This window comes from Danio rerio, chromosome 2 (genome assembly GCF_052040795.2).
Source record: "Danio rerio strain M-AB ecotype USA chromosome 2, GRCz13ab, whole genome shotgun sequence".
Classification (NCBI taxonomy): Eukaryota; Metazoa; Chordata; class Actinopteri; order Cypriniformes; family Danionidae; genus Danio; species Danio rerio.
Genome location: NC_141022.1, coordinates 39,452,492 through 39,522,161, shown reverse-complemented (window position 1 = coordinate 39,522,161; position 69,670 = coordinate 39,452,492). Strand labels below are relative to the sequence as shown.

The following is a 69,670-nucleotide window of genomic DNA, read 5'->3' as shown; positions in this document are numbered from 1 at the left end:
CTAACCACTGAGCCACTGTGTCGCCCATTAAGTAACACACTTTAAAATAAATAACATTTACTTCTGTGTCATTATTTCAATGTGAATGTACAGAATTTGAGTCTTACATTCAGTTTATTTGAACAAAACTTTAAACTAAAAAAAAAAAAAAAAAAAGAATAGCACCAATAGGAACAATACGCGTTATTTTAAATCAAAAGCAGTACATATATACAAATATATAAACAGATATAGATTATGTATGTTTCAATGCTATGTTATATTATGTTAAATTTCTTCTGTATTAAATGACCTAGAAAAATAGAAAAAAGAAAAGAACTAAGCATTCACTACAGACACTTTTTCTCTGTAGGGCCCATTTATATTTTAATGGTTATGCATTGTTGATCAAATTGACACATACACTAAAATGTGCCTCAAATGTGTGAATAACATTTGATATACAGTTGTAGTTAGAATTATTAGCCCCCCTTTGAACTTTTTTTCTCTTTTTAAATATTTCCCAAATGATGTCGAACACAGCAAGAAAATGTTCACAGTATGTCTGATAATATTTTTTCTTCTGGAAAAAGTCTCATTTGATTTATTTCGGCTAGAATAACAGCAGCATTTAATTTTTTAAAAGCTATTTTAATGGACAAAGTCATTAGTCCCTTTAGGCTATTTTTTTTCCGATGGTCTACAGAACAAACCATCGTTATACAACAACTTGCCTTATTACCCTAACCTGCCTAGTTAACCTAAATAACCTAGTTAAGTCTTTAAATGTCACTTTAAGCTGTATAGAAGCATCTTGAAAAATATCTAGTAAAATATTATTTCCTGTCATCATGGCAAAGATAAAATAAATCAGTTATTAGAAATTAGTAAACCGTCATGTTTAGAAATGTGTTGAAAAAAATCTTCTCTCCGTTAAACAGAAATTGGGGAAAAAATAAACAGGGTGGCTAATAATTCAGGGGGGCAAATAATTATCAACTGTATGTATACTTTTGGGTTAAATAAGGCCCAACAGTATAACTTTCGAAAAATTACCATTGCTATTGACAGCTTTTTTACTTTTTTTTTTTTTTAGAGAATTTCATATACTGTAGACTAATGGATAAACGAGAAAAAAAGGCCTGTAGTCGAAATACAAACCTGCTCACTGCACAGCTTAAACCATCCCTCAGCTTGAAGGGGATTTATAGTGATGAAAAGACAAAACAAACCAACATATTATCCCACACTCTCAGAATTAATGGTGCAAAAGTGGTCAATGGTGTGGGATTTCTTCAAAAGGTACACTTTGGTACTTTTGAGGTACTAATATGAACACTTTATTGTACTTTAAAGGGCCCATCCCAAAATGTGAGTCTTCGAAAGGCTACAGTCCCAGTGACAACCTTCATTTCTGAGACTGCATGCTCTAATTTATTATTTTTGGTACAGCTAACAGATGCAGGACATTTTAAATGACGTATTTCTTAAAGCATGAATGAATGCAGCTGCATTTCCCATGTGCTGTAGCACATCTGCACTGCCGGAAGTAAACTTCCTGCAGTCAACAATCTGTAATATAAAAAAAAATGTTGACCTGCAAAACTTATAACTTTTGGAAATGCATAATTTAATAGACAGTGGAGCAGATTCTTTTATATTTTTTTAAATCAGTGTTAGGTATTTGTGGTCAAAGATAAAACAAGACAAATACTGTACAAACATAGTGTCATAAACAGAAAGTATTTCAAATGTATTCTTTGCAATCATGCTGAATGTGTTACATTTTAAATGAATAAAACCTTTTTTCTATAACATGAGTAAACATAATGATTTGAAGGAAAGTGACAAACTAAACATCAAACAACAGTTAAATAGTATTTTAGAGCTGCATTGTGTATCAAATGACACTTGCTTTAAGTACTGTATGCTTGTATGAGTGTCTTCTATAAATTATGGTAAAACATATGATTTTCAATAGTTTTAGTTCATGGGAAAAACAATTAAATTAAATAGGACACATCCTAATAAACAGATTATTGAAAAGTTGTTGTTACTTTTATTCTTTTGATAAAAATGGATATCTTTGAACCACTGAAATACTACTCTTACTTCTATTACTATTATATGCATATTTACTATGTACATTTGTATATGTTTTGTATGTTGCAAGTGAAGCTGTAAATAAAAATCATAACAATGTTCTGTATATGGTGAAGCAGGTAAAGCTCCAACACTAATTCTGCATTTGAAGAGGCTTTACACCAAGCATAAGGCCATGTTTACAGATCACAATGTGGCTCAAAAGTACTAATTAATAGTCATAAATGCTTGTGTGTTGCTGCAGTACTTCAAATCACAAGGATTTACTCATTTCAAGAAAAAAAATCCTTTTATTGTCATTCAAAACATCACAAAAAGGTGGATTGCAGAAGAAAACAACAATGCACCAGTAGTAAAAACTATACAAAATAGATATGAATCAGAAAGTTTAGGATGAAACATTACTAATATGTTAATGTTTTATGTTGCATAAGGGACACCAAAATAGGACAAATCTTGTCTTTGAGTCATGTATTAATTAGTTAGTTTAAACCAGGGCTTCCTGTTGTTGTTGATTCTGTAGGATCAGTGTCCTGTAGTTTAACTCTAACTCTAATTAAACACACCTGAAGAAGCTAATCAAGGTCTTATACTTGAAACTGCCAGGCAGGTGTGTTGAGTCAAGTTGGAGCTAAACTCTGCAGGGACACCGACTCTCCATCCTGGCCACCTGACAGCTTCACTTTCTTTCTACAGTAACTGACTTTTTCCATGACATGGACACTTTTCACCTGTTCAGGACGTGATGTTTTCAGGATTGAGATACTCAACATGGTATCTTTGACATGATATTTGAAAATTTTAAAACTTTTTATTTAAATATTGAATAAAGTTGCACCTGACATAAATATCTAAATATGCAGGTACACCGGCCCTTTAGGACACACACACACACACACACACACACACACACACACGCACGCACACACACACACACGCACGCACACACACACACAAACACTCACACACACACACTTTTATTTTATGCTATAACAAAAGGATTATCAGGAATTACCCTACCCTTCCCCTAATACCCAGTTAGGTATGATTTTTAATAATTTGGATTTGCGAGGGCACAGGATAGTCACAGTGCTTGTAGACCACCTAAAGTAACACCCACATCATGTTATTATTCAATGTTGTGTCATAAACCACATAAGCAAAAAAAAAAAAAAAAAAAAAAACTTACAAAACCAAAAAACAGACACACACAAACAAATGAAATATACTTTTATAAAGATTCAAGACTCGAAATAGAAAAGGCCATTCAAATATGCTTACAGATTTATTTTTTAATGTGTCATTGGTGTTTTTAATTGAATTCATTTATTGTCTAGACATACACTCTCAGTAATAAAGGTACAAAACCTGTCACTGGGGTGGTACCTTTCCAAAGGGTACAATTTTATGAATTGTACCTTTAATGTGCACATTGGTAACTTAAAAGTTCAATTTTGCACCGTTAGCCTACACCTTTGTTTTTGGATAGTACTATGAGGTACACATTTCTACTTTTTTAAATTAGTAAATAAGTTGTACCTTTAAAGTACATAAAGTTGAAGTCAGAATTATTAGCCCCCCTTTGAATTTTCTATCCTTTTTTTTAATATTTCCCAAATGATGTTTAACAGAGCAAGGAAATTTTCACAGTATGTCTGATAATATTTTTTTCTTCTAGAGAAAGTCTTATTTGGTATATTTCAGCTAGAATAAAAGCATTTATTAATTTTTACACACCATTTTAAGGTCAAAATTATTAGCCACTTTAAGCTATATTTTATTTCGATAGTCTACAGAACAAACCATCGTTATACAATAACTTGGTTACCCTACCGTGCCTAGTTAACCTAATTAACCAAGATAAGCCTTTAAATGTCACTTTAAGCTGTATAGAAGTGTCTTGAAAAATATCTAGTCAAATATTATTTACTGTCATCATGGCAAAAATAAAATAAATCAGTTATTAGAAATAAGTTATTAAAACTATTTTGTTTATAAATGTGTTGAAAAAAATCTTCTCTCCGTTAAACAGAAATTGGGGAAAAAATAAACTGGGTTTCTATTAATTTGCACTTCAACTGTATGTGCCCCTGTAAGGTACATAAGTGTACCTTTTGAAAAGCTACAGTACCACCCCAGTGACTGCACCTTTATTTCTGAGAGTGTATAATTTAGTCTGATCAAATATATGTTTTGTGATGCTATTGGTATCTTGGAAAATGAACCTTTTAGGAACATTTGTCACAGATGTGATTTTCACTGCCGACTGATCCAGTTTCTTTAGAATCCATATTTAGGTATTTATGCCTACAGTGCATCTAGAGCAACTTATTCAAGAATTGAATAAAAGTTTAACATGTTTCAAATATCATGTCAAAAGGTACCACGTTGAATATATAAATCCTGAACACATAACAGGTGAAAAGTGGCCATGTCAAGTGAAAAAGTCAGTTACTGTAAAAAGAAAGTGAAGCTGTCAGGTGGCCAGGATGGAGGATTGGTTTTCACTCCTCCACAAATACGCATGTAGGTCACAGAGGTCAAATCTGTGTTGATTCATTGAGAGGTTCAAACAACTAGGGCTTAACCAAGCAATAAATAAAACAATATGAATATAAATGAAATAATAAAATATAATGGATAAAAGTTAGAATATTATATTAAACAAGATCATTCTTTCAAAGAGTATTTAGGTTTCTACTTTCCTGATCCTTTTAATTGATCTTTTCAGTTTATGGTAATTGCTCAAGGACAACTCTTTTATAAAAATACCTTCACATTTTATATTTATGGCTGTACATGAGAATGTGTCCTGTATAATTTAATAATATTTTCTATGCTAAAACTACACTGAAATGTTTTGTTGGATCAACTTACAAATTGTACATCCTTTGGTAACACCTACAATAACTGTTTGTTTAACTGACAGATGTAAGATGTTAAGATTAATGAATATATATGCTCAGTTTAACCAAATGAAAATTTACTAAGGTTTAACTAAGGCATAACTGTCAGAAAATGTAACTTGGTTTGTCTTGTTATTTTACATCACTTTGCAAGTTTGAAATGATCTGTTTTATCTTTTTATCTAAGGAAATTAGCTGGACTATTTATCTAAACTTATGTAAATTTTTGCATTCTGTAACCTCAAATCACACATTTAAATTAATAAAAGATACTGTTTCATTTTAATATGTTACATCAAGTGTGTGTAACTTCAAATCATGGCTCACTTGTTAATAAAGCTGCCAACACCCAAAGCACAAGTGCTATTCTTCTGGATAGTGGTAACCTTAAATCTCAAGAAAGGAAGATTAAACTCAAACAAGACTTTCTCTTAACTTAAAACACCTGCTATCGTGAACATTTTCTTCTTTTGATGCAATTCCAATGTCATGGATGCTGCGAACTACACATCAATTACGTAGAAACTTAAGCCACGGTCACACTGCACTTTTCGCCCTGTAGACTTCCATTCATATTGCGAATGCAAGAGACTGGAAAATTTTGCAAGTTGCTGTTCAGAAGTTCAAGCTTGGTGAACTCTGACCTGAGAATCGCATCACATGATTGCATGAGACCAGTAGAAGGCCAACACATGAGCTTCATGTACAAAAATGGAAAATTTGGAGCAATTGCTCACTTTATCAATGTCTAAGCCGTACGGCAGATATTCGCTAGCTCAAAACCCAAATATAAAAACGGTTTTACACCTACACAATTCCTTCATGTTGATTTGAACACAAAACAATTAAGTTAACTTAATTGTCTTTTTTTATTTGTTTTTATTTTACAAGTTTACAACTCTATACTGCCCTCTTTGTGTGGGGCTGACAGTGAGCATGTTTTGAATAAGTCTTTCCCAAGTACTACTCACAATTGTAAGTTGGTTCAATGTAACTCAATGTAACTAATTGTAAGTTACATGATGAATAAAGTACAGTAGGTTATACCAACAAAATAAAATTTTCTACTTTTTCCATGTTCATTTTTACAGTGTATTTATTATCATATATTTCTACCGCAATGTACAGAAGACACACAAAAGTCAATCAGGATAAAAATCATTTATGTACAAAACAATTTTGTCAGACATACAGTACTAAAATAAAGACTCATTTGATGAAAATACAGCTCCAAAATACTATTTAATTGTCTTTTTATATGTTTTTGTTTTGTCACCTCAAAATCATTATGCTAAAAACAAATCAAATTAAATCAAATTTTAAATGATTTAAACCATGATAAAATGTAGCACGATCACAAAGATTAAATCAGGCACTTTGCTTGCATTGAATATGCCTTCTCTCTCTCTCTCTGTGTGTGTGTGTGTGTGTGTGTGTGTCATTATGTTTGTCAATGCCTTCTCTTGTCTTTGACACTATAAGACCTAAAAACTGATAGAAGACTAAATTAAAACTCTGCTCTTCTGTGCATTTTTTCAAAAGTTAAAAGTTTAGTAGAAGTCGGACACCATTATTTGGAAGACTGTTGACTGCAGAGAGCTTACTTCCTTTCAGTATGTGGTTTTGTCACCATCTGAAATTAGATCAACAACCTGTGCAATCTCATCTGCAAACTCAGATGCACAGTCAGTTATGTTTATTTAGAGCAGTTGTGAGAGAGACAAGGAACATGAATCTGCATTTTGGACATTGAACTCTATTTGAATACTTTTCAGCAAATAATTTGTCATAAAATAATGTCAGTGCTTTGTAATTATAATTGAATGAGCTATTTAGCATCCTGAAGTGTGTGTCAGTGTCGCAGATGTGATGCAAATTAGCACTCAGCAATCACTTAGTGCTAGATTAGATCCGTAAAGTAAAATGAATAATATTATTTGACACCTAATCCAGTTCAGTTTAGATCATTGGAATACAGTCATTTAAACAGGGGTTCTCAAGCTCACTTTGAGGCCTACCTCCTTCTCCAAAAATGTTTTGAAGGAAAATGCTCATTTTAAAGCTTTTTTTTGGATCAATTTATAAAAAAAAAAAAATAATAAATAAATAAATAAATAAATAAATAAATAAATATATATATATATATATATATATATATATATATATATATATATATATATATATATATATATATATATATATATATATATATATATATATTTAAATATAATCTAAAATATAATAATATGTATTTAATATTAAAAAACAAAAACGCACAGACAGGTTCAAAGTTCCTGAATTCTTGACTTCAGTTATTCTTTAGAACTGCAGAGTATTTGGACCTTTTCTTTAACAAATTAACCTGACAGGACAACAGGAAATGGCAAATAACAGTTTCTGCTTTGACTGACTGACTACTATTCATCTATTGATCTACTAATCATATTTTTTAAAAAATAAACAAAGTATTATAAAACACTTTAAAACCTGTGCGATACAATACAGGTTGCGTACGTGAGGCACGATCGAGCTGGTTTTTTAAACTTTAATCATTGTTACCTTTACATTTGCTTGACGGTTTGATTTATACAAATGAGAACTTAGTCCTAGTTGATGCACAGCGGTTGGAAGTTTAGGCCACATGTCTGTATTTACCAGTGAGGCTGTTTTTGCACCGGGTCCGAATTAGCCTGTTCGATCACAGAAAATGGGAAATACCATTACTTCAATCATTTTAATATGACATATTTAATAATGGATTCAAATAATTATAGTATAATATTTAAATTAATTTTAAGCTATCTCGCGGCCCACCTGCAGGATCACTGAGGCCCACTAGTGTGCACAAAATGCATACAGTTAACACCACTTTAAAATGTTTAAACTTCTTTTACACACAAGTTCAAGCAAGACCAAAACAATGTAATGTTACAGTCAAATTTACAAATGCTGTCACACTGTTTGTCAGAACAGATAACATGTTCTAACATGTGAACAGCTGTTCATATTGTGAATGGAAACACAAATAAATTCCCTCTATTTTATTCCATTTCCAATGAGAAACAGCTTATTGGATAAGGCATGCCAAAAAATTCATCCCACGATGCCTTGCCAGAGAAGATAACAGGTGTGAAGGGATGAGAACATGTGGCCAAATGCAGAAGACCGGGCACAATAGAAGATTATTTCTAGAAGTTTTTGTATTATAATTGCAGTGCTTTTTCTGTTTGTATATCTTGCAGTAATGTCATTTTGCAAATAAAGTCTGTACTGTACAATTCTGTCTGTATTTTATTTACATAAACTGCACATTTTAGAAAGCTACTCTGAAATGGTCATTCATTTTTTTGTATTGAATTCCTGCAAAAAAAGAAACAAAATGCATGCATTTGCTAAACCCTACAAAACAAGAGAGGTTTCAAGGGCAGGGCTGACACATAAAATAATGCAGTTTCTGTAATGTCAGCTGATGATAGTGTTTTTATTGTCAGTGTGTTATGATTGACTAAATGTTTCTGTTGGAAGAGAACATGTGTTAGTGTTTTAAATCATTATTTGATTTTGAAACATGTTTGCAGTGTTTTGTAGTTTATTATTCTATTTTGAAAAGTAGTTTTAAGGTGTAGTTTACAATGTGTGATTTTGAGCATGAAATTAACTATTTTGCCAATTGTGTGTTTTAGGTGTGTTGGTGCGTTAAGAGTTTAGAAAACTTGTTAAATGTATTTTAAAAAACTGTCATAGCGATTGTCAAAAAAACTGTAAGTAAGTAAGTAATGTGTATTTATATAGCGCATTTATTTATTGTGTATGGCCATACAGCCAAAGCACTTCACAAAATAATGAGGGGGGTCTCTCCACACCACCAAACTAACAAGAACAGTAAAGGAACAGTTTAACCCAAAATGAGAATTCTGTCATTATTCAACAGATTTTTGAGTTTCTTTATTTTGTTGAACACAAAAGAAGATATTTTAAGGAAAGCTCTTTAGTATTCACTAGAATAAAGGAACTCATAAACATTTGGAATCAATTGATGGCGAGTAAATAGTGAGTTAGATTTCATTTTGGGTGAACTATCCCTTTAAGTCGGGACTGAAAACATAACGTAGGCCTGAGTTAATGTGAATAGTTATTGTGCAGGAAACAAGCTAGTTTAATGTATAGCCCCATAACCAGGGGGGTTCGGGGGATTCGAAAGACCCATACACCCCTCTGACAAAGTCCAGAATTTGGCTCCTAAATGAGCCCATTTGTCCTATTTTTGACAGTATGCAATCATAAATTGCATAATAATTTAAGACAAATTTAGTTTTTTAATTATTCAAATGGACAAATTCTGACTGTGGAAATGTGCTAGCCAGTTTGTTATTTGCCTACAGGCTACAGCTGTTATTGTTTTTTAAACAAGTTAGAGCAGATTTCTACTGTAATAATGTTTTTTTTTTAATGATGGATAATAATAAGCTTATATTTTAAAAAATGTTTCATATTTCTTTATTCAAAATGCTTAATTTGAAATTTTAATCTCATAACAATTTTTAAAAAACTAATAGCTTACAGTTTAAAGGCACATTTGTAAATAAACACTAAGTGGTAAAATAGTACGGTAAGCAATTTGGCAGTGAATAACTGCAAAAAGAGCCACTTTTTGAGAAAAAAGAACCACTCGTTTCAATAGGATTGCTACAGGCCTGATGTATGATGTATAGGCTGCCTACCATGTTTAATAGTTAAATACTGTTGAGCTTTTGTTGTGTGCTGTTGCTTAAAAGTCTTTGATACTAAATGGGTATTACATTTGTTCCGCTAAACTGAAACAAGCTATTTATGTTTTATTGAACCAAAGTTTCTCTCTTATTTCAGAAAATAGCACACAGAAATTGTTTTTTTTTCTTGTTTAATCGACCTACTCAAAATTTGTAAAACAACACAGTTTGTTACAATTTCAGTCCACTTTCAGTGAAAAATTGTGTTGGCCTTGCATCATTTTTGCTTCCCAGCATGCATAGAATTCTATGAGGTGCATGAAACAATTCTGTATGTTTCATGCTTTTGAGTAAAGAGAAGTTTTTAGTGTTTCATTTTATTTTATTACTTATTTATTTTTATACAATTAACATTTGTTAGATGTAAAAATGTATTGCAGCTCATTTTATGTGGTTACCATTATGCTAACATATTTTCTAATAACATGCAGAATGTCAGTTATAACATAGTTGCAATTAAAATTAACAAATTAAAAATGTTAACTTTATTTGTAGATACAGAGTTTAAAATACACCCACATCTGTAATGGTTTATGTAATTAAATGTTACTTTTTTGAGCCATATGATTTTGTTTTATTTGTTTCTTTGATTGATTTTTTTAACAGAGTTGTCATAATTATCCAAACTCAGTTATTGATTTGCATGGTAGGCCACAAACCACCAAAATCTATAGCCATATGAAACGGCTTTTAATATGTCTGAAATGTGTTCTAACAGAAAGCCATTGAGGATGTAAAAAAATCATCAAATATAAAATGTTTAATGTAAACAACAAATAAAACTTTATATTTTCCCGCCAAAGACTAGAGAAAGAAACTTTTCAATAACAGAAAAATTAATAAAACAATTTCAATACAGAATACACAGTGTTACGTGTGGCATTCACTCCTGCCTATGATTATTACTTTCAATTGATCTTGTTCGTGTTTTTCCTTTTTCATTTTTCTATTGGTTGATTTTGTGAAGTCAGGCTTTTACAACGGATAGAAGCGGACTGCTCGCTGCCTCATATCTCCATGCTACCACAGTTTCTGACTGCATTTTTGTTGTGCTCTCCATGACTTACTTTCATTTATTTGGAATAGGGAGTCCCAACTTGCTTTAGGTTTGTTTGGTTGTTATTGATTAAGTTGTTGGGCTCCCCATCTCTTGTCGTTTTGCTGATTAAGTTATGTTAACAAATAAATTAGTTGGAGCACTTTGGCCGTTGTTTATTTATGTCATGTTGTCTTAGGATCCCGAATTTTGTTTAAGTAGGGACCATAACATACAGTGAGAACAACATATGTGCATGAATTTTATATTGGATCTACTGAGCAACATCTTGACTATGAAGAACATTAATCATCGTTTACTCATCCTGCTCTTGTTCCAAACCCATCAGAGTTTCTTTCTTCTGTTCAACACAAAGGAAGACTCCATTTACTTCCATAGTATTTGTTGTTGTTGTTCTTTGTCAATGGCTGCCTTTACCCAAAATCCTGCAGAATGGGATGTGTGGTGTTCAACATAAGGAGAAATTCATAAAAGTCTAAAACTACTTAAGTGTGAGTAAATGCTGAGTAAAATTTGATTTTAGATGAACTATTTCTTTAAAAGACAGACTTGATTAGGCTAAAATTTATTTGGAAATTCAAGGGAAGTTCTGGATGAATGTTTCATTGGTGGATTTGAGCTTTTTGGACACATGAGAGTAGAAATACAGTATATCTTGTTATAAATATGCTTTGCTGCGGCATGAAGTTGAAATCTTTACCTATTAAGAACTTCATGGATTATTTGAAGTAACAAGCCACTTTCACAAAGATTGTGATATGGTGCTGAAGCTTGATTGTCTGTAGACTTTGCATCAACCCACTGTAATGAATACATCCAAGCTTGGTTTAGAGATCATAATGTTTCTGAGTGTCCTGTTCGATGTCCAGCAGTAAATGTCATTTCAAATATAAAGTAATCATATGAAAACCAAAGTTTATCAGTCCACATGATGCTTTTCAAGAGAGATGATGCTGAAGTAAGCGCTTAGAGATACCATTTACAGTAGGACGCTAAAAAGAATAAGTGATTTTATCCAAAGACTATATTTGCACATAAACATTTAAAGACAATCTCACAATTTTTTACAGTTACTTTGTTTTTAGAAATTGTTGAAATGAACTGCATTCAAAGTATAGCTGAATTTTATGCAGATCAAGGGTGATTATTACTTCAAATGCAACTGTATATACACTAAGTGACAAAAGATTTGTCACCTATATCTAAGTTTTAGGGACAACAAATAATAACTTGACTTCTAGTTGATCATTTGGTATTAAAACAAAAGTGGTTTAAATGAAAAAAAGAAAAAAAGCCTCTAGATTATGCTTATTTTACCAAAATAAAATTTGATCATGCCTTTATTTTTTATTTATTTAATTAGGACAGAAAGGGCTGACTTTGCTTAGACAAAAGTGTAGTCACTTAACAGAAATAATGTACAGTATAGGAAATAAAGTCAAGGTTATAACTTATTAATAAAGTCATCTGGAATGGCAAAGAAAGTATTTCTCGCCGGACTCCCAGAGTTCAAGATTCTTTGGATTCATCTTCAATGCCTCTTTTACATCTTAACCCAGACCTGCTCAATAATGTTCATGTCTGCTGAAGAATTTGCCCTCTTCTGTGGTTTGCAATGTAACGGGCACCACAAATGTCTTGATATCTACAGTAAGGCTGTTGAGGTTGCTATCCACTCTGCAGATCTCTCGCACACCCCCATACTGAATGTAACCCCAAACCATGATTTTTCCATCACCAAACTTGACTGATTTCTATAAGAATCTTGGGTTTATGCAGGTTCTATCTTAGTTCTTCTGCAGTACTTGTGATGTTTGGGATGCAATTCAACAGATGATTCATCAGAAAAATCTACCTTCTCCCAATGTTCCAAATGATTAACTAAGCCAAGTTATTACTTTTGCTCTTACAACTGGGATAGATGACAAGACCTTTTGTCAGGTAGTGTAAGTTTTATATAAACTGTATTTTGCATGCTGATGTGTAGTAGCAGCTAGCATACTCCAAATGCTGCTCTTGGTTTCACATTACAACATTAGTGTTCATAATGAACTGTAAAACTACCATGTAGACCATATATATATATACTGACTAAACATTGTGTGAGAAATCAGAGAGAGAAAAAAAAATGAATACATCTATTAAAGGGCTAGTTCACACAAAAGCAAAAAATCCGCCAACATTTACTCTTCCTGGAATATTTACTTGCTCCAAAACTTGTTTCATTTTTCTGTTGAACACAAAGGAAGATTTGCCTTTGATTCCATATTATTTTTTGCCTGCATGGATGTCAAGGGCTGCTTTTTTCCCAACATTCTTCAGAATATCTTGTTTTGTGTTCAACTGAAGAAAGAAATTCATTAGTTTATAACAACTTGAGTGTGAGGAAATTTTTTGGGGGAACTGACCCTTTAATTCAACTAATCTCTATCAGGTCAGCAATTCAGGCCATTGCCTTTAATATGCAATTAAGATTTTAAAAAGTTTCAACGAGTTCTCATTCTTTAATAGTAATGTATTTACCTATAAACTCATTCAATTTAATAGTTAAGATCTAAATGGGTAATCAGCCTTCCTTTAATAGTTAGACTTTAACAGATTAGGTCTACTCATCATGCATAGCGATTGGGAAGGCAATAATCAAAAATAGTCCTAACAGAGACTATAAAGTTTATTGAAAAATAGTTAGCATGTGGACATTTTGTTAGTAATAAATTTGGATTTGGTTTGATTCATTTATTTCATACATAAAACAATTCTTTAAACAAAATACATTTTAACATAATTGAAATGGAGCGGGATGAAGCACAAGCCTATTATTTTCCCCAATGCTGTTCATCTCTAAGTAATTACCTTTAATTATACCAACACAACTGCATTTGTATTTTAAAAATAAATGACAACTAATTAATTGTAACAAGTTTGATTACCATTCAGTGCAACTGATCCTTAATGGTTAGTCAATGATCTATTAATCATACCTACACACTTTCATGCATTATGAATTTATGATACACATTTATAATGCATTTATAATACACACAACTGCACGAATTGTCATTTACACATTTTATTTGCATATTCTTTGTACAGTACACAACATCTGCCAATGTAAAAGAAGCACAAATCTACTTAATAAGATGAATATGTTGTAAATTAATTGTAAATAATAAGTTGTAGCTATATAGTCAGAAATATTCAGATGTAATACAGCGTCGAAGCAATTTAAAATGTTTACAAAAAATATATATGTAGAAAACCTTAAAATAGAAATTACACAGGAGAAATAATCTAAATTTGAAAGAAATATACTTCTACTGTACGCTAAGCTTAATGAAATATTTTTAAAAATCCTATATAAACATATGACATTCAAATGTGTATGTAATTCTCAAATCAATAATGATTTTGCATCACTGAGGGCGGTTACATAATCCCTCCATTGCTATTTAACAACATCTGTGCACATCTGATGATCTGGAATGGGATGCAGCTTTTTCTGTTGTCGTCAGTAAAAGTTCAGTCTCATGAATCTAACTGATGACACGTGGTGTTTTTCTGAGACCTGTAAGGTAAATAATAGACAAATTGTAATTCTTCCAACAAAACAGGTAATCTGTACAGTTAGCCAATTCAACAATGGGTCTCATTCACTAAAGACTGCATACAAGTAGCGTACTTACTGGATATTCTCGCAGAAACACAAGATCTTCCAGCATAGCCATGTGAGCCATTCACAACCAGTCGAAAATGATTCAAAATGTTTTTGAGGTACCAGAACAAATCCTCTTTTAACCATAATAGGCTACTATTGAGATTTATTAACCGGACATAGTGAAATATTAGCAACAAAAATCTTTTTTGTGACTGACTTTATGAGGAAAAGTTTATATTATTTATACGAATGACTTTTCCAACTCAACATTTAAAGCAGGAGAGTATTTAGATTAATCACACGATGAGATTAACAAATGTTGGCATTTGACAGTTTACTGGTGTTTACGCCATTATTGAATGGCATTTGTATTGTTAGTGCTTAATATACCCTGACTTTCATCACCTTCACTTATATACGATACATCCCAAATGGGATATTTTGCATTACAATAGGCACTTCAGAATGTAAACAATCATGGCTGCCATTTCGAAGTGCTCAAAATTAGCCATTTTCAAGGGTTTATATAGTAATAAGACACTTTGGGGTTTAATGAGCAGGGAAGTTTGGTGTCACACGCTTCATTTCAATTGGAAGGTCTCATCCCTACGCCCTAATCCCCTTAGAAGCAATCACTTTTGGAGGGCAAACCCATAGAAGGGATTAGGGCATATAGGGAATGAGCACTTACAAATAAAATGAAGCGTGTGACACCAAACTTCTCTTCAAAATGGAAGGCAGTGACAGATTATGTTGGTTATTACAGTGTTTTCTGCATGCCAGGCTATTGTTTGTTTTGGTTGTCAAGTACACACACACACACTGACTGTTCAGCCTACAGACTGAACAGAAAATATGCATGTGCTTGACATCTTTATTTTCAGAAAATTACATTTTTTTGCAGTTTACACAGAGACCATAACAGCATCATTTTCTAAAACCTGCACTTTCTTTCAAAACAACAAAATCATTTTTACGTTATTTTTTAAAACCTAAATATGGACAAACCCAACTATTGGGTTAACTTTTAAATTATTTTTTTATATTTTTTTTACCCACGAATATGGGTTTGTTCATATTGACCATTGGACTAACAAGCCCCAAAAATGCCACTGTCATGTAAATGAATGGCCAAAATGTTTCATCGAAAATGTGGCTCAGAAACATACAAACCAAATCATTTTTTACAATGTGTAATTACAATAAATTACATTTTTTAAATGGTTGGGTATGGTTTTTAGAGTGTCTGTCCCAAAACACTGTTATTATGCAATGAAACAACCAAAATGATTTCAACATTTCCACTTTCTAGTTGAAGTTGGTTTAATCTAAACACCCCTGTAAATCTGACCCCTAGACTGACTTGTGATTGACTATGTTTTTAAAAACTGACATCTCGTCCACCATTTTTACGAACGAACTGCTAAATGACTCTAAGAACAATAATAAATATAGAGAGCATTTCATCTGCAGTGAGTTTTATTACACCTGTGGTTTCATGTGTTTCTATATATGCCTATAAAGTGTGTTCACACCAATAAACATGCAGTTAGTGAATGAGACCCAGTGTTACAAGATAACAAGTTGACTCACGTTAGCTCATCCACGCTTTGAAAGTCACCAGCACATTGAAAACGACTGTCTTCAGAAAGAGAATCCTCAGCCAGAAGATGCCCAGTGACAAGAAGTTGACTTTTTCATCTGGAGAATTAAGAAAAACAAATATTAGTACATCTCAACAGTTTACAGAGTTTTCTGAACAATCCAGCCCTTTCTAATTTGTTTACAGGTGCACCCATTGGGCTATTTTAAAGATTGCTAATTGCTTCCTTTTAACGGTTTACATCTATCTAATGTAAAAAACAAAACAAAAAAACGTTATGATTTTGAAACGTTTCACTGCTCTGATTGGTCAGACATCCAGTGTTTTGATTGGTAAATCCCTTGAAATGTGTCAGAAACCGAACACTCATTATCATATATGCAATTATTAACAAATTATTTCACAAGTGCTTCTTTTGGGAAATATTAACTCAATTTATTGTGAATTTTGAAACTTTGAGATTTTTTCCCATCCATAAACTGCATTATATGAAAGCTAATATCCAAATAAGCATAATCAATGCACTTTTATTATTTCCGAATTGCTACAGTATGAGGCGTTACAAATTGAAATCTATGGGAGCGTAAATAACTGTTTAACAGGAAATATTTTCTCCAGAAGGAAAAATATTATAGGAAATACTGTGAAAATTTTCTTGATCCATAAATATCACTTGAGAAATATTGAATTAAAAAGAATAACTATTGCTTATTATTAAAAGAATAAATATTGCTTATATTTCCCTTTTAACTGTATATAAAAGTGAAAAAAATCTCACCTCTTTCTAAATCTGTACCTCCGCTGGATGATGAACAAATGCCTGAAAGTAGAGAAAAGCTGATTAATCTAATGTGACCATTAATTGATTGATGAAGATGGAAAAGCTTTGTGATCATTCTTACCTGTCTCCTCGCAGTCATATGAGCTGAATTTGAAGCTGCTGTAGTAACTTTGGCCTGAATATCGGACAGCCGACGTTTTATGAAAAGGTGAACCGGAAATGTTGAACTCGTTGTGCTTTGTGAAGTCAGTTGCCAGGCATGAGTTTCCCACTTTGTAAATATTCGGCTTCACTTCAGTTTCTGTAAAACACAAGAAGAAAATCCCAAATACGTCAGTCTCTTAAACAATAAATGTAGGTTTAATAAAGACAAACAAATTGCCGGATATTGAAAAGTGCTGGAAAATGCCAGCTTAGTTGGATTTGAAAGTATGCTGGATGGCAAATGTTGTCCAAATGATGTTTAACAGAGGCTTTTGAAACTTTACAATAAAAAAATATATATTTTATTAAATATTAAAACTTGTTAGTCTTAATAATGGGCTCACATGACAACAAACTCAATGGATATTTAAAATATTAATAAAACGACAAATTCTTACCCTATACAGTCAAAGTATCAACTGATTTTTCAAGACCCACAGGCTCATACTTCATCTCAAAAACTCATTTACACTTTCACTATATTTGCATGTTTATTCTGACCAGAAATAATCATCAATTTATAATATTATAATAGTTACATAACTATTTTCTCTCTCTTGTTTTACCTATAGAGACTAAATGTGCATTTGCTTTGTGTTAGTTAAATTTATAGCATAATGTTTGGAAGTCTAACATTAATCAACTTTAACATGGAAATGTTTAGTTTGTTGTTTTTAATAGTTCGTTATGTCAAGAATTTGTTATAATTTGCGTAATAACAGAGTAGTTTGGTCTTTGAATCAAATTAACTTGATTATATGCATCGTATACATATTAGCTGCATGTTAAGTGTAAACTTCCGTGTTTTCAACAACTAAAACATTGGTGAAATAATGTTTTAATCATTATTCACAGTAACAGATATATTAATAGAACAATTAAACACCCTATTCTTAACAGTACTTACACAAATATAGAAAATATTAGACGATCATACTACAGTGTATGAATTTTAAATGATTAAACATTTTTTTGCCGTAAAAATGAGTTCAACCACCTTTTGTCATGCGCAACGCAAAATGCTAACATTGATCAATTTTACCTCGAATTATGTAGCATTTCTAAATTGTTTCTGTAATGGATGAGTTTGGCTTTTATATAATTGCAATCTTCTGCCATATCTGGATTGAGTCAGAACAGCTACATGTCAAGTTGCTTTATAAATCAAAAATAATAATAGGTACTGTATACTATGGCTTTTATCCATTTAATACTACTTACTTGAGTGCACAAATAGTTGTGTCCCTTTTCCAAATATGATTTTGTCAGCAGTGTTCGTCACACAATGATAAATGCACATATAATAATCCTCTACGTGGCCAAAATTTTACAAGCTCAATGTTACGAACTACTTATAAAACTCTATAATAGCTACTTATAAAACTCAAATGATACCAAAATGTTGACATTCAGCCTCGTTTGTACCTAGCAAATGAATCAACTCCAAATTTGTCGTTATATTGATTTTACATTGCCAAACAGAAATGCATAGAATATAATCTTTTATATAATTTCTATCTCCGGAAATAAAAAATGAGCCATTATTGAAATAAGAGATACAAAAATAAAAGCAATTACTATGATGTTGTTAATCCATGCTGAACATTTGCATAGTTTTTTTAATTTAGCTATTTTTTCTTTATGTAAATGAATGCATTGATGAACAACCTTACGTTCATCAGATTATTTTTAAATGCTGGCTTTATACATTTTTAATTTTACAAACTTTTTTGTGTACCATTTTAATCTATATTGACCCCAATCAAGACAGTTCGACAACAATAAAATAGTTATTCTCTTACTTGATTGCACTGTTAATTTTGTTCCTCTTCCAAAAACAATTTTAACGCTAGTAGTCACACAGATTGATATACGAGTACAAAAACCGTTTGGATGGTACCTACAGTATACATGCTAAAAAGATCAGACGTAGCAGTAATTATATATAAATATGTAATATAATATCACTTTGAGTGAAGTGTGATGAAAGTGGACACTGCTGTAGTCTTTATTAAATAACTTTAATGCCACAATTCATACAGTATAAAATGTCCCTATTTATGACTCTAATATTCAAATATAAAATGATAAGCTAATCTTATTTAAATGGTTCTACTCACTTGGTTGTACATACACTTGTGTCCCAGTCGCAAATATAATTTTGCCGATATTGTCATTCACACAGTGGTTAGTCGAGGGATAATAACTTCAACATTTTCCGTGTCACAACAATGATTATTTACTGCTATCAAATGTATTTATGGTGAATTAAAACAAAGTGATATAGACACACATTTCTAAAATTTACTTGTATGCAACCCATTTGACAGCAAGAAATATTTAACAACCTAAAAATGGTCAAATTTAGTGTGATCACTTAATATTTTATATATTTTATAAGTACTTGCCAGAATAATGTTTCATTTTTACAAAAATATGTCTTTTACAGTGAATGATAATGAAACTTTAATTCACAAATGTTTTAGTTGTTAAGAACACAAAAGTAGACATTTGTATTTCATATTTATTTGGTGAGTTATAAAATGTGAATTTGTGATTATGAAAGTGTGAAATTTACTTGATTTACTAAATATAGTTTTTTTTTAATTACTCCATGTTTCTTAGACACATTTTGACCTTTATATTTTTCACTTGACTTTTTTATTTTGTTTGTTTATAAGTGCAAAATCACTGAGCTGAATCGTTTATTTAATTCGATGCTGCAATTTTGATAAATCGATTGTTTTTTAAACCGAATTTGTTTATTAACAAATTATTATTATTATTATTGACACAGACACATGAAATACGTTCAAAATTCTTTCAAAAACGAATAAACTTACTAATTTGTACCACAACTTTTGTCCCCGTGCCAAAGAAAAGCTTAAATCCATCATTCACACAGTCTTCAGCCTAATACGAAAAACTAGCAAAACCTGACAACCTCATGAACAATTCTGTCATGATTCTCTAAAATAAAAATAATTTTGTAACATGTGGCCTTACAAATATTGATAAATAATGTATGTCTCAGTGAAGCCTTTATGTAACTATTTTTAACTATTTACTAAAATTCAAAAGTTCTGTTCTAATCTAAAGTTACAGCATTATCTTTGATTAAAATGAACGAATCTCTTACTTGATTGTACTGTTAATTTTGTTCCTCTTCCAAAGACAATTTTGATATTATTATTCCCACAGGCTGATCTATCAGCACAAAAACCAGTCGCATGGTATCTACTGTATATACACTTGACAGATTACATAAAGCATGTAATTATGATCTTTCAATATGATTTCGACAGTTATCTTCGTAATAAAAATTTTCACTCGCTGTTCCTGTAAAGCACTTTGAATTACCATTGTGTATGGAATGTGCTATATAAATAAACTTGCTTTGTCTTTCCTCAGAAATGACTTTTCAACAGCAATTATTGCATTTCTTTGGTCAAATAAATGTCTTGTGTCGTTTAGCTATAAACATCTAATGTTTAAACCTTTTAATAATGAAATACTTTTTATTTAGGCAGCACTGTCTATGGTGGACATTCCTGCAGTATATTTTTAAATCTGATGTTTGCATGAATTATTTCCAAACATAAATGAGATTTTACTTACTCGTTTGTACAAACAACCGAGTTCCCTTCGCAAATATCATTTTGCCGTAGTTGTCATTCACACAGTGACTGTCTGTGTTATAAATACTACACTAATCGACAAGTCAAATCATCAGTGTTCATTTTGATGCAAGACATTCAGCATAACAGTTACAATTGTAATAACAGGTAGAACAAATGTATGGATTTAAAATCAGATAAACGTGTGAAAAAAATAGCATTACCGCTATAGTGAAATATCAGCTTAAATACACAAAATCATAACTTACTGGATAACACAACAAGCTGCGACCCCTGTCCAAATATTAGTTTGTTTGTGTTTTGATTCACACAGTTATACACTTCAGCACAGAAACACATTCAAGACACTATTTTCTATGACGAGTTTTGACGTTACAGCAAATTTGATTGACAATTAGATTAAATCACACTTGTATTGTATATGTATATATCATCATTTAAATGGTTGTACTCACTTGTTTGTACATATAGTCGGGTGCCATTCGTAAATATTATTTTACCAGTATTGCCATTCACACAGTGGTTAGTGGTGGAATAAAAACTTTAACATCCTCCATCATGTTAGACTCAATAGCTATAATGATTTTCTTCACCAAATTAAATCTATCTTCAATTAAAAATAATAATAACTGTTTTAGCGACAAGTAGGAAGTGCAACTTTTTGTAAATGTACATTCTTATAATGTATTTCTGATAAATTTTTGTCTTTATAATGTCTGCAAATTTTTAAAATGGCCATCTTTCAAAATGCTTGACCAATGCGTACATATTGAATATTCTCAACTATTACTGATGTATACAGAAGAACTTACTGGAATGTAGTTTTTTCAACTTTCATGCAGTGGTTTTGTCTGACATTTTTATTCCTGTGCATTTAAGACCTTTATACTTGACATTTTCTTATTTGTCTGTTTTGTTTTATGAAAAATACAACATTTGAAATGTTTAATAGTTTAAATGATGACCAGTTGTGTAATTGTTTTCACTGTAACAAAAGTAATTCTTTACTTGCATTGAAATCATAGTTGAAATGGTGAACAAAATGTGTGCACCACAAAATACGTTCAATTAAAACATTAAGCAAAAACTTACTGATTTGTACTAGAAGTTTTGTCCCAGCACCAAAGAAAAGTCTACGTCCGTCATTCACACAGTCTTCAGCCGCATACCAAAAACTAGCAACTATTAATGCTGCCACGATCCTCTAATATAAGACTGTAGTGTGTTTAGTTTATTTTAAATATCTGCTTTTTAATGTTTTTAAAACAAAACAATAGATGTTGTTCCTAAAGTTAACAAGCAATGAGTGTCAAGTATTTATCTAAAAATAAAACTTTATATTACTAGAAAAATATGAGGGATTTTTTCCTAGTTCAACACGTGAGTATAATGAAGCTTTTACTTACTTGTTTGTACAAACAACTGAGTTCCGTTCGCAAATATCACTTTGTAATTGTTGTCATTCACACAGTGACTGTCTGTGTTATAAATACTTCAACAAACGACATGCCAAAACTGCGGTGATCATTTTGGTGCGAGACACTACAGTTAAAATACGGTAATACTGTAAAAATATTTGTTTCAATTCTTCATATTGTAATGATCTACATACTAGAAAACTTCTATAGAAAAAAGACAATTACATTATTAAACTATCATATGATTACCTGCCCAGTTAGTAGATTAATTGAAACATTTTGCAGAATATCACTTTAACGTATAATAAACAAAATCATAACTTACTGGATAACACAATGAGCTGCGTCCCCTCTCCAAATATCAGTTTGAATGCATTTTGAGTCACACAACTATAAACCTCATTACAGAAAAACACTCAGAGTTTTGGCTGAAGTTTTCAAATTTGACATGACACTGAATCCTGTTGATATTTGGATTATTAATACGCTAATATTTGTAGATTAATTGTTTTTATCTTTGAAAAGGTCTGTTTGCTAGCACATTAAATGTAAATATTCATGACTCTAAAAACAGATATCATGTCCCATGAAAAAATATATGTGTTATTATATTTATTATATAAATAGGTGTACTCACTTGGTTGAACATACAGTCGTGTCCCACTCGCAAATATTAATTTACCAAAATTGTTATTCACACAGTGGTTTGTAGAGGGATAATAACTTCCTTCATCATGCATAACAACCCTAATGTTTTACTGCTTTAAATGAAATTTATAATCAAGTTAATCAAATAAAGCGCAAATTTGATATAAATATAGATCTAAAAACCAAGTGATGAAAAGATAAAAAACAATGTACTGCAATTATTAATTATTCAGTTTTTTCCCCAAATATGATTTTGTTATTCATTAGATAATTCATACTGTGGTTTCCTGTCTACTCAATGTCTTTATATTGGTCTTATTTTTAGGTAGTTTATATAATAAATTAATTGCATTATATATATTTTCCTTGTCAATCACAGTCATGGCTGTCTGATGAACTAAAGGTTTTAAATAGCAAAAAGAACAAAAAAAAGTCTTTAAAAGATTAAAATTAAACTTACTGATTTGTACCACAAGTTTTGTCCCTGTTCCAAAGAAAAGTTGAAGTCCAGCATTCACACAGTCTTTAACTATATGCCAAAAACTAACATCCAGATGACCAAATAAACTGCTAATTATTGTGTAATAATCCTCCTTAAATTATATCTGACGTGAAAACTGTGAAGTATACTCCAAAAAATTACCGTAAAATTTATGGTAAAGAAACAGCAGCTGTGGTTGCCAGAATTTTACTATTAAAAATTTGAGAGGAACGTAAGAAGAAATGTAAACATTTTACGGTAAATTACTGTATTGCATTCATTTATAGTCATGCAGCAATGTTTGAAGTACTAACATTTACACAATGTATTATTGCAATAAGCATTATCTTGCAATGTTAGATGCAACAATATTGTACATAACTGATAACAAAATAACGAAAAAGAACCACACTAATGCTAACCAAAAATTGAAAAATTTAAGTGTTCTGCAGGGAATTTTGAGAAAGGAAATTTACGGTTATTTACTGTACTTTATATACCGAGAAAACATACTGTTAAGCAGGTTACGGATTTTTACTGTGAGCATTTTTGCAGTTGTTTCCATTGAAATTATGCACATTTTTAAAGTGTCAATTAACTTTATTACATGTTCAGGAGTTGAAATGGAACTTTGAAGTTTTTAATGGTAGGGTTTCTAAAACAAAATAAATCATTTAGTTATCATTCCTAAATAAATAAATGAAAGTCACTTACTGGAAAGCACGGTTAGTTTAGTGCCTTTTCCAAATATAAATTTGAATCCACTTTGAGTCACACTGCTGTTGATCGCATACTCATAACTGATGTGAAATGTGTATTAATGCAGTGTTCAATTCATTAGTCTGGCTAAAGAGTTTTAGAATCACTTAATAATTAATTAACATATTATACATTATTAGAAAATTATCAGCTCTTTGTAAATGGTTAATGGTTTTCTGAACAATAAATATCTATGGTTCGTTGTTGATAGCCATTATCATTTAAGATGTTTGCAAGAGTTAAAAACGACAAAAGTTATTACTATTTAATTCGTTCTGTTTTTTTTTTTTTTACTTTTTACACAGTCTAAACTGATCAAATTTGAAAATGAAAGAGTTTTTGAACTCCAAAGACATGCTCAGCGGTTCAATTGTACAATCAAATCAAATTTTATAGTAATGACAATTTTCAGGCATACTTTTGCAGAAAAAAATTATATGATAAAAACATCCATGAAACATCTGAAAATCTATCATCACTTAAATATTATCCCTTGACACTTTTTAAAGCAGCAGTTTAATTAAAACGAGAAAAAAATAAAATAAAATGATTGAGTGAGAATTAAGATTTTAAAGGTAAAACTTACTTGCTTGAACTGTAAGTTTGGTCCCTTGGCCAAAGAAAATCTTGAACTGACTATTCACACACTTATTTCTTGTATACCAAAAACCAACAACATCCTGCTTTACGTGTGCACATTTTTCAGTCTGATTAAAATAACTTAAACTAAACTAAAATAAAGTTAAAACTGTCTCACTAATAACTCTTGAAAAATTTAAGTCATAAATTTGAAATGTTCTGCTATTTTAACAATAAAAATAAACATAATAATATAATATATAAACCCTGCTTAGCAGTTTTCGTTTTTATGCACTTATAGAAACTGTGTATTGATTTATGAAAAACTGATTTATGATTCAATAAAACTACTAAACTATTAAAAACTTTGAACTTACAAAATCTTTAAAACTATTTATTTTTCTAGCTACATACCAAAAGTATGGTTTTGTTTGATGTGTTTATACTGTTTGGATATTATTCTGTGCGATTGATTACAGCTTCTAAATCTATACTCTTCTATTTAAATGAATTATTTAAATAATGAAATTAACTCTGTGTTTCTGTGTGGTCATGGAAAGAATCAATAAACTCACTTGAAACAACTGTTAGTTTGGTGCCTGAGCCAAATATGAGCTTGGTTCCTCCAGGATTCACACATCAGTAAAGCACAGTACATTTATTCTAGAACAACTCTAGCCAATGTTTATGACAGATTTATGACAAGTTACGTTGTCAAGTTGTCAGGACAAAGACATCTCAAACATAGCTTAAAGCCTTTAAAACTGACATAACTATAATTAACAGTTAACAAGAACTGTTATAAACATTTATAAAATCTCAATTATAACCTTTATGTAATGATTATAAAAGTTTTATGAGAGACTTATGAACACCCCATCAAGCAAAGTGTTAATAAAACTTAAAAAAATTCTCTTTCAATATCATGTTTGTTATAGTTGCTGCTGACGTGTATTGATTAGTTAGTTTAGTGCATAATCAAAATGAAACCATTAGTACTGTTAGCATAATCAGAAACACCTCGGAAGTCCTATTATTATTTCTTTAAAATTAGCATTATATAACTAGCTTATAAAAAGCATAAAATGACATGTTGGTGTGAATAAATAATATTGTGACTTACTTGACTGTACAGTGAGTTTTGTTCCTTTGCCAAATAGCAGTTTAATTCGATCATTCACACAGTCATTCATTACGTACTAAAAAGTGTGACAAAGGAAAAATCATCTTTACCTCCACACTCGAAGTTCAAATTCACAACGATATTCATGGGAATCTGTTTCGGTTACATTACTAAAAAGTACTTTTGAGGACTAACGGCTATCAATATATATGAATATACTGTATAGCATAACAATTAGCAAGTGCAATCTATAATAGATACTTGACATATTGACCTAAACGCTTGCATTATTGCATAACAAAACCAATATAGTTTGAAATCACTACCTTTATTCCAAGATTATTTTAATCAGTTTCTCAATTTAATTTCGACAATGCCAGTTTTTCAAGTTCTACTGAGAAATGTTAAGTGTGAAATATTCAGTTTTAAAGGGAAATATCGTATATTTCAAACTTTTTCAAGAAAACAAGCTAAATCTACACTTACTTGAAAGCACAGTGAGTTGAGTGCCTTTTCCAAAAATAATTCTGTTAACCCCTTGAGTCACACAGTGGTTTACTGGACCACATAAACATGTTCCCTTTACACTCTTCTCACACTTAGAGCCATTATTCATTTATTTATTTGTTTGTTTGTTTAGAATCCTACATTTGCAATTACATTTCGGCATCACAATACACACTTATCTTAATGATTTTCGCCCCTAATGACTCCACAAGTTACTTTAAAGTTATGTGAAGGGTCCTATTTTTCCACGTTTTCTGTATATTTTCAGTTTCATTTTTAGTAAAACACATTTTTGGGATTATATGAGTTTATATGATAGAAGTTTGATTTGAAAAAATAAACGCCGAGATTAAAATAAGACTTACTAATTTGTACGAGAAGTTTTGTCCCAGTGCCAAAGAAAAGTTTAAGTCCATCATTCACACAGTCTGTAGCCACATACTAAAAACTAGCAACATCTGACAACTGTAGTGTGCAAGATTGTAGTGTAAACATTTTTGAATGAATGTATTTCAAAGTGAAAGAGTTTAGAGAAAACAAAAAATTCCTTCAAAAAATGTTTTTATTAACGTTACAGCTACTGTATTTCAAAAGGTGATTTGAAGCTATTTTGTATTGCTACTAGTCAATAGTCAAGTGTTTTGATCATGTTTAATTACATTATTATGTTTGATTACATAAAATTACATTCTAGTTTTAAGATATTTCGAAATTAGGTTTGAAGCCATTGTTGTTTAATTTTACTACTAGTGTTTTGGCTGGTGTGATGAAATCATCAGAATATTTAAATATATTTTTAATGTTCGCACTCTTGTGTCCTATGGTTTAGCAAATAACAATAAACTTACGTGAATCAACTGTTAGTTTAGTGCCTTGTCCAAATATGATTTTCTTGTATCCAGCATTCACACATTAGTACAGCATGGTACATTTACCCGCAACATTTTTAACCAAAACACTTGTGTGATGTTTGCGATATTTCAAAATGCATTTTTGGACAAAAAGTAATAGAGAAATTTAAAGCCATAAACCTGCAGACACCACATTGCGAATAATCTCACTAACAGTTTGATGTTTCCAAAACGCAAAAAACTAAATGAAGCAACTGTAAAATATGTAAAAATCGGAACTTACTTGACTGTATTATGACTTTGGTCCCTTTACCAAAGTAAATCTTATACGCATCATTCACACAGCGATTGGTCACATACCAAAAACTAGCATCATTCTGCTAACAACTGTACCTTACAAACATTACATGTTACACTTTAAACCCTATTATAGGTGTATAATACTTAACACAACTCTCGCTGAGCTTTTTTTAGCAATAAAAGTTTGAACAATTTTGAATGTATGTATTTTCAAATAATATTTTTTTATGCAAATATACATTCGATTTTGTGTTTGTGTGTGTGCAAGGGAGATTAAGTGTTGCATTTGTTTGTCATATTTACTAGGAAAGAGAAATGCATCAAGTATCAACACTTTTATTATTTTAAAGTTATGCGTTTATCTTCTCATGAAAATCAGGAAATTTCTTACTTGAGGAAACAAAGAGACTGGTGCCGCTTCCAAATATGATCTTGTAGTTATTATTCACACAGCAGTACAGTACACTACATTAACCTCTTGTTACTTTATCATTGGCCAGTAACTTGCAGGTCATTACTTGGAAAACTTTGTTTTCTATTTGACTTTGATTAGTTTTGAGAAATGTAGATAAGTGAATTTAGTGGGTGACTAAGGAATAATGCAAGTATTTATAAAAAGCAACTACTTTAGATTGATTGAACTGATTGATTCAGTTAAATTTTAAATAAGTGCAAAATCTGTGTTTTTTCATATCACTCAGTTAATCGTTTTAGGAAATCAAACTTCTAAAATAAATAACATGTATTAATGTTGCCTTTGTTAGAAATGCTTTACTTACTTGTTCGCACAATCAGTCTGGTTCCTTTGCCAAAAGTAATCTTATTGACATTCACACACCCTTTGAGCATGTGCCAAAAACTACCGCATTCCAGCTATTTCATAAACCATTTAGAATGAAAGTTTAGAATAAAAGTAATTACATTCAATGAAGATATTATTGATACAAATATAATAACAATGTTATAATTACCATATTGCATGTCAAAAACAGACTTTCTATATTTTTTGCATTAAACTGTCCTATCAATTTTTTTCTAAGCAGTAACAATAACGATTATCATACAATTAAATGATCATATTCAACCTGTATACATTTCAACAATCTTTCAAACCACTAGGTCTTACCAATTTGTCAGCAAGACATATTTAATCAAGTATTTTTGTCTTTGTATATAAATATATCAAAGCAGAATTTCATTATTATGTTGTAATTTTTTTCACAAAACACAATTTGAAACATGAGACACTTGCATTTAATGTGCTTTCACCTTTTAAAGTAAACATTTATAAAAGATATGCGGCTTATAACTAGTAATAATTTTATACTCACTTGTTTCAACAGTTAATTTAGTTCCTTCCCCAAACATTAATTTCCATTGTGAGGATGTCACACTATGAACTTTGTCTGTGCAAAAACATGACCTACACAATCCCACGGTTCGCATTCAATTAGAATGTACATCATAATAATAATGCTTAATAAATAGTGTCTGTTATTTTATTAAAAAGATGCCTAAGATTTAAGTGAAACTTTTAATTAAATACATAATGGAAATATTCATTTCAGTGCAAAATGTTCAGTGATATTGACAATATAAGCTTACTTGTTTCTGTTATTAATCTTGTTCCACTCCCAAATATAATCTTGTTGGCAGCATTCACACAAATACTGACTTCATCACAAAAACCTCAATCAATAACTGTGACTTACCTTCATTTAAAAATATACAAACACCATATAACTTGTTGCATTGCATTATGTTGTGTTTTTTTATACATGTATAATTATATACAGATATAGTATCTTTTAATTTGCTACTAATTAAATCCAATGTATTAAATTCAGTTCGCAACTGACAGTCTAAGCTCTACCTTATTACACAATGAATAATTACATGATAGTGTATTGCGAGAATTGGCATCTGAAGACAAGTTTATGTATTTTAAAATGACAACTTTTAAATATCCTACATTTTAAAGCATAAATCAAATTATATCTTAAGTAACTTACTGCTTTTTATGATAAGCTCCGTTCCTCTTGCAAAAAAAATTTGGTTTGTCGTAGTCACACATGGATAGAGTTGGTTACAAAAACGTACTGACGTAATATTTCTCATAAAACTTAATGAAATTAGAATGATGAGGTAACTTGCTTGGCCTATAATCATTAGAAGCAATAACAATTTTAGAGCCAGCATGCATCAAGATTGTATTTTAAATGTAAACTCATAATGGTGTCAAACTATTCCGTTTAAGCTACAATGTGAAATGTATCACACTAATCGAAATCAATTATTTATATCTTCACTTATTTTTTGCATTAATCAAGTTTTTATAATCAGATTTGAATGAGTTTATATTCATTTAGCAAAGTAAACTTACGGGTATGTACAGTGAGTGTTGTCCCCGTCCCAAAGATTAGCTTTTGGTTGTTAGTCACACATATGCTGAATCCATTACAAAAACAGCTATACCTTTGTTATGAGTGTTGTGCAGTGAATTTGACAAAACAAATTTTTTGCCAGAAGTGAACAGAAGTGTTTGTTTGAATTTTGTTTTTACAATAATATTTGACATTTAATGGTAAACAATTATCTTTTTTTGTTTGCTTACAACTATATGTTTAAGTTAATTCAAAATAATGGTGAAAAGAGTGGAAAAACTCACTTGAGTTAATGGTTAATTTTGTCCCAGATGCAAAAATCAGTTTGTCATATCCTTGATTCCCACAGTATATTTATTCATAACAGTAACTTGTGTGCTTTTCATTTAATAGTAACAAGTAAGAAATAGTTATGGTGCATGAATATTTCATATGTTTTGTGAATGACTATTTTTTACATGTGCAAATACACTTTCTAATAGCGTCATTTTCCAAAAACAGTCCAGAATATAGTTTATATGTAATTCACTGCAAGATTTACAGTATATTTGTCAAATCTAAACCTGTTTCAACTCTATCTACTATGAAACATAATTAGCAAATATAATTTAAGATTTAAGCTTCGCAACTGTTGATCTTTTGGTATTGTGTTTCATGATAAGCTACATTCATGCTTTTGTAAATAATAACTAAATAACTAAATAATAAATGATAATAAAATTGTCAACAATTCATGTCAAAAGTAGTTGAAGTGTTAAGTAATAAAGTATCCAAATGCTTAGCACGAGAAAATATTTTAAAACTAATAACTTACGTGTGTGTACAGTGAGTGTTGTCCCCTTCCCAAAGACTATCTTTAGGTTGTTAGTCACACATTTGCTGAATCCATAACAAAAACAGCTAGCCTTGTTATATAGGAGTGTTGTGTGTTGAATTTAATAATACACATAAAATATATTTACTATAAGTGATAACAGGGGTTGTTTGGATTTTGCTTTTGCGGTAATAATCGACTAATAAATACGTTTTTAGGTATATATTTTTTTGGATTACAACTAAATATTTAGATTAATGCAAAATAATGGTGAAAAAAATAGAAAAACTCGCTTGAGTTAATGGTTCATTTTGTCCCAGAACCAAAAATCTGTTTGTTACTGTATATCATTGATTCACACAAAATATGTATTCACAACTATAACTTGTGCACTCTTCTTTTATTAGTTACCGTACATGTAAGAAATAGTTAGCGCATGAATATTTAGTATGTTTTGTGAATGTCTACTTTTTACGTGCAAATACACTTTCTAATAGCGTCATTTTCCAAAAACAGTCAAGAACACAGTTTGTGTGTAATTCACTGCAAGATTTACAGTATATTTGTCAGATCAAAACAGATGTCAGATGTTTTAACTCCATGTACCATGAAACATAATAAGCAAATATAAATTTAAGAATTAAGCTTCGCAACTGTTGATCTTTTCTTTTAAATGTGGTATTTAGTATTAATAAGTTACATTCATGCTTTCGTAAACAATAACAGTAAAATTGCAAACAGTTTATGTCAAAAGTAGTTTAAGTATTTAAGTATCCAAATGTTTATCACGAGATAATATTTTAAAACTAATAACTTACGTGTGTGTACTGTGAGTGATGTGCCCGTCCCAAAGACTATCTTTCGGTTGTTAGTCACACATTTGCTGAATCCATAACGAAAACATCTAGCCTTATTTGGAGTATTTTGAGCTTCAGTAAGTGTCTAATTATAAATTTTATTTACGTAAGCACTTTACCAATTTTTTCAACCAAGCACATCGAGGGTTTCATTGGTTTTTAATAATATTTAACAAAGTTTTCTGTTAAACATTATTGTTTTCTTTAACATTATATTCAGAAGTTAACGCCATAAAAATGGTTACTTAAAGTAACTTTTAAAGTTTTAAAGTACTTAAAGTAATTTGTTAAAAACTTACTTGAAGTGACTGTTAATATTGTCCCAGAACCAAACATCAGCTTGTTAAATCCTTGATTCACACAGTATATTCACTCACTACAGTAACTTGTGTCTGTTTTCGCTATGTTTCAGAGCATAAACATGTGGTGTTTTTAATGGCAGCTTTATGTTTTGTATACTTTGTGTATCAATATATTTACTAAGACTGTCCATCTTCTATAAACTGTTAAGAATACAGTTTGTGAATAAAGTCTATTTGATATTGGTCAAATGAAAAACTTGGTTTACCTCCATCTACATAATGACCGGAATATTTGCACAATGTAAATAACTGATTCTTTGTAGTATTTGGTATTAATGATCAGCTGCATTTATGTTTTGTAACGAAAAACATTAAAACTGTCCATAACACCAACTATTGTATTAAATTCGTACAGTAAAATTAAAGTTCACAAATGCTCAAAATCAGCAGTGAATTGTATTTTCAAGCTACTGATAATGAAATTTTCATTGATAAACTTACGTGTTTGTACAGTGAGTGTTGTCCCTGTTGCAAAGATTATCTTTTGACCAAATGTCACACATATGCTGAATCCATAACAAAAACATCTAGCCTTGTTCAAAGTGTTACGAGCTTTAAAACTGAGCTGGTGTTGTGAAATGTCATTTAATTGGCAGTGTAAACATGAACGACAATTATGCTTTTTGTAAAAAAAAAAACAACAACAACATCATTTTGTCAATAGCTGTGGTTATTTGTGTTAAACTATAAAATAGATGTTTCCAAATGTTTGGAACTTAGCACCCAATTGTATATTAAAACTATAATTATTATAATGGTGTCCAAAAAAGAAAAATCAATAAAGTTCAATTACAAATCCAATTATAAAACTCACTCATTTGTACGACAAGTTTGGTCCCTTTTCCAAAGACCATCTTATATCCAGTATTCACAGTCATTAACCATTAACTCAAAACCCTTAAATTGCTACACTATTGCAAACATTCATGTCCATTTAAAACAAGCAAGCTTTTGTTTAGTGTCATATTTAGATATGTGAAATGGTTTTAACAAGTTATAAACAGTTTAAATTATTTAAATATGATTTTTTCTTAATAGACAGAAAGCTGCAATGTGATGAAATGATGTAACACAAAACATTATTATGTTTAATGTCAGTTTTGAAGTTCAGTATTTCTACATGTATGGGTTTATATTAATGTAGAAGTGTAAACTTACGTGTTTGTACAGTGAGTGTTGTCCCCGTCCCAAAGATTATCTTTTGAGCATTAGTCACACATAAGCTGACTCCATAACATAAACATCTAGCCCTGTTTTAAACGTTGTCAGACATTATTAATATATTTCCTTAATATTATTTTATCAAATAATAATGCAACTTTAACAGTGCTTGTCAGATGTAAAGACAATGGTTGTTTGGTTATTGTTTTCCAATAATATTTGACTTTTCAATGTTTTATTTTAAACCGTGAATGCTTCTATTATTGATCTTTGTATTAAAGTTAACATAAACAAATGCTGAAAAAAATGAAAAACTCACTTGAATTAATAGTTAATATTGTCCCAGAAGAAAATGTCAGTTTGCCAAATCCTTGATTCACACAGTATATTTAGTCATTACAGTAAAGAGTGTGTGTGTTTTGGTAAGTTATGGTGTATTTGTTATTTGTTATTTGTTTACTTATTGTCATTTTCCTTAAGCATAATACAATTTTGTGCATAAATATAATAACAACCATCACACTTGCATCCACCCAAGTTATTAAATTTCATATTTGTCATACCGAAAACACTTATCTGCATCTATTGCAAAAAAACTATTCTCAACATAATTATTGAATACCATTATAACACCTTTGATCATTTGGAAATGTAACAACTTGCAATATTAACAAAATGAATGATGCATTTTTTCCATTTACCAACCTTTGTCCGATCAAACGTTTTACATTTGTAAACAATTGTTTGCAACTATATTTTATTTTAGTGCTACATTTTTATGTAAAAGAATGACTTAAAGAAATAAGATAAACTCACTTGAATTAACAGTTAATTTTGTCCCAGAAGCAAATATCAGCTTGTATCCTCCTTGATTCACACAGTATATTTACTCACTACAGTAACTTGTATGTGTTTGGTAAGTTATAGTGTAAAGACATTTGTTGTTACTTAATGTCATTTTCATTAAGCTTAATTCATTTTTGTGCATTAATATAATAACCAACAACTATCTTACTTGCATCCATCATTAAAAGCACAGATAAATTATTCAGTTATTTAGCTTTTGATACTTTGAAAACAATACAATGCATATTTGTTCATAATTTTATTGCCTGTATTAAGTTAAAATAAATAACCTACAAGTTTTTTTTTTACAAAATGTCAATATATTTTTTTGCTGTAATTTACTATAATACTACCAATATAATATATATAATAAACCAATAACAATTAATTCTTAGAAATATCTGAACTTACGTGGTTCTATGATGAGTTTTGTCCCTTTAATAAAGAAAATCCTATTGGCGTTATTCACACAGCCATACAGTGTGAACCAAAAACTGGTGTCAAATTTCAAAGAGGCCAATATTCATTTTATAGCATATTATATAATATATGATAGAGAATTAATACATTTTTACTAAATCTAATTGAGTTTAATTTTCTAGTTAATTTTCATTTTCTAGTTAATTTTAGTAGATCAAATAATTAATAAAATATATAGTATTTTCTGTTTAGTTTTTGTATTTTATGTGCAGTTTATGATGCTATATTATTTTTGTAGTTTAAAACGAAACTTACTTGTTTGAATGATAAGTTTGGTTCCAGTGCCAAAGATAATCTTATAGCCAGTATTCACACAGTCTTTAGACATGCACCAAAAACTCATCTGCCTAATGCTCTCTATTAGGGTCTGACCAAACTTTACCAAAATTTTAAAATAATCAAAAATGAAACTTCTGATCAGGCGGAACCACATATTAAAGTCAGTAATTGCTACACTATGAAAAAATTTATTAAAAAATAAAACACTGGCATATTTGGTTACTGGAAATTTTGGCAATTTACAGAGGCACTGTAAATAAATAATTGCAACTGTAATGTAAAAAATACAGAAAAATTTTAAATATTTAGTAATCTGTTTGTAAATTTCCAAAATTGCCAGTAAGTTACTGTAAATTTTACAGTACTTTTTTTACAGTAATTGTCGATAAATTTGTATAAAATTCATGAAAACATTTAAAAGCTTAAAAACATCAACAACATTACAACGATTTCTCATTGAGAGCTAAAACAAAACAAAAAACATCTCTAGTTTTCTGTGTTTTAAATAGTACTCACTTTGCTCAACTTGTAGTTTAACTCCTGAACCAAAAATTACTTTCCAGTTTGATGTCACACTATGAAAACCGTGCAAGCAAAAACTGCACATTACCCTACTTCAAAATATATTTGAGTTGTATATGCATTCTTGATTTTGTATTGTATGGACAAAATATTAAGCTGATTTATTTAACACTATCTACAAAACATGGTTATGCAGAGAACACAATTGATAAGACTGCAGAAAAATCGAACTTACTTTGTTGTATTTTGAGTTCTGTTCCTTTGCCAAATATTATTCTAACTCCGTCATTCACACAACTAATGACTCCATCACAAATACCTAATGCTAACTGCTCTGTTCCTGGAGACATTGTGCACTAATCAAAAAAAAAATGCAAGTTTATAATCATTTCATATCTGTATTTCACTTGGGCATAAAAAAACTTGAACACAATTGACTTTAAAATAATAATTCGCTTGAATAAAGAATCAATTTACTTTTAGCCAAAAGTAAAGTTTCTGGTTCTATAAGTCACAGTTCAAATGCAGAAATAACACAAACTAGTATACTATTAGTAGTACAGTACTGTGAACACAATTTCTTGTTAATTTTGCATAACATGACTTGTCAATTTTTACTTATACAAAAATGTACTAGATCATACCAGTTATGAAGTAGGCATCGTATTACATGGATAACAAATGAAATCAATTAAACCATCCAATAACATTTAAGTTATTAAATGTTCAGAATCAGTGGTGGATTGTGTTTTTGTGGAATTTGTGGAATTTGCATTAATAAACTTACGTGTTCGTACAGTCAGAGTTGTTCCGGTAGCAAAGATTATCTTTTGACCAACAGTCACACACATCCTGAATCCATAACGAAAACATCTAAACTTGTTTAGTAGATTGAGTGTACATAATTTAACATGAATGACTAGCTACATTTGTGTTTTATAAAATGTGTGTTTTATTATGAGTAACTATGGATCATTCAAGTTATTTATTAGGTACAATAAATAAATAACCTATATTTCAGTCTATGAACAGATAACATGTTTGGTGCTGATATATTTGGGTTTACCTAATTAATTAGTATGATCAGATGATAATTAGGGCTAGTATTTTTTTTATATTTATATAATTTATTAGCTTTATTATTGAAAGTTTTGTTCATTTTTAAATGTGGTAGTCACATTTGGTCATTTCCATCTTTTCTTTTCTTTTTTTTGTCAAAGCATCTGCGCTGGCAAACTACAAATTATGAGATATTTTAATATTTGAAGACAAAAAGTAATATGACTTACGTGCAGTGACATATAATTGTGTCCCTCTTCCAAACACAATCTTATTGCCGACATACACACATTAATTAACCACAGCACAAAAACTATTCAATGACAAAACCGTAAGACAAACACAGTGCACATCATGTGTATAAGTAAACAAAACACAAACATAATAAGATTAAGCATTTTACTCACTAATTTGAATTTTTAACTGGGTCCCGGATCCAAACATAACTTTTCCTACTCCCGATGATGTCACACACTGATATAAAGGCTATCAGTAACTTATCATCCTAACTCCTAATCCTAACATAAGTGTATGTGCAATTAGTTATAGAATATTATGCAAACACTATATTTGGTATGGGTACTATTTATAATTTTTTCTATATTAATTCATGCCACACCAATACTCTGGTGATCTTACATTGAATTATGTAAACAACAATTAAAGCAAAGTAATGTTTAATTAACTTGTTTAATTAGATGAGGGGAAAAAATAGGGTTCTTACTAGATTCCACTGAGAGAAAAGTTCCACGTGCAAAAATGAGTTTGTACATCCCATCATTCACACACTGATAAAACTCTTGACAATAAAGGGGTCCCAAAAACATTTCAAGATCAAAACCGAATTTGTGTTTAATTGTGATATACTCCATTACATTATTTTACATTATATTATATTAAATGCATATAACATTATTAAAGAGAGAATCTTAACTGATAATGACTGTTTTTAAACAGGTTGTTTCAAATGGGTTTCTTAGAATTCCACTAAAAGAGTGGAGAAGTTGTAATATTTTTCATGACAATTAGATTTATTCAAAAGGTAGATGGGTTGGAAAAATAGTATTTTTATGCGTTCTCTATGGATTCCATGTTTTGTTCCTCAAACAATAAAGTAGATTAAAAGAAATAAAATTCTACTTTTAAAAATACAATTAAAATGTCATGCAACACTATATGCATATAAATGACAAAAAAAGTTTCACTCACTCGCTTCAACGTGAACTTGTGTTCCTTTTCCAAATATTAACTTGTAACCAGCAGTCACACAGACACAAACTACAATGCAAAAACTTCGCAAAAACTTTTGTCTGAATGTATAAGATGATTGTGTTGTTGCCTTATCAATATGTAATCGCGATTAATAAAACTCAGGGCCAAGGTTATAATCAAAGGTTAGTGAGAATAATATGAATATTAATAGAATGTAAACACATGGACTTAAGTTGTCACATTTTACCATAACCTTTAACAATAATATATCATCATCAAGATTTTTTTCTGATTTTTTTTTATATTAGCATACCAAAATATTAGTTGAACAGGTATAAAACTAAGGAAATATTTATTTGCTGAAAATAATTTACTTACTTGACTCCACAATAAGTCTAGTACCACTTCCAAATATTAGCTTTACTCCAGATGTCACACAACGATCTGGATAACTACAAAAACCAAATACACGACTTCCAAAAATGTGTAGCTTTAATCATTACAATAATTATGTAAACTTTAATTTTAAATAAAAACTTTTAATTATTCATCAACATGACTGAAATGTACTAATATATATGTTTAATTAGTAAAACAGTTGTTTTACTATTCATTAATAACATTAGCGTTTTAATATCACTTTGATCTGTTTAATCATTAAAATCAAAAACACTTTTTCAATGTCATTCTTGGACTGTTTTTCAGCTTGTATAGTATAAATGCAACGCAAGAAGAGTCTTAAGATTCTCTTAATTAATGCAATAAAAAAATATTGTGTTAGTAAGATGATTTAAGATAGAAATAATGATTTGGTCTTACGAGATTCCACAATTAGTTTGGTTCCAGCTCCAAAAGTGATCTTGTTGTAATTCACACACTAACAAAAGCCTGAGCAAAAACTCTTGACGGACATTTAAAAGTTCAACATTTGTAAGAATCATAAAAAGTTTTTACTTCTTTGTAGCTTTTTATTATTATTTAGTTTTGATGTTTTAAGTCCAACATTGAAAGCAGTAATGGATATTATTTTTACTTTTGCCAAGACATTGTAAAGTTCACAGTTAGTAATGCCATTTGTATAATATTAACAAAATTTTTTACTTAAGATTATTTAAATTGTGTTTTAAATAGTCAAAAATGGTCATACTCTAAATGATTTTGATTGTCACTAAATGTGCAACAGAATATATGTATTATAAATTAAATATTATTTGATATGTTATCAATGGAAATGTGATAAGAAGCTCAAAGCATCATTATATCTAACATGCATTTTGAAATGCTCTTTGCATTGCAATGCAAATAATTACCTTTTTTTACAATTTCAATGAGACAGTTTTTATATCATATCTTAACGCAAAACATAACATTTTCATTATAAAATAAAACATTGTACTTACTGGCATAAACATAAAGCTGTGTTCCCTGACCAAATATGATCTTGTTGCCGTAATTCACACAGTGTTGAACACCAGAACAACAACTTCTGGACTCAACAACTGTGGTGCTAAGAATAATTATTTCCAATTTTATTTTTTGTTTTAAAGGTTTGCACAAATATTTTTCACTGGTCATCTATTAGTCAACTTTCTCTTGGTGAACATTTTTGAACAATTTTGGATAATATGACTAACCTATGGAAGTAAATGGGAATCTTCAAAATATTCTCAACACAAAAAACAAGTTCATGAAAGTTTGGAACAACTGTGTGGTGAGCAAAGGGACAAATTTTCCATTTCGAGTAAACTATCCCCATAAAACTTGACACCTATAGAAAACACTAATGACACAAACAGTTTAAATTACGCAAATATAATCAGGCTCTTACTTGCTTCTACATATAACATCGTTCCAGCTCCAAAGATGATCTTGGTTGCACCAAAAGTCACACAATATAAGCAGCCTTCACAAAAACTGCATCTGTGCTGGTTTGGCAAAACAGATCTAATTTTCTGAACCGTTCCTAAACTTCAAATATACGATTAATTTTTCAATTACAATTATGAACAAAATATTATTAAATACTTTATGGTAGTGTTTTCACACTACTTTAGATCAGTCTTTAAGCAAAAATAAGACGTTTTCATTTAATTTAAACTAACATGACTTGTTTAATAATCTAACACAGGCTAATAGTTTATTATAGCTTTTTTTCTTTGCATTTACTGATATTGATCTACAGTATGGAAACATGTTTTGACTATTGCAGTATCTAGATAATAATTTCAGTGTCTATTGAGCATTTATATAATATACTAAAAAATAAAAGTGTCTTACGAGATTCAACCGTCAGTTTTGTTCCATTTCCAAAGGTGATCTTGTTGTTGCCATAATTCTCACAGTAACAAACATCAGACAAAATTTTCTTGAGGATGCCCTTCATAAAGTACACAAGTCTACAATATACTGTACATATGTGAAAGAATGTTTTGATAATTTATCAATGCAAATAATTCTTGTTTGAGGAATAAATTGCATTAATGATATATTGAAACTGAAACAATATACAATAAATATATCTTCAAAAAGTGTATAATTTTCAAGTGTCAATAGCTTAAATACAATTAACGTTTTTTTTTTGTTTGTTTTTTTGATAAAACTGCAAACTTATTATGACCAAAATAACACTAAAGACAAATTAAAAGTCTCTTACTTGATTCAACTATTAAAGTTGTTCCTTGACCAAAAATGATCTTCCTAGCAGCATCCACACAACACAAACAATCATGACAAAAACTGAACTGTTTTACGTTTGAACAATGACTTAAATTGAACAAAACATTAACAATTAACAATTAACAGTAACAATTTTACTTTGGGATTTTTACTCAATGGCAATGTGATATGATGCAACATTATAACTAACATGAATATGTCTTTTATACTTCTTAAAATAGACAAGTAAATGCATTCTCTGACCAAATATAAACTTATCACAATTAAGTGTGCGAGAATATCATAGCACAATTTTCCCATGATTATCACGATTTTATCATGATTCTTTCAAATGCTTTGCTGTTTTATTAACGTCGAATGGATAGTAATAAATTAATACAGATCAGGGTCATCATCAGAGTGACCAAATATTAAGAGAATACAAATTTTGAGGTGAATTATCACTCAATGTCAAGTGGCAGAATGTTGAGACTATTAGTCGGCTCACACTTTAGGACCTGCACATCACACATTCATTTTTCTATTAACTGTAGTTTCCATTCAGTTTAGACACAGTAACTAAATGTGCTTATATGTATATCTGGCACGATCAGTCTTTAAAGATAGCCTAATCTTGTAATTTGAAGCTGTGTAAAGGGCTTTCCTCAGGTATGTGCGCTCGAAAAAAAAAATGTGGCTCTGCATTTGCTGTTAATGTTTAACCGAGGTTAAAATAAATGAAACTAACATAGTTTTGTCAATACGAATACGTGCTGAGACTAATGCTGAGTTAATATTGGATTTGAAATAACGGTGTGTTGTAAAATGGGTATACTAAGACAGAGATGCATGTATTGACATTTTAATCGTCCACAATCAAAACTTGTCATATTGCACACCCCTATTCACAACACAATATGTTTAGGCTACCTAATATTTCTCCTGGACATACAGCTATTACTGTTCTATGGGTCAGGACTACAACAGGAATAATCAAAAGAATGATATTATTTTTCGAATGGTTGATGTTGTCCAAGACTCAAATATGAGCTTAAATATTAGTTTATTGGCTGTGAAATAGGTTTAAAGAGTACAATAACTACATATACTGTATATATAAGCACAAAAATGTTTTCTTACTTGATTCTATGAATAGTTTTGTTCCAGACCCAAAGATGATCTTTCGTGTTGCGTCATTCACACAGTAACAAACACCACTTCCAAAACCTTTCTTTCAAAATCAATGTTATTTTCAACTAAATAGTTTTGCTTCATTTGTTCGATTATTTTAAAAGACTCATTTCTGTTTCATCTGACTTGTTCAGATTGAATAACCTTTTGTGGACATGTAATCAAAGTCTTACTAATCAACTTTAAAAAATACAAGTAGTGTCTGGTGAAATGAAAAATATATATACGTTATTATAAATTAGATGTCTCTTACTTGATTGAACAGTTAAAGTTGTTCCTTGACCGAAAAAGATTTTTCTTGCAGCACCATCCACACAACACAAACAATCATGACAAAAACACCACCAGGGTAACTTTAACTGATGCTAATGTGTTTGAAATATGCATTAATTATAAACGTTAAAGTTAAATGTATTAGTTCATTTATTTAAGATTAGATTTATTTAGTTATTTTAAACATTCTATAATTGTATAAAAAGTTTTTTTTTTTAGCAATTACAAACTATTATTTTCTAGGCAACTTTAAACACTTTTTTTTTTAAATAAAACTAAATTTCTTACTTGACTGCACATATAAAGTCGTCCCTTTTCCAAAATGAATCTTCCTAGTCCCATCATTCACACACTAACTGACCTCACAGCAAAAACATTTCTTTTCTACAATCTGGCACCGAAACATATTGAGTAATTTACTGAGTAAACACTGTTTTTTACTGCATATACATAAAAAACATTCACATTGTGTCTCACTGGATTTTAATTTCTGAAAAATCTAATTTAAAAATTCTGATTACATTTAAGACGTTGTTTTAGATAGTGTTGATGACTACACTATCATCAGAGATGAATGTGTGAAGCACTTAAATACTCGTAATCAACATTTAGCTTAGTGTGCAGATTTTGACTTATTTTACATTCAACATCCAATATACAGTAAAGATGAGTGATTTTTCTCATATAACATCAATCACATCAGTGATTTTACACATACATTTTCATTAAATTAAACTATTAAAAAACAAGCAGTGTGGTTATTGTAAATGAAGTTCATTTAATTAAGTTCATTGGGAAAAAATACGTTTCTTACTGGATTCCACTGAGAGCAAAGTTCCACTTGCGAAAATAACTTTGAATGCCGTGTCATTCACACACTAATAAAGCTATCAACAATAAAGGGAATCCCAATAACATTTAATGTTTCTCATATACTGTGACACATGAAGATATACTGTATACTGCACATAAAGTTTTTAAACAGTATGGGGTTAAGTGTGTGGTTTTAAAATCTTCAATTGAATAAGGACTGTTTTCAAACAGGTTTCCTAAATATTTTCTGCCATGTTACCAGACATATAAAACATTTGAGCTCACTGTTTAAATATAAATAAATGATCAATCTGTTTCACTCACTTGTTTCAACATGAACTTGTGTTCCTTTTCCAAAGATTATCTTGTTACCAGCAGTCACACAGACACAAACTACATTACAATTACTTATACAACTAACCACAAATGAGTCCACTATGTTTTTTTCTTCTGATATTCAACTCAAATGAAAAAAATGTTATTTTATTTTTTGTGAACACTACTGTATATAAAGACACTACTTCTTGAAACTTGAGATGGGTTCCTTCTTCAAAAATTTTTTGTTCCACTTTTTATACAACTAATCTAATAATTTACAACAAAACTGTAACCTTTCCATCCTCAGTGGTGATGCACAAATGATAATTTTTGGAACGTTTGAACATATAATTGTTTGACCATCTCTGTGAACCAAAGCATAAATAGATTTTTTGGGCTTTCATTAATTTAATTAATTAATAGTTTATTAATAGTTTATTAATTAAAAGTTTGCTGAAATTAAATCACTTACTTGACTCCACAATAAGTCGAGTACCCCTTCCAAATATTATCTTTACTCCAGTTGTCACACAGCGATCTGGTTAACTTCAAAAACTTGATACACGACTTCCAAAATAATTTGGATTCTTACAAACTTACAATTCTTGGAATATTACAATTTATGTTACAGTTTATTCATTAACGTGACTAAAATCTATTAATGAAAATACTAAATGTTCTGCAATTCATTCATGCTATTCAGATTAAATTTGCTAGCATTACTCTGTTACATTGTTTTACTTATTCAGTTTTAAGTTTATAAAGTTGAACTTATACAGTTGAACGCAACACAAAAATACTACAAACATTGAGAGATTTTATTGTTGTATTATGTATTAATATTAAATAATTATGATGTTAATAAGATGATTTAAGAAGGAAAAAATGTTTTGGTCTTACGAGATTCCATGATTAGTTTGGTTCCAGCTCCAAAAAAGATCTTGTCGTAATTCACACACTAACAAAAGCCTGAGCAAAAACTCTTGACGCACATTAAGAACTCGAACATTTTACAAATTCTAAAAACCATACTTTACTTTTTGTTTGCTTCATGGTTATTATTCGCCAAATTCAATGACATTTTTTATCATTTATTTTATGACTTTGCTACAGAATGCGACTGTCATCACATATCGGTAATCAGGATATTATTAATTTTTCCTTCCTTCCTGCTTATTTGCATATCTACATGCATTAATAAATGTATAATATAAAGTACTTACTGGAGTAAACATAAAGCTGTGTTCCCTGACCGAAAGTGATCTTATTGTAATTCACACTGTGTTGAACACCACAACTTTTACATTCACAACTGCGATTCCTACTATTGTCATTATTCATTTCCAATGACTTCTAACACCTAATATAACTTAAAATTCACAAATGCAATCCTCTGAACACAAACAGAAGTTTTAATTATGAAATTATGATCAGGGTCTTACTTGCTTTTACATGTAGCATTGTTCCTTCTCCAAAGATGATCTTGTTTGCATTCAAAGTCACACAATCTAAGCAGCCTTCACAAAAACTTGCTTTGGCTAAACAATCTACTCTAACTCTTTGCACTATATCTTCTTTTGTTTCAATTATAAACAGTGCTTTTTCCTAATATTTTATTTTATATGATATTTTAATATTGTGTAATGTCAGCAACTGTCATTTTTGAATGGTATTTTAAAAGATAATATAATATATTTTCATATAATGTGATATAATATATGATCTGACAAAATTAGTCATAATGTAACTTTACTAAACATTTAAAACCCTATAAAACTCCTAAATATTAAACTACTATATAATAAATCTTATTTAAAATAGTATTATTGACTTAAGATAAGAAAGAATTTTACAATATTACAATATTTTACAATAAAACAATGATATAAATTTTAGTGTAGGTATTTAAATGGTACAATAAAGAAGAAAAAGTGTCTTACGAGATTCAACTGTCAGTTTTGTTCCACTTCCAAAAGTGATCTTGTTGTTCCCATAATTCACACAGTAACAAACACTCAGACAAAATGTTCGTGAGGACATAATTAGTAAAGTTTACATTATGCGTAAGCCTTTGGCCTGTTATTAAAATAAACATGGTTTGATGAATACATTATTTATACATATTTAAAAGTTTGACAATGGTAAAATATAGCTTATTTATTTATTTGTTTTTAAAAAAGTGTGCATCTCATTTATGCTAAAATTCAAAAATCTTACTTGATTCAACTTTTAAGGCTGTTCCTTGACCAAAAATGATCTTTCTCCCTCCACCAGCATCCACACAATAGAAACAATCATGACAAAAAACTTTACTGGTTTACCATGAACCAGAGGTCACATTTTTATTGGTAACTGTAGAACTAAATATTGCGTAAATATGTTAGCTAGATATTTGATTTTTTAGAAATCTAATGAATTAGATTTTATTTATTATATTTTACAATTTGAAAAAAACGTGTCTGTTTTTCATTTTTGAAGACTACTGTAAATAAATCTCTGCTGTTAAATACTATATGTTTTTTCCTTTAAAGAGTAAAGCATATATGTAAAATAGAACAAAATGTCCTACTTGTTTCTATGAATACTTTTGTTCCAGATCCAAAGACGATCTTTTGTGTTGCAGCATTCACACAGTAACAAGCACCTCTTCCAAAAGCTCTTCCTTAGAGTTTACAAGGCCTACATTTACATCATTATTTTCTCAAAATATATATTAATAGTCAATAAAACACATTTGTATCTCTGATGATGTTATTTGTTTGCTAGTGATAATAACTTGTAATTCATAAACACGTGTCTTCATCTATGTACATGAGGTTAAATTGATTTTAAAACATTTTATTGAATAGATTCTAGTAGATACTTTTAAAATGTAAAGTAAAAGTCTCTTACTTGATTCAACTATTAAAGTTGTTCCTTGACCAAAAATGATTTTCAGCCCAGAACCATCCACACAACACAAACACTCATGACAAAAACATTATCAGTTTACCAAGACTACTGCAATACATAGTTGTTTATAATCTATCAAGATAAATTAAATTTTTTAAATTAGCATTTATTTTTCAGTAGTATTCATTAGAATATTAAATTAAATATAATTAGATTACGTTGCAGACTAATACTTTTTTTTAAAATAAATAACTAATAAATATGGGTCAATTATAAACTCTAAAATAAAATATATTTGTTTATTTAATTGAGATTAGATTAATTTGGATATTTAAACATTCTTCTATCATTGTATAAAACTGAAAGGCTTTTTTTGTACTTTTTTTCTTCTTTGGTTTACTTATTCTAAACAATTATATTATACGCAGTTTATTACACTTTGTAAACGAATGAATAAATCTCTTACTTGACTGCACATATAAAGTCATCCCTTTTCCAAAATGAAGCTTCCAGGTCCCATCATTCACACACTAACTGACCTCACAGCAAAAACAGCTTAGAGTCTATAACTGGATATTGAAAGATATGCATTTTATACTATGAATAATAATTTTTGAATTAAAATATTTAATTTTAATTGCACATAACCTCTATAGTCTGCACATCCAAGTTATTAACTTGAAAAATAGTTTTAAACTATTAAACAAACAACAGAATTACAATTTGAAATGTTATAAATGCTTCATTCAGAAAACATGTGAAATTTACTCACTGTAATTGACATTCAGCTTTGTGCCTTGACTAAATATCAACTTATCAGCAAGAGTCACACAATATTTCAAACCATGGCAATATCTAATACTCAGTTCTGAGTTATTTTGTCAGATTAACTGCATTATTGATTGTATTTGTCCGATTAACTGCATTATTAGCATATATTCACTTACTTGAATGAACAGTCAATGACGTTCCAGAGGCAAATATGATTTTGTCCCCTGAATAAGTCACACAGCAGCAAACACCTCAGCAATTACTTGTGAGTTGCATTCCGGAATTAATGCAATTTATAATGACAATCTATAGAAAGTTTAAATAGTAGATCATGGAGCTAACATTAAAGGTCAAGGTTTCAATCACAAATGGATGCAATAATTGATCAAATTCATTGCAATTCCAGTCTTTTTGAAAAATTGTCTGCCAAATGTGAACATCCACATTTCTTAACACTTAAATAATAATAAAATACAAAATATTGTTAATATAAGGTTGAAATGTGTCAAAATGTTATTGTTTTGTTGGAAATTTGGAATTGGTTATGCTTGTTATTTCTCATTTGAATATTTGCATGACATCACCTACGTGAATTTACATCTAGCTTAAATACATTTGAATTTATAGATATAATTTATAACCTCTGACTTATGAAAACATGACTGGTGGAAAAATATTAAGCTTTTTTAAAAAAAGAAAGTAAATATAAACATCAAATGCGGAATTATTATTGATGATATACAATACCTGAATGGACAGTAAGTTTTGTTCCTTTTCCAAATATCATATGTCCCATTGTAGTCATAGTCACACAGAGTTATGTGGCTTTACAAAAACATAAGATTATTATTTATGTATCAGAGCCACTGTGTGATTTAGTTAAACTATTGTGATATGGGATGGTATTTTTTTACTTTATCAGTGAATGTGAGTAGAATTATTTATAGAATTGTAATTGACAATTTGGCATTAAAGGAAAAACCACAATCTAAAAAATTTGAAATAAAAAAGGTCTGGAATAAAAATATAATCAAACTTAAATCTACAGAATAAATCAAATGCAAACTTATCAAGAAATTAGCTTTGTGTCAATGGAAATTTTTTTTTAGTTGTTCTAATAACTTTTTCTAATTGAGTTATGAATATTGTTTGTGTACATGTGTTGAAAGGCTTATGTATCAACAGATTTTTGGACTTTCAGACTTTTTTTTCCAACATTTTTTAAATTGAGCATTGAGGAAATTAAAATGTAATATTAAAATGGAAACTAAAAATCTCTTACTTGACTGAACTGTTAAAGCTGTCCCTTGACCAAAGATGATCTTTCTTCCAGAACCATCCACACAACACAAACAATCATGACGAAAACACCACCAGTTTACCATCAACTGAGGATAATGTGTTTGAAATATGTTTCGATTAAAAACTGAGAATACTTGTATTTTGGTATTTTAAATGTTTTTGTCTGATAATGGTAAAGTCTTAAAGGTTATATTGGGATTTAATGTTTTAAAGCTACTGTATTATAAACCTTTACCTATTTAAAACCTAAAATCTCACACTTGGCTGTGCATATAAAATGCAAATTACGGTTTTAACTATCAGCAGTGACAAATGTAATGTATTTAAATACTCACTGTAATCGACATTAAGCTTTGTGCCTTGACCAAATACAATTTTGTCAGCACGTGTCACACAATAGTTAAATTCTAAGCAATATCTACTGTATTATAGAGTTCTGGCAATATATGGTCTTTTGATTTGATTATAATCATTAGAGATAATTACGAAATGAGATTATTTAAAAGCACACATTTCAAGTCTCTTTTTACTAAAACATGCTTAAAAGCTTTTGAAGTGTATTACTGTTACTAAATAACAATACTAATAGCAATCTCTTTTTAATTTGTATTAGTTCATATTGACTTACTTGAATGAACAGTCAATGATGTTCCAGAGGCAAGTATTATTTTGCCCCCTGAATAAGACACACTGTAATAAACACCTAAGCAATTACTAGGTGTAATTTAAATTATAAGTAAAACTTCTGTATGACAAAAAATTCTCAAAATCTTTTTAAATGTATATTTGGAATTGGATACCTTACATGTTGGTCAACATTAACTACCGTCTATATAAAGCGTTCAAATGCAAAAAAAATCTTAAGTGGTGTATGTTCTCAGACTCTCATGTTTATGAGTCATTTCATTTTAAAGACAATGAAAAAACTTATTCTTTGCCATACAAATGTGAAATTACTCAGCCTACATACAAGAGCCTGGTAAAAAAGCTCAGTTTTGAAGACAGTTTCAGTTAGTAATTTGAGATTTTTGCATCCAAACTGTTCATATCTACATGAAACAGCATCAAAACTTGTGCATATCAAAAGTATATTTTAACACTATAACACCAACTTTACATTTCGGTTTGATTGATGCAACAGACTTACTTGATTCAACTAGTAATTGTGTGCCTTTCCCAAAAATGATCTTTTCCAATCCCACATTCACACAACAGGAAACATCATTTCAAAAATCTCAAGAGAATGTTTTTTTTTTTGACTAATCGTAATCTCTGAAACGCCACTGTAAATACAGTTTTTTAAGGTATAAATTAATTATTCTGAAATAAAGAAAGTACTATTTCTGTCAATTTAATATCTTAAGTTCACTGTCAATATTGTATTGTGTGCTGCTAATTCTGAATGAATATTTTAGTGTATTTAAAGATAAAGACTGATTTATCATGGCAAATTTGTAGATAAGCTTAAGCACATTTACTATCAGGTTTGTTTCTATTTCAAAGATAACCTTTTGACATTCACCGGTTTTCACAACCACAAACAAACTGCACAATAAATAATACAAATGAATGATTCGAAGATAGATTTTAGCAATACCTGAATCAACAATAAGTTTTGTTCCTTTTCCAAACATCATACGTCCCACGTTGTTAGTCACACACAGCTACGTGGCTTTACATAAACTTAGCATTCGTATTTTTTATGTAATGAGTGCCATTGTGTGAACTATTATAATTGTATGCAATACATGATGATATTTGCAACTTTAGTGATGAACTTTAAAACAATTATGATGATGCGGCTTTAAACAAAACGTATAGAAATCAACAATCGAAGCAATCTCAAAAATTAAATAAAAACTTATTAAACTGGAAGATTGTTCACTTACGTGTTGCAACTATTAATTTAGTTCCAGCTCCAAAAATTATCTTTCCGTATCCACCAGTTTTCACACAATGAAAAACCTCACAACAAAAAATGGTTTAAGAGCTGACACATCAACGCAACATGGTTCAATATGCTAAAAACGCTAAAAACATACTGTAATAATTTGTGAACTGGCAAATGGTCAAAATGACAAAAGTTTTCATCTCTTTTGACTGGATATCAGGGTTACTACAATAAATACTGATTTTATTTTTGAACTCTTCTAAAGTTCTAAAAAAATGATTATTGGTGTGACTGAAAACATGACATTTCTTGACCAATTATTACTTTATGCTGTAAATTACAAAACGTTTATTCAAATTTAAAAGACATCATCATTATTAAAATTATTGTTTTAAATAATGTTTAACTCAAACATGTAAACAACAGAGAAACTGAGAATTTCAAAGTGGTTTCTTATTTTTTTCTATTGCTGTATTAGGACGTAAGCTACTTTGATATCAAACATTTTGGTTTAAAAACTGACCAGAAAAAAAACAAAACACTTAACTTATCATGAGAATTAAATAATTCTGATGACTTTGTTTTAACTTACTTGAATTTATAATAAGCCTTGATCCTTCACCAAAGTACATCTTATCAGAATATGATACACAGTGTTAGCAACCATATACATTACCCCTTTTAATAAACCTATATCTCCTGAATACATTCAGTGGTGAAAAGACAATTTTTTTTTACATTTATTAGTAAAAGGATGAGTTTTAAAAAGTATTTTGTGGTCAAAATATAATTATTTTAATAATACTGTTAAAATGGGTAATTTTTTTTATTTTTTACCTATAAGAAATAATGAAATTACTGGATTACATCAGGCACTTTTTTCTTTGGAGTACTGGTAAATAAAAATAACCATTTATGAAAATTAAACACTACCTGACTCGATGGTTAGTTTGGTTCCTTTTCCAAATATTACTTTCCATCCTCCGCTATCAGTCACACACAGATACATGACAACACTAAAACACACTAACTACTCATGGCAAGCATCATAAACTTTTTACATCATGTGTGGTTTTGCTATATAGTACATAGAACTTAAAACAAATTTAGCTAGTTTAATGTATCGTTTTGTTTACTTAATGCATGGTTTAGCCTGATTAACAATGATCAATCTATTTGCAAGAGTATTTATTAATCTTTATTAAGGAATGTAGTTTATTCTTGCTGAGAAACATTTACTAATGTTCACAACTAATATGTTTGGTCCAAAAAATCTATTGCTAAATGCTGAAATTAATATTAGTAATCTTTCCCTGGGAGCTTATGTTAAATAATGTATTTAGGAAAAGTTCATTTAAAAGGCTTGTCGTAAATTGCTGGTGTTATTTTTAACTACTCTCAACAGGAATTAAAATGAACTTACTTGTTTTAATGATTAATTTTGTGCCTGATCCAAAGATGATTTTATTTACTCCACTTCCATACGTCACACATTATTAGACTGCATAGCAAAATCTATCAGACCTAAAAAAACAAGCCCTAAGTAACTGTGTGAATGCATTAATTATACTATAAAAATGTATGACATAGCCATGATTATTTTGCATAGTTAAAATATAGACTTTTGGTTTGAAGTTCAACAAAAAATGCACAATGCATCTTTGAATCCTTATAATTTGTTGGTTTCTACTTACTTGAATTTATGGTAACCTTTGTTCCCTGTGCAAAGATGATCTTTTCAGAATATGACACACAGTGTTAGCAACCATGACAGTAAAGCTGTGACTATTTAACATTGTTTAATGAGCATTTTGCAAACTAAAATAAAATAGCTTTTAATACTTTGTTGTGATTGAGTTCTGTTATATTCTGTGGCCATAATACTGTACATTGATATCGATTTATATGGAACTTTTCAAACTAAGAACAAAAAGTATCTCTAAAATAAAATGATCAACTTCCTCCATATGTCCTATTTTTTTCTTGAATTGATTTTTTAAAATTATAAATACAATTGTATTTATATAATTGTATTTATTACTTACTTGTTTCAACATGAAGTTTAGTCCCAGAAGCAAAATAGATTTTGTAATTCCCACCAACAGTCACACACTGCTGCTGGTCTTTACAATTACTCAACATACCATAATGCTTTAGCAGTGGTCAACTAAACTTTATGAATTCTACACTTTCTTAATTACATTATAAAATATTAAAGATTATTTCTATTTACTATATTAATATTGCTTCTCTTGCACAGTGATTTTAAGTCAACTGTATTTTTTTGTGTTTGAACAATGTTAAAATAAATGTGACATTTGACTAAGTTAGACTGCAATATATACTGTTAACTGTACAAATTTAGATGTAAAAAACAGTCATCTCTTGATCTATTGTGGAAAGTAGCATTTCCACTTTGCATTACTCTTCACATTATTTAAATATTATGTAAATTGTTTGTTTTTGTTATTATATATGTACGCTAAGGTTTTATGTAATTAATCTAAATATTATACAGTGACAATGCATGTGTTATTGCTTTGTTTTGAATGTTAATATTATATCAGTTAATAAAAGAGTTAATAATAAAAAAGCTAGCTTAAATTGAAATTAGAAAAATAAAGTAGTATGTAAAAAATTTGAAGTACTTCCAATTAAATCTCCCATTTTTTTTTTTTTTTTTTACTGAATATGTTCAAGACCATTTTCTTATTTAAATGCGAAACATCTTCACAAAAAGGGTTATAGACTTACTTGTTTCAACAGTAAGTCTGGTTCCAGAGCCAAAAATGATTTTAAAGTTTCCAGATCCAGTCACACACTGCATTTTCCCTCAACAATTACTCTACACCCTCACATAAAACAACCATATGCTACTAACATTTGCAGGATTTCAAACTTACGCAGATTCATTTATCCATTTATTTACTTTATATAGATAAACGTAATAATTATGGAGTCTTTATTAGACTTAAATGTTGACTTTGGCCAACAATATTATTTCAATGTCTCTGTTATAGTCTAACTGTAAATTTCAGAATTGAACAGTATTAAGTTGGTTATAATTTTATGCACAATTTACTGCCGTTACTATGTTGCGTGATTAACAAATACACTGTAAATTAATTTTACCAAAGTTTAAAATGCATATGATGAATAGATGTCCGATTACTCACTTGTATGAACTTCTAATTTTGTGCCGAAACCAAAGATTATCTTTCCATATCCACTTCCAGTAGTCACACAGTGTTAACGCTGACAACTAAAACTCTCTGCAAATGAACTAGCTCACTGTCACCTAGCATAATGTGTAAATATTATATTCTGATAGAGTTTTTAACATTTCTTGACATACTTGAAAAGGCTAGTCTTTTTCTGGACAATTTCTGACTTGCTTGTCAAATTTAAACTACTTTAACTTCTTCTATTTTAAACCTTTTTAATTTCTAGGTCTAATAATAATAGCAAATAATGATTTATTTAGTAAATAAAGGCAAACTCACTTACTTGCAAGAACAAGCAGGTTTGTTCCTTGAGCAAAAATGAGTTTCCCTCCATAGTTATTAGACACACAGTACTGAACTCTAGAACATTTAGTAGCTGCTCTTTAAATACACTCAAGATTAACTACACTCCACTACACTAAGCTTTTAAAGAACATTTTTACAATATTTTAACAAATATTAGAAAATAATTTTTAAATATATATATTTTTGTGTATTTTTTAAAACAATATTTTAAAACAAATCAATTAAAACCAATGGAAACAGGACACTTATTAGGACATTTTAGATAAGTAGAACATTTTGTACATTTACTACATTATTACATTATCTGAAGTCTGACTATGCACACAATATGATATTTAATATGAATAGTTGGGTAAAGATCTCATTACTCACTTGTGTGTACTTCTAATTTTGTGCCGGACCCAAAGATGAGCTTTCCATATGAACTTCCAGCATTCACACAATGTGAAACCTGATAACGAGAACTCACTAATCTATCAACAGTTTGACTCTCATCAGATTACTGGCCAAAATGTGTGTGTAATATGTATGAGGCCACTGCTTTAAGGTTTTTAACAGTACTGGTCATTGTCTAGGGTTAAAAAAAACATAGCAATTACCCTCTACTAAAAATGAAATTGCATGAATAAATCATTATATTATTTGACTTTTCCAGTTGCTATTGAATGTATTTTTTTAAGCATTCACACATGTTCTTTACAAATTGAAGGCACTTTTTAAAATAGGAATTCGCATTATCAATATTTAAATAGTTTTCTCTTCATGCTGTTAATATTAAATCTTGGCTTTTTAACAATGCAATCATTACTAACAAAACTACTTACTTTTGTCAACAAACAGATTTGTTCCTTGACCGAAAATGAGTTTCCCTCCATAGCTACTAGACACACAGCACGGAACTCCAAAACATTTACTCCGAGTATCGCAAACATTTTTTTACAATACTGTAGGAAAAAGTGGACGATTATAACATTTTGTGTTTGTGTGTGGACAGATTTTAAAACAAAGAAATGTAGGTATTTTGCAATACACAAGATATCTAATGGTAAATTTGAGTGATAAGTAACATAAATGTAAAAATATACTATTTCTCCATACCTGACAGTACTGTAAGTTGTGTTCCAGTCCCAAATATAATTTTAATGCCTCCACTGGTAGTCACACATAGTTAAATCGATGCACAAAAACATCTTCCACTTTTAACAACTAAAACATCATCTTGCCTCGTGTAACCTCAAAGTGACAATAAGTAATACTGCTACAGTTAGACTGTGCAAATTGTTTGAATTAATTGTAATTATTTAACTATGAATAATCAAATGATGGATACCTCGATATCAGTTGAATGCAAAACCACTTACTTGCATGAATAAGCAGATTTGTTCATTGATCAAAAATAAGTTTACCTCTACAATCATTAGACAAACAGTAATTAATACTAAAACATTAACTGATTGTTCGTCAAATACTATCTAAAACATAAGGACATAATATCAAAATACAACAGAGCTTTAAATGCCAATAATATTTAAAAATTTGATATTTAACCTACTGAACTTAATTCACTTTGATTGCCACACAACTACAAAAAAAAAAAAAAAACCTCTTCACCAACTTAAACAGAACCTGATGTTAAATGTTTCACATTCCATTTAATCTTATATTACGTATAAGCATCTAATAATCATAACTTAAGATCATAACAGAATATGAATTGTTCAATAGATTTGATGAGTGAGATAACAGACTTACTCGAATAAACATGCAATTTTGTGCCAGATCCAAAGATGAGCTTTCCAAATCCAGCATCCACACACTGTTAAACCTCATAACTGTAACTACTGTTGAACACATGGACATTTCTATAAGGATAATAAATGCCTTTTTTTGTTTCAATTTGTTTTTAAACTTTTCTTGACAATCTAAGTGTATACGCAATTTGCGCTTGTTGTTAATAAATCTTTTGAACATTTTCATATTGGCATATAGTTTCCAAACTTATAGTTATAAATGCAATATTTTTTAATTGGTATTTTTTATAATTACAGATTAATCTGATTAATTAAATTGTTAGATTTATTTCTTTATTTTCTATTATTACATTATTAGTAGTACTGATTTAACTAGTTTTTGTACTGAAACAAAAATACTGTATATATACACAATAGGGATTACAGAGTATATTTTTGTTAATATTATTTTTCCATACCTGACAGAACTGTGAGTTTTGTTCCAGAGCCAAAAATCATTTTAAATCCTCCAGTGTTAGTCACACAGGATTATACAGCAGTACAAAAACATCTTAAACCTCAATTTGCAATTTCAGACAACTTTAAGCAAGTATGATTAAAGAACATCCATATTTTTTAAAGTGTAAGCAGATGTCTCTTCTTTATTTTTCTAATAAAATAATAATTTAAGTGTATTGTTTGCATAGAGACCCAACTAGCTAGTTAAATTTAAAAATCACAACTATCATAATATAATCATCAACAGTAGTTTTTTTTCTTACTTGTTCTGATGCTCAATTTTGTTCCTGTCCCGAAGAATATTTTGTTGATATTAACTCCACTATTCACACAGCATTTAGCCACACAGCAAAAACTATGCAGTCTTAGAGACTTGAAATGTAAGATCACTGATCAGTGCCTTTGACTTTGAATTCATTATGAAAACATTTTACAGTCAAACTTTTTCAGATTTTTATTTTAAATATGTTTATTTTTGGGTAACTTTGGTTAAAACTATTCAAAAGTCCTCACTGGCTTTAAAACAACACAATCCAATAAAACATCCTTCAATTATAGAGAATTTTGACAAAAATCCAATACAGTACGAGCAAATCTTTTCCTCTAAATACAAACCTTGTAATGGCCTATACAGCAGTTTCTTTCACAATAAAAAAATCTATGTTTTCCAATGAAATTAAAAAGTAAGAACTACAAGCATGGAAAAACTGATTTTGAAAGCCAAGTGATAAATATGTATAAATATAACAAAAATATGTAATGGACTTATTATCATTTACCTTAAAATAAATGCACATTATCTAAAGCTTGAAGACAAGAAGTTCTTAAAATTGGTTTAAAATATTTGTTCTTACTCATTAAAGATAAAAAACAAATCTTAGATGTCACAATGTGGTACAAATACCATCATCTTTATAAATAAAATGAGTTATAACTTACTTGTTTGAATTTCTAGCTTTGTGCCTCTTCCAAAAATAAGCTTTTGTCCAGCATTCACACAGTATGAAACAACACAGCAAAATCTATCCCACCATAATAAAGATTTAAGACTCTTAAGATTTAAAGTAATTTCAAAACAAAACACTACAAATTTGCCATACTTTTAATGCTCTGCTGTTAATCTACTTACATTTTATGATTCAATGTTTACTATTTAACTCACTTTTTCATATCAATCCAGTATTTCAAAATTATTTTTTGCTTGATGAATTTAACAGTCTACATTTAGAAGGATTTTCTTCAGAAGGAAAGCAAATTTCATTTAGAAGGATTTCTTTATTTTACATAAATCACTTACTGCTTTCAACGGTCAGTTTGGTTTCAGAGCCAAAATGGATTTTCCAGCTTCCAGACTGAGTCACACACTTTATTTCATCTCTACACTAACTTACTCAACCATTTTTTGCACTTCTGCCATTGAAATGATGAAAGACTAATAAATTTGACTAAAAGTACACTATAAAGGTTATAAAAAAACTATGATTATTATATATATGTTACATTTTATTTGTTTATATGTATATTATACGTTTTACAAGGAAATACCATTCAAATCCTTAACTTTCGTATTTAATTCTAGCAATTTATTAGAAAGTGAGTTTCTTAATGTTTTTTTTTTCTGATTTGCCACTGTCTGTAATCTTTCATTTAAAGCAAGGTACTACTGAAACAAGCAAACAATGAATAATGTCAAAAAGTAAATCTTGAGCGTACCAAGTAACATAAATAATCATGAACTTACTTGTTTCAACAAACAACTTTGTGCCTTTCCCAAAGATAACCTTGTAAAGTCCACTTCCAGATGTCACACAATGTAGGACCACATAGCAAAAACTACCTGAATTTAATCCTTCTCACTGAATTTTAATAATTAATATGACAACTTCTAACTGATACGCTGGACAAAATAGGCATTTTAAAGTAAACTAATAAACGAGTATAGTAGTAAATTACACTTGCTGGTCTGGTACATTCGTCACTAAATATGCATCATTACACTGAAAAGAATATTCTTTGGATTAAGTGAGAAAGAAATTTAAGATAAGTGGTTGCAAAAAATTATATAGGTTGGGTTTAAACAAACAAATTTAATTTAGTGATGTTAAACTTATTTTGTTTGTTTAAATTAGCCTATATAAATGGTCTGCAATCACTTGCTTTAAAAATGTTGGTAAAACCAATGAATATTTTTTCCGTGTACTCTTTAATAAACTCTTTTATTTGTATATTGTGCATTACTGACATCCAAATAAAACACAATTTGTATACCTCTTTTTACTAACTTAGAATAGAAACACTTACTTGTTTCAACTATCAACTTTGTGCCTGTTCCAAAGAAAAGCTTGTAAGCACCACTTCCAGAAGTCACACAATGTCAGACCACTAATCGAAAACTATCTGACAGACTTTTCCAGGTTTTTAATGATTAATGCAACACCTGGTCATTTATGTTTTTATCAGTGACTTAAATATCTATTTCTAAAGCCTACTTTATTTTCAACAGGTTAGGAATTAAACATTTTCTTTGTTTTAGACATGAACACTTAATTTACAAACATTTTTCATAATACTACATTGGACTGACTTCAACAACATTTTTATTTTAATATACATCTGCTGATACATATATATATTTTTTTTCGTCAATACACTTACTTGATTCAATAACGAGTTTGGTTCCTAAGCCAAAATAGATCTGCCTTAGACCAGATGAAGTCACACATTGCATTTCATCAAACCAATAACCTCATATACTACTGAAAACACCAATAATCTTTAGTATAAAAAGTGATTTTAAGAATAATATATCATATAATATTTTTTTAAACAAATAATAATATTAAGGTATAAGGATCATAATGATTTTTTTGTAAGTTGGATTTTACGAAAACAACTTTTTTTATTTGTAGTACTCCTCTGTCTATATCCGTATCACCTCGACTGCTTAGTTAGAACGATTTTGTATTTGACATACACTGTAAAAAGTAATTGTTTACTTTACTTGTGAGTTAACCCGTTTCCTTAACAAAGACAAGTTGACTTCATTTAAAAAAGCGAGTTAACCCATTTAAACTTGGAACTGTAAAGTTGATTTAACTTTTATAATTATGCACATAGTTTATTTACTTAAAAATTGGAAGGTAACTTGTAAGTACAACTATTTGTTTTAAAAGTAACAGGTTTACTCACTTATTTTAAGCAAAGTCAACTAATCCTTTTGTTTTCAGTGTGTAATTTTTTGAATACCTAAAGCAAATATTTATGTTATAATAATAAAAATTCTATAAGAAACAAATACAATAGAGAACATAATTTCAAATTAACTTACTAGTTTCGATTATAAGGTTTGTACCCGTCCCAAAGATAATCTTATATCCACTTCCAGTCACACAGCATAAATCTACAACACTAAAACCTTCAAGCACGTTTATCACAGTTTTTAATTTAATGTTAAAAATAAATCACCTGCTTTTTATATATCAGATTCATTCCCTTTTGTGGAAAACAAATATTTTATTTCTGCTTGCCATTTAAGTTTTCAATAGCACTAATAACATTAAAAACATTTTTGATGGGGTATCTCTTGTAAAAAGTAGATCTAAAAAAATAATAGCAGTAAAGTATTTTACCTGAATTTACAAAAAGCTGTGTGCCACTCCCAAATATGAGTTTCCCTGCTCCAGTGTTAGTCACACACAGTTATAAAGCTAAACAAAAACATGCTGACTGATTCAGGGAAACTATCTCTGTAAAAAAAGGCTGTGAATTTAATTGTAAAAAAACAATAAAATGCCACACATAGCACCTTCACCTTCTACAAATCAATGTTTCTAAGCTTTTGGAAAAGCTGTTTATGATGGTTCATTACATGACTTTCTCATCACCACATGCTTTTCGGTAATTTTTGTCTGTATAACAAATGTATGATGTGTAGATTTTTGTACTTTATTGGTGTATAAACGCTATAAATTAGTTAAATACAGTAAATTACTGTCTTTTACCTATTCTACTTTATGGAAACCACAACTGCATTTTTTTGCCATCAATTTTTTGGATTTAAAAAAAAGCGTATTTCATTATAGAAGTCATTGAGTAGTCCCATGCTAACAAATCTTAACCTACTAATTACTTAAGTTTTGTGCAGTCAAGAAAATTCTATGCTAAACACCATAAATATGGCAAAAAATGCCAACGATATTTTGGTGTATTGTGAGTAATATAGCAATAATTAACTTACGTGTTTCAATAATCAGATTTGTGCCTTTCCCAAATATAAGCTTGTCGAAAGCTCCAGTCACACACTACAAAAGCAAACAGCAAAAACTAGCCATACCAAAAGATGATCACTTTGCGAACTCTCTAAACATTCAAGCGCGTTTTTTGACAACAGATAATAAATCAAATGTTTGACTAACAACAAGAGAATCGCTACATAAACCATATTATACTACTGGATTCAGTTGTAATGTTAAAAAGGTAAAAGGACAGCAGTATTTTTTATTTCTGCCAAAAAGATCTATTATTCCCATTGGGTTTAAAGTCTAAATTAAGTCTTCGTAGTATTTTATTAACATATATTTCACATTTTATCACCAAATTACTCCTGTTTACTATACCTTTATACTATTTCCTGTCATATTAATTGCATGATTTTTCCCCTTATCTATTTTCGTATCATCCTGTGAAGACAAAGTAATAAGAAAAACAGCACAAATCTTCATCCTGAGACCTGTTCATATGGATTAACTGACATCTGACAATGCATCACTTCTTTCCATTTCAAACTGAAAATGAAAAAATGAAATACAGTGATTTCAGAACAAATAACACTACTAATCATGAACTTACTTGTTTCAACTATCAGCTTTGTGCCTGTCCCAAAGATAAGCTTGTAGTTTCCACTTCCATAATTCACACAATGCAAGAGTACTAGTCAAAAACTACCTAGCCTGAGTGGCTCATTATCATTACCAAAGATCATAAGCAAAGTTATTTTTACAAAAACTAAAACCATACAACTAAATTCATTATCATCTCTGAAATAAAGAATTAAATAAATGGCATATTTAGAGAATCCTTACAAATGATATTGGCTGAGGCAAAGGCAAATTTACCATTGAAATTAGTATGTTTACATCATTTCACTTATTTGTGGGGATATGTAGGTTTATTTATATATCTAAGTTCTCATACGAATCTAAAAGAGTTATAAAATGTAGTGTTTACCTGAATTTACAGTGAGCTTCGTGCCTTTGCCGAATAGAATTTTTTGTAATCCCGTCTGAGTCACACACAGTTTTACAGTCACACAAAAACATGCTGGAAATAATGCATGCTGCCATGTGCATGCAGGTTCAGTAACAGGCTCAAATTATTAGCATTATTAATGCACCAATCACTATGAACAATGAATGATACTTTGCTACATTTAATAATCTTATCCTGCTAAAATAACTACCTTTTTCCTCTTCATATTCTAGAAACAAGTAAAATGAAACTAATCTCTACCAGCTGAATTATTTACTTGTAAATGTTTAACTATTTCCATCATATTAAATGGCAGCTATGAAGGCAACAATCAAATTCAATGAATAAAGGAAAAATAATAATCATCAACTTACTTGTTTCAACTATCAACTTTGTGCCTGTTCCAAAGATAACCTTGTTGAATCCAGTGCTACCAGTCACACATTGCAAAACTATCAATCAAAAACTATCTGGTCTGAGAGGCTAGGGTTCCTATAACTAAAACTATAAACCTAAATTCGTCAAACAAAGGGATCTTATGTAGTGAAATCCATACTAATGACTACCTTTGAAAGCAAGGTCTACAATATCTACATTTTGTAAAACTATTTAAAACATGCTGACGGATTATGGACTTTGCCAACAAAATACAACTTAATATACACTTACTGTAACTACTTTTTCCGAAAACCCAATTACCCAAAAACCCAATTTCACTGTACTCTATGTAATGGTGATTATATTTCACTTACTTGTTTCAATGAGCAACTTTGTTCCTTTCCCAAATATAAGCTTATTGAGTCCTCCTGTATTCACACACTACTTAACCTAACAGCAAAAACTACATAGCCAAAGTGCCCTTCATTGCTCTGTTGAACTGCAAACTTACATCTGTGCAACTGTACATACAATATTACTACATCCATTTTGGTTTAAAAGTGCATTTGACATAATTATAACCTGATGTAAATATTCCAATGTTATGTCATCTATTCTCTAAAAAAACTTCACTGTTGGTTACCAATTTCACATAAAATTAGCCCAGAAATAATATTAAAAAGTGGGATTCAGCATACTCACTTTCATTAACATATAATTTTGTGCCAGAACCAAAGATCAGCTTTCCAAATGCACTTCCATCAGTCACACAGTACGAAACATCATAACTCTAACTGCTTTTTTAGACAACGGGAATGTTTTCCTTTAAGGCTTTCTAGATTCTTCTCATTGCACTAAACATTAAAACCTAACATTAATTTCAAATGACAAATTTTAAATAACATTGAACTTTTTCCAAATGTCCGACAATTGCTTCTTCAGTTGACATTTGTTGTTGCTTGTGTGTTTGATAATATAATATGTAATAATAATGAACTGTCAAGTTAGCCTTTTTAAGACAATCATTATATAGTATCTGACCTAAAGACTACATCACTTATTACTTAATTGTCTTGTTCAGCTTTTTCTTTATGTGCCGCTCATTATTGTATTATCTAATAATGACAGAATGCATAAAACAATCCACAATCACTACGTCATACTTTTCAAGGTTAGCTAATGTAACACTTCAGATCAAAAATCAAATACACATAACACTAATACACAAAAACGTATATTAAGTAATAACACAAAAATCATAAACTTACTTGTTTTAACTACCAACATTGTGCCTGTCCCAAAGATTAGCTTGGTACCTCCACCTCCATAAGTCACACAATGTAAGATTACCAAACAAAAACTGAGAGCCTCTGAGATATTATTATTGCTATTAACTAAAGCTAAAACTGAAATCATAAAACAAAAGTACTAGTTTTAATAGTCCAAATAAACCTTTTATTCATGAAATCCATTCTAATGATTCTGCCAGACACATGTACATTTGGGATTTGCATGTCTATACGATCTAAATGTGAAAATTCATGTTTTTTTTATTGTAAGTGGTTCAGTCAGACTTTTATAAGTGAATAATTATTAATGACTTCACTTCGCATGAAAGCATTCTTATAAAGAAACCCAATATTTTTAATTATAATAAATCCTGTCCAAGTTGATGCACTCAATAGCTAAGTTTTTTTAAATGTGTGTATTTGGCAGAATTGACACATTTACCCATACTTATATAATTATTATCTATGAGTGGGGATACGCATGTCTATTATTATATGCTGTTCTTATATTATACATAGTTCTTTTAAGAATGTTTAGGAGTTAGAAAATGCACTGTTTACCTGTAATTACAGTGAGCTTTGTGCCTTTCCCAAATATTATTTTCTGAGCTCCTCCCTGAGTCACACTAAGTAATATTACTATACAAAAACATACCATAGATAACGCATAGTATTATGCAAGCAGACTGGTTAACATTTTAAGATAACACTCCCATTATAAATGTTATTTAATTACTAAATCAAAAGCATTAGTAATTATGAACTAACAATGAACGATACTTTAGCTGCATTCAATAGGCATAAATATGAACAAACGTCAATTACAAATTACAATCCTGATCATCATTTCATACTATAAAAATGCTCATTGTTAATTCAAAATACCAAATGCATTGACTAATATTACAACCTACACTTATATTGTCATGATCTCTAACGAAGGTATATGTTGTGAATCATACACTGTAAAAAAAATCCTGGTTAAATTTTTAAGCTGGAACCAAATAACTTTTTGAGTCTATTGAACTAATATTATGTTAAACTAACTGGTGTGCGTAACTTATAAAATTAAGGTTACAACATCTTTGACTTAGTTTAATAAGTTACAATAAACTAATAACATACGCAATCATGACTAATTGATCATATATATTTTTACAGTGTACAGAAATGCTAAAGAAAATCATTTTTACCTGTATTTACAGTGAGTTTTGTGCCTTTGCCAAATATAATTTTACGTACTCCAGTTCCAGTCACACACAGAAAAATAGCCACACAAAAAATGCTGATTACCTTTAAGGTAATACACAAGTTAACAAATACTTTTTCCACATCTAAAATCTCTAAATGTGTCTAAACATGGTGATTATATTTCACTTACTTGTTTCAATGAGCAACTTTGTGCCTTTCCCAAACATAAGCTTACTGAGTCCTCCTGCATTCGCACACTACTAAACCAAACAGCAAAAACTACTAAGCCAAAGTTCCCTCCATCCCTCTATTAAACTACAAATTTAAACTCTTTAAAATGTAAACACTTCCAAATATGCATATCAATTTGGTTCTGTGTAACCAATAGAGTTTAATAATGTAGATATGACTCACAAGCACAATACTGTTTGTATATAAATGAAACCAGTTGTAAATATTAAAGTGTTACTTTACAAATTCCCTATAAATATTTGACTATTGGAAATAAAAGCAAATTCTGCATACTCACTTTTATTAATATATAATTTGGTGCCAGAACCAAAGATTAGCTTTCCACTTCCATCATTCACACAGCACAAAACACCATAACTTTAACTCATTCCACTCGCATCAACATCTTCAACATTATTTTGACATTTAACTGCATATTATATATAATATCCTTAATCTATGTGTACTACACCATAAGTGCATTTAAATGTGAATCAACATTTGTTCTGGTTTTATCCTTGTAAATGTAAATATATCAAATAAAAAAAACAGCAACACGTTTTTACCTGAATTTACAAAGAGTCTTGTGCCTTTCCCAAATATAAATTTTCTTACTCCGACATCAGTCACACAAAGTTATAAAGCTAAACAAAAACAAGCCGACTGCTTCAGGGAAACAGTACCTTACTATAAAAATTATTACAAAAAGTATATACCTTCATAAAGCAGCTTTATGATTCGTGCAAACACATTTTAAACTAATACTTACTTTAAAGTATTACTAGCGAAGAAATCCAAATCTTCGCATAAAACAGCATAGAGTCAATGTTTATAATAATACTAATAATCCTGGACTTACTTGATTCAACTACCAACTTTGTTCCTGTCCCAAAGATAATCTTGTTCACTCCACCAGTCACACTATGCAAGACCACTAAGCAAAAACTGTGACTTGATCAGTCTTTCAAAAATGAATAATTTAAATAACTTGCTTGCATGAAATCATTCGTATAATCAAATTATCCAGTATTTTAACTGTAAATGCTGTCCAGGTGTGCGCAATATAATTGCCATGCTTTAAATACATCTGGATCTTTTGACAGCCAAGTCGTCAAATACACTTTAAAACAAATTGATGTCATTTCATGAACTGGACATCTGACGTAAAGTGGTTTGACTTGGACAGACAAATGTACAATTGTAATTAAATGTAATATAATGTCATTTTACAATTGAAAAATCAGATACAAAAATTCCCATTTAGTCTGTGTTCTCTTAGGAATGAATACAAGTTTGTAAATTTGGCATTTACCTGTATTTACAGTGAGCTTTGTTCCTTTTCCAAATATTAGTTTCTGAAATCCAGCCTGATTCACACAAAGTTAAACACCTATACATAAACATGCTGGAAATGATGCATGTTATCATATACACAATAACATGTATAATAAGATAATATTCATAGTATTAACCTTGTTTAATGCAATTGTAATTGTGAACTAAAAATGAATACAACTTTTGCAACATTTGTTATCTAGTAAATCTAGTATTATCTAATAAACACTGGAAAAATATTTGTTTTGCTACTTATAAAACTATGAATTTAAAATGAACTGAATCAACACAAATCTTGAGGGTTTTTGTTTTTTGGAACAACTTAATTGTCTTATTTTCTATCCCCATACATTTGCTAACACAACTAGGCTAACCTAATAAATTTGTGTTTGGACAACATGAAGCAACTGTGTGAAACCATTTTTCTAGCATTTCCAAGGCATTACAAAACAGAATTTAAGGTTAACACATTAAGAAATAAAAATACCTTCTTTAAAAGAAAGTTCTTTAATTTGGCCACAACATTTAACTTACGTGTTTCAACGAGCAGTTTTGTGCCTTTTCCAAATATGAGCTTATCGACTCCCCCTCTATTCACACACTACTAAACCAAACGACAAAAACTACTAAGCCGAAGAGTCCTTCATCGCTCTGTTGAACTAGTACAAACTCACAAATTTGCCCTGTGTAAATGCTACAGTTTAACTTTGCTAAATAAATTATTGAATAATGAATCCAAGCGATATACAAAATTTACCACAGATTTAGATTCATTTTATGTAAAATAAGCAGCAGTAGTAATATCATACTCACTTTCATTAATATATAATTTGGTGCCAGAGCCAAAGACCAGCTTTCCATAAACACTTTCATCATTCACACAGTATGAAACACCATAACTCTAACTGCTTACTATGATGTTGGACATTTAGACTTTTGACTGATTCTCTAAAATATTGCAAACATACATAGAGTCAGCATTACTTTGACTTATAACTGCATATTTTCAATGAACATGATCTTCTATTATGTGTACTACAATACAAATGCTTTTAAACAAAGATTCAACATTTTTGTATTATACTGTATCTTGTAAAGACATAACTGAATAAAAAGAGGAATATATTTTACCTGAATCTACAAAGAGCCTCGTGCCTTTCCCAAATATTACTTTCCTCCCTCCAGTATCAGTCACACAACATTACAAAGCTACACAAAAACACGCTGACTGCTTCAGAATTCATTACAGATATTATTCTATTTAAATATGCTGATTCACATACCAAAATGGTTTAAAGCAGCTCTATACTTCATTCACATTCTGAAATATTAATAAAAGTAGAAAACAAATATTATGAACAAATAAAATTAACAAAAATCCAAATTTTCGCATTAAACAGTAATCATTTACTAACTTCTTTCAATAATCAGATTTGTGCCTTTGCCAAATATAATCTTATTGAATCCACTTCCAGTCACACACTACAAAACTAGCGATACCCAAAAAGATCACTATACTGTACGTAAAAAACTCTGCTTTTTTAATATTAACTTTTCAACAAAAAACAATAAAATTAATGTTTGACTGACAATGAGGGAATCAGATTGTAAATCGTGTTATAATATTGGATTAAGTTGGAATCTTTTGAGCAAAAATCACATCAGTATTTTGCATTTCTGGGGATAAAATCCAACATTTCCACTGGTTCGTAAGTCAGATTAATTTGCAGTATTTATTCTTTAAACATCTTCAGTCAACATTACTTGATTTGAACACTTCATCCTACTTAAATACTACTATGCCTTTATGCCATGTCCAATCAGATTAATTGCTTTTTTTTCATTACATTTTCTTCCTAAAAACTATCTTTTTCCATTTCGTCCCATAAAGACACAGTAATGAGTAAAACAACACAAATGTCTGTCCTGATATGCGGCCATCTGAATGAATTTTTACATCTGACAAAAGGTTAACTAATGCAATAATAGTTTAAGTTAGCCTGATGACAATTCTAGAGGGATAAAATGATAAACTAATAATTCTAATAAACCTGGACTTACTTGTTTCAACTATTAACTTTGTACCGGTCCCAAATATAAGCTTGTAGCCTCCACTTGAACCAGTCACACAATGCAAGACCACCAAACAAAAACTATCTGTCTTGAATAGCTTAATCAGTCTTTTAAAAATTAATCATTTGCAGCAATGACTTTTTTTTTTCATTTTGCATGTAAGCATTTTTATAATGTTATTATTTTATGCAGTATTTTAGAGTACTGTAAATGCCAACATACATTACTGTAAATATCCATGTCTTAGTTTCTCTTAAAAAAGATTAATTTGTCTAATAAATCAACCTATATATATATATATATATATATATATATATATATATATATATATATATATATATATATATATATAGAAAGATAAAAGTGCCGAATGAAATGAATTTTACCTGCATTTACTATGAGTTTTGTGCCTTTCCCAAATATAACTTTCTGGATTCCAGTTCCAGTCACACACAGTTAAACATCCACTCAAAAACATGACGACTGATTAAATGGTTTGCTCATAAAATACTTATAAAATTATTAGTATTTTTTAAAATCTTAAGTTTTTTCAACTTGGACAATATCAAAATAATCAGAAATTTGAGGTACATAACAATAAGTAAAATTTACTCACTTGTTTCGACAATCAGATTTGTACCTTTGCCAAAAAGAAGCTTATTGGTTCCATCTCTAGTCACACATTACAAAACCAAACAGCAAAAACTAGCGATACCCAAGATAATGATCATATGTACAATTCCTTTTTCAGATAAACCGAACATTTTACGGACAGATAATACAATAGATGTTTGTTGTTGTTGTTGTAAATTCTGAATTTAGTTTTAATATTTTATGTTAAAATGACAGCAGTATGTATGATTGGTTATTCCAACTAGGCCTAAAGTAATAATGAATTCTCCAGTAATTATGTATATTTTAAGTCTACTTTTAATATCTTCAAGAATCCATTACACAGTATCAAGTTTACTACACCCTCATCTTGTCAAATTCATTGTTTTATTTTCAACTCTTTGTCTATTCATTCATAAGTGAGTAAATTAAAACATCACTTATTCACCCAACCTTACGCACAGCCATTTGGATTAACTATGGCAATATCATTTATTATCTGACAAGAGGTTACCTAACCCAACACTTTCTCTCTTCAGACTGATGACAGGTACAAAGAGGTACAAATTCAAACCTACTGAATTAAGGGCATGTAATACTTATAAACACAAACTTACTTGTTTCAACTATCAGTTTTGTGCCTGTACCAAAGATAATCTTGTATCCTCCACCTCCAGTAGTCACACAATGCAAAAGCACCAAACAAAAACTAACTGGCCTGAGTGGCTCAATAAATCTCTCATAAATACACAAATAGCAATTTGTCATTTATGATTAATCTTAATAAACCATCTAGTATTTAAAAACTAATTTAAAAAGAAATATATTGGCCATACTTTAAATTAGTTTAGATTGTTATTTCCAGTTTGGAACTAGATGTCCTAATTCTGTGGAAATATTTAACTTCATAATCATGATCTAGACACTTTACATGTAATCAATTTTAATATTTTTCACTGACAATTTTACAATTAAAACGTATAACAATAAGTCTAAATTATATGTAGGGATTTCTATGTTTATTCCTGTCCATGTTCATATAAGAATAAACAAGAAGCATAAAATTTAGATTTTACCTGTATTTACGATGAGTTTTGTGCCTTTCCCAAATATAACTTTGTTTACTCCAGTTCCAGTCACACACAGTAAAATCACCACACAAAAACAGACTGACTGATCTTAAAGCTTAAAGCTGACTGATTGTAAAGAAAGAATACATTTTTTCACCTTAAACTCAGAATTTTCTTAAATTGAGCGAATGTAAACAACATCAGGAATTTGCTGTATGTTATGGTGATTGTAATATATAATTATAAACTTACTTGTTTCAATGAGTAATTGTGTGCCTTTCCCAAATATAAGCTTTTCCATGCCGGCTCTATTCACACACTATAAAACCAAATAACTAAAACTACTGCTTTCCAGGACAAATATATACATAGAGAGAGAGATGCACTAATGAAGTGTATTTATTTATTTACATATTATACATTCTATTCCCTAATAACATCCTCTCCAAGTGCACCAGACACTTTCTCTTACACTTAAACAACCAGTACAAGGACACATAAAAAATGAAAATAAAAACTTTACAAACTAACTAAGACTTGTCATGGCATCTATACAGTATATATCTGTTCTCTGATGATTTGAGGTGTTTCTTTATCTTCATTTATAAGTCTATTTGGATAAAAGCATCTTCTAAATGATTAAGTGTAAATGTAGTTAAGATATTTTAATACTTGAATTTCAAAACAGAATCAGGAAAGTCAGTTGTTACACGAAGATCTGTAAAAATGTTTGTCATGTTTGGGACAGATTTTTTTTGTTAGAACAAGTGTTTATAAAGTGCCAAACATAATGAACTTACTTGAACCAACTGTTAATGTTGTGCCTTTCCCAAAAACAAGCTTTCTTGCACCTCCAGTATTCACACAATGTCACAGCACACATCAAAATCCCCTTCACATGAAACAAGAATCTAGAACGCGTTAAACCTAATGCAATCTACTATTAAAGTGTTCTGCAAAAAAAATAAATAAATTCTAAGAGCACATTTCTATTTAAACCTCCATTATATCTGACCAAAATA

General features: G+C 29.8%; 1 long non-coding RNA gene and 1 gene segment (V, D, J or C); one reads left to right on the top strand and one right to left on the bottom strand.

The window, feature by feature from the left end:
• The window catches only part of LOC147846418 (uncharacterized), a 4,558-nt gene extending 556 nt beyond the window's left edge, over positions 1-4,002 (top strand). The window contains exons 1-2 of the long non-coding RNA XR_015478731.1: positions 1-3,223; positions 3,287-4,002. The exon at positions 1-3,223 is cut by the window's left edge and continues 556 nt beyond it. This is a non-coding gene — a long non-coding RNA (uncharacterized LOC147846418). The remainder of the gene's footprint in view (positions 3,224-3,286) is intronic.
• A 9,866-nt stretch (positions 4,003-13,868) lies between these two features.
• trac (T cell receptor alpha constant) lies at positions 13,869-50,467 on the bottom strand. The segment is given in 5 exon segments: positions 13,869-14,379; positions 16,063-16,170; positions 16,851-16,892; positions 16,975-17,154; positions 50,377-50,467. Coding segments are annotated over 4 exon segments (405 nt in total).
• Positions 50,468-69,670: the final 19,203 nt, after the last annotated feature.